At 33.2% G+C, this 72,089-nt stretch overlaps 1 protein-coding gene across 4 annotated transcripts; it reads right to left on the reverse strand.

Annotated features, from left to right (window-relative positions):
- Positions 1-16,720: 16,720 nt before the first annotated feature.
- LOC106626475 (thyrotropin-releasing hormone receptor) lies at positions 16,721-55,573 on the reverse strand. Of its 4 annotated transcripts, XM_070105612.1 has the most exons (10): positions 55,041-55,573; positions 54,403-54,706; positions 23,715-24,280; positions 22,918-23,083; positions 22,274-22,406; positions 21,903-22,101; positions 19,616-19,830; positions 19,139-19,246; positions 17,802-19,051; positions 16,721-17,337 (listed from the first exon to the last, which is right to left on the reverse strand). In XM_070105612.1, exons 3-9 carry the CDS (start codon positions 24,154-24,156, stop codon positions 18,149-18,151), a joined length of 2,166 nt encoding a protein of 721 aa, XP_069961713.1. In that variant the 5' UTR covers positions 24,157-24,280; positions 54,403-54,706; positions 55,041-55,573; the 3' UTR covers positions 16,721-17,337; positions 17,802-18,148. The 4 variants fall into 4 exon arrangements, with proteins under 4 accessions (XP_069961713.1, XP_069961711.1, XP_069961712.1 ...); XM_070105610.1 differs by having other exon boundaries at positions 17,802-19,246; positions 54,403-54,544; XM_070105611.1 differs by having other exon boundaries at positions 17,802-19,246; positions 54,450-54,706.
- Between the last annotated feature and the right edge of the window lie 16,516 nt (positions 55,574-72,089).

The following is a 72,089-nucleotide window of genomic DNA, read 5'->3' on the forward strand; positions in this document are numbered from 1 at the left end:
CAATACTAAATTTTGTACACACTAACTCAGTTTTATATAAGATTCCTACAAGAACAGTGACAGTCATCTGACCGATTATATGACCGTCATAGCTGAAAAAATTTTGTCAGCTCGCGGAACAAAGTTTCTATCATTTTCATAAGAGCCTTGTGCATAAACTGATGTAAACAAACGCATGTGTGTGAGTTTGCATCTCTCTTTAACACATGGGTATTCGGAATTAATTCACTATATAACTCTACTGCTCACTCTCATGTCTTTTTCCGAGTCATCGCTGACCATAAATCCATCATAGCTGCAATTTGTCCGTTATGATTGTAAATCTATTACAAGTGAAAAATTATTTTGCGCAGTAGATAGTATAATTTTTATTTCTTTAATAATATCAAAATTTTTTATTAAAATTAGTTATTATAATATACATATACATATATAAAAATGGAGATCAACAAAAATATAATTAAATAATAAATTATGAAAAGAAAATTTCAATTAATTCCATGCTTGCTCCTTTCAAAAGCTCTGCTGTACGTATTTCTCCAGCTCATAGATATTTCGGAATTTAAAAATGCATAAATAAAAATGAAAATTAACTAAAATTAAAATTTTATTTGAAACTTAATAATACATATATTATGTTTGAAAACTCTTTCTTTATTTATTTATTTTTAATAAAACAAAAACTGTTATTGCACAGAAATGTATGCTGTCTACTTTTGAATTTGCTTTTGGAAAAATCGTAAACATTGACAGTCATTTTACTGTTCATCTGACTGTCAGCACTGACATAATAAATGTGAGTGTATTGGTGAATCCATCAGCAGTTTCTTGTAGGGATGTTGCTGCCATAAAAAATGTGGAGTTGTATTAAAACCAATATGGAATTGCACAACTTTTTCTTGTGACCATTGTGTAGGCAACACTTTGCTTTCGCCTCCACTTTATTGCGTGTCTTACTGTCTTATGTTCTCTGATATAGGTATTTTATTGTCAATTATTTTTAGTGCACAATCTTTTCGGCTAAATGGCCTGGCGGGAAAATTTGCCATTAAAAAAATTTCTATCGAAAAGTAATTATTTAATCAAAATGTCACGTTCTATGGAATATGGAGCCAAATTTGAAGTTTATTTGTCACTGGCAGAAAATATGAATACATACATATATAATATGTAAGAAAAATTTAATTTTTAATTTTGTGAACAATTCTGCGCCGAATTTGCAATTTTTGAATACTTTTACAAGTGTAAATGTAATAAATTGTTATTAGTATTTACAAGTTGTATTAAATATTTTTATTCTCGCAACGCCTTATACAAAAAATTATTCAGACATTTTTCAGAAATAAGCATTGCTATTACTTTTGAAGATTTAACGATTCAGTTAGTGTTTCTGAATTAATTACTTACGCAGAAATAATTAATTTATTTCTTTCAATTTTCTAATCTTCATTTCTTTAAAATTCAATTACTATTCTAACAAACTTCAATATCTCCATATTTTTAAGAACCTGAAAAACACATTTAGCATGAATTTATTTCGTAGAATTTATACATAAATATTTTATGGGAGAAGTGATTTCGTTGCAGTATATATTCCACTAAATATACCAAATGGAATTTATGCCTATTTTAGTTAAACGCTTAACACAGTTTGACCTTTCTGCTTTTTCTTAATCACTTTTTTTTAATATTTTTCCAAATAAACACTAAAAAGGCGAAAACATCCCACAAATATTTAGCTTAAATAGCAAACACTGAATTGCTTTTAATTTTAAATTTCAAGCACTTTTATTCTAAATTCAAGCGCAACAATCGACGTGAAAATATTTTCTTCAGACAAATTTTGATTATTCCACAAAAACAGAATTCGGTTCGCCACTTTATCATTATATTTCTTTAAAACGAAAAATATACATGCCAAAAAGATGCGAAATTAAGAAAGAATCGAAATTTAACGCAAAATCCGTATGTAAGATCCAGGGCTTAATGCGATTAATTTGAAATTGTCGTACAACGCATCGTAAGAGTAACGTCCGACCGAGGAATTCTAGTAAAAGTCCTGTGCTTCTTCTTCGACTGACACATTTATGTTGGCCACATCGAAATGTTTGGCGACTAAAAATCCTACACATAACCGGCAACAGAATCAGACTAAAGGATAAAGTTTCCAAACGCCATTCATGCGTCGCTTGCTAATTCTGCCGTGAATGCTGTCACGATTGCGGCTACTGCAAGCGTCGCTCTCACTAATGTGCAAATTCGGTTTAGCTGCGGAAAGCGCATTGCGAGAGCCGCTAATAAGAAGCAGCAAAAACATAAACAAACCATTTGTTGCGGCAAATCGTTTTCCTTTTTTTTGTTATTGCCATTTTTGCTACTTGTGCTGCTACCAATTGAGTTCAACAACTGAGCACCTACAGCGTTGCCACACTGCTAATAATTGTGATTATGCGCTCTTTTGCCGTATTTCACCTCTACCAACAAAATTACAGAGACACTGTAAGAAATTCGAGAGCGCACAAAAGAGCGCAAATGACGAACTAAAATAACCTGTATTCTCTATTAGGAACAAGGCGCTCATTTGCGGCGAATTCGCTACTTGGTCGTTTGCGATAACAGATAAAAGTCGTAGAAGAAAATGTTGTTGAATATATTTAAACATTCTCGCAGCTACAGAAATTTCTTTTTTTTTATATTTTGCTTTTTATTTACATTGCGTTTGCACACTTGTTGAGTATAGTAATGCCTTGAGAAGTTATCGTGTTGTCAACGTTACACATAGTAACACACTCACATGGTAACACTGTTGCTTCAATCACCGTTACTTATCGTTTGCCTTGAAAGAAAGCCACTTTCTGCTATCAATGGCTATCAAATAGCTTGTTGGTGGTTTTTTCGTATATTTATTGTCACATTACTTTTTATTAGAAAATAACTTTGAGAAATTTATGCGTTCCACAACATCACAACCATAATTGTGTCACAATAGCTTTATGGCCAATCAGCCAAGCGCTGACCGAAGGGTTTTTATTTTACGTCAGAATTGTCGGTCAATGTTTGGCAGTGCTGTTGACACAATTTTAAGCGAAAGTAAGGAAGTCAAATGTTTAGGATATGCACAACGTGGGCATACTTATATTTCTTGTGTGAATACTTATATTTCTTGAACTAATTGCATAAAGATAATAACAGGTAATCGCAAGATTTCATCACAATCTAACCTTTAAAAGTTGCCAATCTTTAGAAGAAGGTTACACGGATAAATGTTTTGGAGGGGTTTGGAAATTCCAATTTAACAACTTGGTTCTCAACTTCATTTTCTCCTTATTCTGCGGGAACCGGACCTTATAAATGTGTTTTGTACTTTAACGTTAGTCTTTCTATTAATTGTACAAAGAGAAGCACTTAAATTTCAGTCTAAGAATATTGTATTAGTTAGGAAAGTATTAGCGAAAGAATTTTTAAACTAAATGATCATATTATAAGGCGTTCAAATACATAGTGAGCTTAGTTGTATTTTACTTTTTAGTATTTACTATCGAAAATTTTTTGTGTTTTCTACCCTGAACAGTGTATAATAAGTTAGCCAAGAAGTTTGTAACATCCCGAAGGAAAAGTCGGAGACTTTATAAAAACTATATATAAATATATAGAAAATGTAGTAATGTACGTGTGTTAATACGCAAACTGATCTCTCAGTTTTTGAGATAATGATCTGAAATTTCACGCCCATCCTTTTCTCATTTAGGGAAGGAATCAAGTGCTTGTATAGAAAACTTTTTTCTTTTACGAGACATCTTCATGTAATGCATGCATTATTGCGTAAGGCAGCAAACTCCGAACAAATTGTTTAAATCGGACCACTACAGTCGACAAATAATGAACAAAATTAATTTATTTATGCAATAGTATTTAAATATAACTGACTGTAAAATTTGGAATCTATTGCCAACATTGGTGATTTATACTTTTGTTATCATCTCGAGTAAAAAATCCGCTTGACCGGTGATGCCTGAGTGTCATTGTCCACTTTTTGACTCCCTTTTAACCAAACAGAAGAAGAAGCCCATAAAATACCGACCATCAAGTGGTTAGCGGTAGTCAGAATTTTTGCATTTTCGTTAAGCGTAATAACTTGAAAATATTCTCTGAAATTTGAAGTTGATCCGATAATTACTTTTTGAGTTATTCGACAAATAACAAAGCGGGCTCGGCCACTTCAAAGCGCTCGGGAGTACAAGTAGTTAGGTGAAACTTTAAATGGGTTTTTCTCAAAACTATATTTTGAACTGGTGACAACTGTAACTCGAAAACCGCTTAGTAGAGTTTTTTTTTCAAAACTTTCGAGTTTTTAAGACCAATTAACTGTTTATTTCCCCAAAAATCTGGAAAAAAGTTTCCTGAGGCCGTCATTTTGTTAATTTTTAAAAAAACAAAAAAATCTTCGATCAGGCCCGAGGTTATATATTTATAAAACAAATTTTTTCTATCCGATTGATTTTAGATGAATCTCTAAGGACTTATGATTGTCACCGCAAGGATTTTGTTTTGGAACTGGGTCAACACAGAAAGCTATAATATGAAAATTCTCAATTTTTCGTGCCTCTGACAACCCCTTTAATATAAAACAAATAAAAAATATCTAACAGCTAAGTACTATACGAAGCAGCGACCGCCACACAGTGGCTGAGTGTTGAAAGAATGATGACTTAAAAATGTTGAAAGAAAGGGTTACAACAAAATTATGGCTAACGCATGTTGTAAAAGAAGAAAAATCAAATTATAATAACATAAAACAAAGAAATAAAACTAACAAAAAAGGCCGTAAAATTGTTTAATCAATATTATTAAATTGTAGCAGAGTCGGTGTGACAAATTCAAACTAACTACATATGTAAACAATTATATACTATGCATTGTTGCTACACCCACTCGTAATGAAATAGCTTGAACAAAAGTGAATATATTTTTTAAGGGTATTTAATTTTGAAAAGTTTCTGCGACCTTATACATGGGAGAATTTGCCATATTCCTACCGAGGAACGATCACACCTAGAATTCTCTTAGTTGGATTTAAAATACAAGAGAGCGAGTAGCGATTTTCCATTAAAGTTTGCAGCTATTTTAGGAATGTTACGAAAATGAAAATTTAATAAATAATTATCAAATGTAAAAAAAAATTGCTTTATCTCTTGAATATCTTTAAAAAAAAAATGATATTCGCCAAAATTAGAATTTGTATTTTTGTTCATCATACGCCCTGTGTGGCTTTTTAGTGACTTCATTTTAATGCAACACAATTTAGTAAAATAAATTTGGATTTCACGTGTTCAAAAAAATTTAGTTAATATAAATATAACCAATATTAAAATTTTATTTTCGTGACCAACTACTGTAAACATAAATTAACTTATATACATATGTAAAAAAAAAAATAAAAATATTGATCAATTAATTGCTACTTTGCTACTCTTTTTTCTTCATTCAACACTAAATTTAAAGGATCATTAACTTCCAGCTGAAATGAAAAAGCTGAAACAGTAGAAATGATTATATGCATTATTATAGATATAAGGTTATTGCATACTCATAGTTAAGAAATTGATGAGCGTGGTAGTAGCAAATATAATATACAACTTGTATAAAGAGATTAAATTCCATTTATAAGGAATTGGATTGATGTACATTTCAGTGGTTTTTGTTGTTTGTAGATGTGAAATGTTGGATTATATAAGCGGCAATTTAATAAGTGACCGATTTGTTAATAAATTCTTTACTACACGAAAATTACCGATTTATCGGAGCAGGCTATGAAAACTTTTTATATAATGTTTACTAGCGAGTGGCTGTCTCGAAGTGTTCTAATTTAATTGAGGCCTGTCTCCGTCACTGCATCCCTCTCCAAGTTTTTATTGATGTATTTTAGAAATAAGCACATTATTATATATACACTTTTTTCAGTAAACATATTTATTTCCATGAGATTCAAGTAATAACTTCCTTTCTTCTCGTTTTATGCCAATTACTTTTGAATATTTGAGTAAATCTACATTATTTTCTAGTTTTAACTAGAATTGAACTTATTTACACTACAATCGTAATGGTGGGAGTATATCTGTAATCCTTTTTTGTGATTATATTTAAAAATTTATTTAATAATTACTTTAATAAAAATGTATTTGGTATAATGATGTGTAATAAATTTGTCTATGCTTCTCTTAACAGCATATTTGTTTCTGGTATGAGAACTATTGCCGAAAAGTTTGATAATACAGAGATAAGGAAATTGAACTCGCATCTCATACTCTTTTATGATCAACATACTGATTGTATTCCACTCCACACCTCCATACTTTTGAGGCTAGTTTTTTTAACTAAATTAATAGAACTGAGTTTCTACACCTATTATACTTTAGATGAATGCAAATCGAACTTATGTATGGTAACTAAAGCCCATATATTTATTGCCTTTATATTGATCTGCAAATATTTACTGATTTTCTCACATCTTCAGTTCTATAGCAGCCGCATATTATAGTGAAGTTAGCGTTTATCGCTTTGCAGCCTTTTCAAAAAAAAAAATATATAAAATATCAGAAATATCGAAACCAAAGTTCCTTGTGACTGAATTTCATTCGGTTACTAATTTCCGTTTCTAAATCAAAAAATATAGTCAGAAAATTTTTAATAAATTATTTACTATAATGTACAAGTCAACAATGACTGCAATAACAACAACACAAACCAGTAAAATATGTTTTGGCTTAAATACCTAATTACTTATCGAACATTCCACCATCGCGAAATCACTCAAGTGACTTTTACCTTTTAGAAAATTTACTACTTTCCACAAAATTAATCACAATCGTTAATACTTGTACAGCAGCACTGTGCCTTCGAAAATAAGTATGTGTTGGAATATGCTTCGGAATGTATATACATATACATATGTATCTATATAGATATAGATATATATGTATATAGTTTAACTGCTCACACAACAATATCTTCTGTTACATCATTTACTCAAGCAGTCTGTGTGAAGTGCAGAAAAATATGGCATAAGCTTCTTACTACTTCTTGTCCAGTCATAGATTTGTGGCGCTTCCCTATTCAACGCAACAGGTATAGCAACTAATTTAACGGATGAACCTATGATGAAACGAAGTCAATATGTGGTCGCTTGGAGGCAAAAACAATGTATTAAATACTTAGAAGGAAGAGTGCCACCTATACAAGAATGTGCGTAAGGTTATGGATAAGTGCTCAGCATCTGTCGCTATAATAAATCAAGTGCAAAAGTTTCAAAGAAGCACACATTCGTGATAAAATAGTCGACTTGCTACTGAAAATACCATCACGTTTAAGCCACATCCTGTCACAATGATTAATGCCACATCCTGTAATCAATGATCGTAATTTGTATATATGTATGTTTGTATATAAACAGTGGCAATCGATTAAAAATATTATTGAATTCCACAAAAATTTATTTTCATTGTTTGAGCCATCTGAAACAATCTTGAAATATGTTTACCTCGAGAGTATAATGAGAGCGTAATGAACTGGTTACGCCTTTTAGTATCAAGCGCTGCTCAATGTTGTAATTTATTTAACAAATCTGTCGAACATTAATCACCGAAACGTTTTCATATTTGTGTCACATAATGACATCACAAGAACAAGTGCGAGCCATCATCGAATGGTGTGCTTAAATGTTTTCGCCTGTTAGCGTGTTCTATTTTTCCTCGGTTTTAATAATACTTCTTGGGAAGTGACAAAACTCTACATATTTATATCTAAATACACAGCAAACAGATTGAGTAATGCAAAACTTAATTAACTAAAAACGCTCAACAAGCGAACGAGAGTAGCGCATTTGCCATTCAACAGCTTTGGCTTTAAAGCGCACTGAAGAAAAGTAATGAACGTTCACACAAATTATGTGTCTAATCAAACATTTTTGTCGCATCCACAACTGAAGGAGTGGGCAACATGTCATTGTCACAGCGCGTTGGTCATGGATTGGCTGATATAAACGCCTCTGGGTTAGCTGCTTTTTGTTTTGCCGCTTTTAGTTCCAATGCTTTAGACGATGAGTTATGGAATGTACGAAAACGCCATCATTGTGGTGAAAAGATCCATTATCGGCATTTCGTGGCCATCATTTATCATACAGCATCGGCCTGCTTTTGGCTGTCATTATTGCCTGCCTCTTGATGACGGTTGTTAAGACTGGTGCTTCTGTTCTGTGCATGTAATTGGTTTTGTATGGTTGCTGCCCAATTTTCAAATCTCTTCTACACACGATTATTACTCAGTCACACACAGTTAAATGATGGATCATATTTCTACGATGGATGCAAATCAACTCACTGCAGAGTGTTCGCATGCCACACAAGTGGAAGGAAATATTTTAGAGCTACAACGCCAATCTTTTAGATCACGTGTATTTGTTAATAGAGATGAGGCGCACTAAAAAGCCACTTAGATGGGCAAAGGTAATAATAAATTGGATTTATCCTTTATGAGAACATATGAAAATAAAGAGTTGTATGAAAGGTGGTTATGGGCGTATAAGTAACTTTGTTGCATAAAAAAGCAAGCTGAAACTCTATTAACACATAATTGACTAAGTTGAAGTATATAATATGTTCTACTATAAAAACTCTAATCTAAAGTAAAGAAAATAGCTTTTACTCACATATTTCAAATATATACACACAAGTGCATATGTGTAATCGTATATTTGATTTCGGTACATTCAAAAATACTTGTATTATTATTTCTCGCAAATTAATACAAACTTTTATTAAAATAATTTGAAAAGTTAAACATTATTAAAATTGTTTGAGAGTTTGGCAAATGTTGGGAATGCCTGGGCATATATTATATCTAAGAGCGTTTTTAATGCATTAACTTTTCATAGAAGTCAAAAGCAAAGCTCCCACTACTCATTGTATTTTAATAGTTGGATTGACGGTAGTGATTTTCATATCAAACTAACTTTAAAACAACTTAATTCTAGCGGTAAATTGAATGCTTTGTACAAAATTTTAATAGCTGATTGCTCATTTAGTAAAATAAAATAAACCTCAACAATATGGTAATTCCAAACGCACACTACCACACAATTGGTACCCTTCTTGTGCATTCTGTGAAACTATGCCTGTAACAATTTCCATTGAAGAAACTTTTGTTGCCTTACCGCTACTATAATTCACGGTGCATTTTATATGTGATGGTGTTTTAATTTTCTTAAATCTGGTATGCAACATGTTCATATGTAAATCTATGTGTGAATTTATGGAAGTAAAACAAACTTTAGCCATATGTACATATACATATGTACACACACAAACGACGTGTCAGTAGCTGGTCTTGTCAGTTGGGCTACTAGTCTTTGCTTCCTTTCAACACAATTACTTATACGCACGTAATTAGCTAAACATGCTAAAGCCAGAAAGCTAAATTGATTGTAGTAACTTGAGTCTACAGACAAGTCAGTTTCTTCAACGAGTTAACAGGTTTCGACATAAAACTGTGCTTATATTGACATATTCTTAATATTATATTATATTAGTTCTGTATAAGTAGTGTGGTCACGAAGTTCCGCCACGCTTGGATCTTCATTGACAATGAGTGATTAACTTTAAACTCGTAAGCTGATAAATTGGCCATCAGTCTATACTAGAATCAAATTTTAAGACCACTAAGCTTATATTTTGGAAAGGAAAGTTGGACTGAGAACACGAAAGGGCCGCTTAACAACGTAATTGCTGTTCAAATATACATCAGTCGAATCAACACCTCAGACGAGACTTCGATTTTGGAAAATTATATCAAAAATATTTGCCAAGAAATACTTTATAAAAAAGTTATAAAAATCGATAATAAATTAATTTAAATCAATAAATATGTAACTAGTATTATATTATTGCGTTTTGTTAATCTTAATTATGATTAAAACGTCGCCAAATGCTTTTGCAAAATCAAAATTGCACTCTCTTAGACAATCTACCACATATCTAAAAGTGAGTCACCGACTTCGTTTTCTATTGTTTTCTCGTATTTCCACAAAATTCTGTTATTTTACAAGATTTTAAATTGTTGATTTTGCAATTTCTTCTTCACCATTAACTGAACTAGAGTTTGTGAGCACTGAAGTAATGTGATTGGTACTGACGTTGGCATGCTTTCATTACCAAACTTCATATTAAATCGTTTCGCATCGTGATATGTTCGTTTTCACTGGAACCAACAAGCTGCAGTTTTTGCTCTATGCGCTGTACTGCTCTGTTTCTCATAAGAACTTCTGTCACCTCTGAACTGTGATTTCATTCCGTACAATAAGACGCTCAAGGTTAATTTTTATCGCAGAATTCAATTTGCTTATATTATTGGTGTGGTAAATAGAAATCCATTATTTTTGCATGAAATTGCATGAAGGCTTTAATTACCAAAAATTGTCTTGTTACTTGTTGCCATTTTAAAGCCTTCAGACGGTCTAATTGTGGACAGTACAGTTCCGAGTTAAGAGTTTTGCCGTATGGGAGCAGCTCATAATAGATAATTCCCTGCCAATCCCACCAAACACACAGCAAAACCTTCGTGGCCGTCAATCCTGGCTTGGTCACCGTTTCCGCCGGCTCGTCGCGTTTCGAACACGACCGTTTTCGCTTAACGTTGTCGTTAGTGATCCACTTTTCATCGCCAGTCACCAACCACTTCGGAAATGGGTCGATTTTGTTGCGATTCAGCAGCAATTCGCAGATGGAAATTCGGTAAATAAGGTTTTTTTGCGTTAACTTGTGTGGCACTCATACATCGAATTTCTTTTTGACCCAGCCTTATTCAAATGGTTCCAAACGGTTTTTTGTGCAATTTTTATTAGTTCCTGGGCAATCAAAACAGTGCTTACCTGACGTTCGGACTCGACAATGTCTATCATTTTATTGACAAATTGTCTAAGTCGAACCAAAACTATTCAAGCCAATAGGTACCGAATATGTGGACCCGTGGGGCCCCGTGGACCAGTGCCTATAGTAGATATATAATTGAAATACATATAATAAAATAAATAAATGAAACTCTCGATAATAGTATGTTTTTGTGTCAAAGATGGGTTGAATCGGAACAATACTTCCTTTAATGTAAAATTCTGCCACCTGAAGTAATTTCCCGGGCTTTAATCTTTGCAAGTTGCGAGAGTATAAAATGTTCGGTTTCACCCGAACTTAGAACTTCCTCACTTGTTATATTACTTATTTTCGTTTTAGCTGCCATACTAAAGGGTAATTTTCTCTAAATGTAGTTGATGTTTGTACTAGTAAATTGTTTTGATATTACAAGCAAACCTCACGTGTCAATTTTGTTAACCAGCGGTATTATTGAAAATATTTATAAATTAATGAAAAACAAATAATTCAAAAATAGTGTTGTTCAATCGCATCCTTCGTAAAGAGAATTCATGGCAAATTTTTAGCTTTGCGCAATGGTTATAACAAAGACGTGAAACAGTCATGGCACATGCTCAGAGTAGTGGAGGGGTGAGAAGGCAATCAAACTCTTATTTGCAAAGGTCATGACATATTTGACCTTCGTTACTTTCTAACTCGATGTAACTTTTTTATCTTTAGACAAACATTGCGTTTATAGTTTTACCCCCCAACTTTTTCATTATTGGTGCGCCATAAAGAAGTATGCCTGCTTATAGTTGTAAGTAATAAAATCTTATACATTTGTGTATATGTATATACTCATATCCTTTTAATGTTTATGAAATGATATATTGACATTAAATTTTGCTTGCTTAGTACATACTTGTATGTCAAGACAATGTGGGAAAAGTAATTTTCTGAGTTTTGTTTGGCAATTCATTATGAATAGACTTACGCCTGAACAACGCTTGCAATAGTTCTTTCGAAAATAATGGTTCTGTGCGGAATACGTATCGCGCACTACGTTTATTTTATCGTCGAGCTCACTTCTTGTTGAATGGCTACGTCAACAAAAAAAATTGCCGCATTTGGAGTGAACCTAATCCTCAAGTGTATGTCGAAACACCGTTACATCTAGAAAAACTGATTGTTTGGTGCGATTTATGGGCTGGTGGAATCATTGGTTCGTACTTCTTCAAAAACAATGATGGCTAGAACGTTACAGTCAATGGTGATCGGTATAGAGCCATGATTAACCATGATGTCCAGAAGCTGTGGTTCCAACAAGACGGCACATCCGAGCCAGCCGTGGCGGTCATATGCCAGAAATCATATTTAAAATATAATGCCGCAAGATTATCTTTCGGATAAATAAAATTCATGTCAATCGAATAATCTATTGTTGTTTTATTGCAATTTCAAGTTCTATACCCCCGGTGATTGACGTATGAGAGTTCTTGCAGAATATTGTAAAATATTTTATAGGCTATATTTAGCAGTGTGATTGGTCTATAAATTTTGCATTGAAATTTGCCCCCTTTTTTGAACAATGGGCATATTATTCCGATTTCAAATTGTTGTGGCATGTTTTCTAGTTGCCACGCCTGTTGAACCACCTTAAACATATGGCGGAGGGCAACATGGTCCAATTGCTTATACAGCTCTTCGGGTATCTCATCTGTTCCAGGAGCTTTATTTTTCATCAAGCGCGTTATGGCCTCTTCTAGTTCTCTGAACTCCAATGCTTCTAGTGTCGGTTCACTGACTACCTGTGGCACCTGCCTTTGTAGATTTTTAATTGAACTGCTTCCGCTAAGAAGTTGGTCGAAATGCTTTACCCATCTGTCAAGGATGGCTTGTGTTTTAGTTAGCATTTTACCTTGTGTGTCCTTGCAGTATATCTTTTTGGGGTTAAAGTCCGCTCGATCGCTGTTAATGATTTTGTTAAATTGACGAGAGTTGCTTAAAATATAATTTGCTTGTATAATTTCGATCAATATTTTGGTGTTTTCTCTCTTTTTATGTCTGTGGATGCGTTTCTCAAGTTCTCTAGCTCTCTGTATAGTTCAGTCGATGCTCTTGTTTTTCGATTTAGCATAGTCTTGTATGCATCATTCTTTTTCAAGCTTGCCATTTTGCGTTCTTCATCGAACCATGTTTTTTGTTTCTTCGCCTGCATCATGCCTAGTACCTCGAAGGATGTTTCCCGAATAATCTTCATTTGTCTATATATTTATCGTATTCTTCGCGGCATATTTACTTCTGATTGAAAGCGAAATCGGGGCACGTACTTTCATGTCCACGAGAAAGTGGTCAGAGTCCATATTGACTCCACGAAAGGTCCTCACGTTCATAAGTGCCAACTTATACCGTCAATCGATTAGCACATGGTCTATTTGATTTTTGGTATCACCGTCTGACGATATCCATGTCAATTTGTGAATATTTTTTCTAACATTGTGCTCCCTATTACAAGATCCTTCGAGGCGACAAAATTCTTACCTTAACAGAGATTCAGAATGAGAGATGAGAGGCTTTATATCTAATCTAGACGTAGATCTGCCATACGCTGCACATCATCCTGTGTTAAGACACCTTGATATACATATACTTGTACGTATGTTTATATATTCACACATGCTTAAAGAAATCTCAGTTCTTATTCGCTTTGAAAACAAATTTATTCTTATTTTTATGCAAAATAAATATTCCACTTCAAAGAAAAGGGGGAATGCTGAAAATTGTCGAAATTCACTCGCAAGATTGGTTTGATGGTTTAGTGACTACCATCATTCCATACTAAATATGTACGGAAGCGTACCAAATAACTTTTTTTAAGCCGTGTCGGAAATTTGAAAGAATTGAGAGTTGCGAAAGTACTTTTCGGCTGCTTATTCACCTTTAAACTTACTAAAAGTATATTTTTTAGACAAATTATGTGATTTATTTATTAAATTTTGACCCTAATTCTAAAGGACAAAGACCTTGCTCTATAATTACTGAATAGATGCTTAGCATTGCCGTCATTGACTCCATCAGCCATATGGAATACACTCACATATTTTGACATTCTGAGCCCAGCTTACTCGCAGGTAATTTTATTTTCAAACCATGTATTGCATTCGTGAATCCGCACTTGTGCTCTGGCGGAAATTTATTTAGTTTTCTTTGTTTTTGCTCAAAGATAATACAAGCAAAGGCTTTACTGGTAGTACACTTAGCACGCAATATTGTTAGCTTGTTCAAATGTATTTAAATAGGTGCGTATTTGTGTGTCTGTGTGAAAGCGTGTAGGAATACATGTTGTTTTTCAAATGTTTTTCATCCATAAATTGTAAATTGTTTGCTTTACAAAACCTAACAGCTGCTAACAGTATAAAAACAAGAACATTTTGAACATGTGTTTGCTCGAGTGATGACTTTTTGGTGTCACACACCTGAAATCATGCAAATAAATATTTAAAGACTTATGACTTATGTGCATATATATTATATATTTATGTAACATATTTATGTCCCACTTTTATGCTCTAATGCTCTTTTGCGATGGTGTAACCAACATGGGAAGGTGAGGTTGCCAATTTGAGAAATTATTCAAGTAAGAAAGTCCACAAAATTTGCATGAAAAATTTCAATTAAAAACAAACAGGAAATGAAAAAGTGTTCTCATATTATTGATAAAAGGGTTTCAATTTCTAGTAACCAATTAAAATACGCTAAAATTAATATTTTCAAATACAATACTTGCATAAAGTCCTGCATACTTACATGAAAGTTGATTATGCCATTTCAAAAAAAAAAAGTAAAGGTGTAACGCTGTAAAACATGTTTTTAAGCAGGGAATATAGTTGTTTGGTTTCAGTGGTGCTTAAAAGATCCCGTTTTGGTAGCAATCATATTGACACAGTGACCTTATACATTACACGAAGAAGATCATTTCACTAAACGTTCAGAGTGAATGATATTCATTCACATAGCTTAATAAGACTGACGGCTTGTTCAGTATTTACCACTGATGTAATAAGTACAAAATGATTTAGCAATAGCAAACACATGTCTTGCATAAAAAAGCAATGCACAACATGGGAAAACAGCAATGGGCGACTTAATATGTACACCAAAATTTGAAAACACGCGAGCGATAAAAAAAAGTAGCACAAGCCTACAACGGCGGCAATAATAAATACTAACTTGGACGTGGTGATATCCTGCATCTGCTTACGAAAATTCATACAATCTTTTTATTGAAGGGACACAACGCTGACTGTTTTGGTCAACGAAAGCAGGCGGAGTATAAAACCATCAGAAAGGAAGGAAGAAAGCGACACAATGTAACGCAGCGACTAAACGCAATAACGGCGATGTTAATGGATATCGAGTTTCCTCTTTAGCATCAAGCAATTTTCTGTTTATTTATTTAATTATGATTATTTTGATTCTGCTGTTGTAGATTTGTTTGGCTTTTTATTAATATTCTGGCTTTCTTATTTCTTAGACGTAGCAACCTAAATTATCTGCTACGAATTAAGACCGCGAGGCAATGCATTGAGTTACAAACGCTCATAAAGCTAAAGGCGCTTAAGCATATCAATATTTACGATTGCTCCGAAATTCATTCACCGAAAACTATTTTTCTCTGTTAAATGTTTGATAGTATTTTTATTAGCATTATACATTTATCATAAATGTTAAGGAATTGAACATTGTTATATAACTGACGAAAAAGGTGTTTTTTAATAAATTTAAAGGTATATATGTGTACAAAAAAAAAACACTAGACATAAAAACGCCAACTTTATCTAACTCTAAGACCAAACTTTTCGCAATTATTTCGCTATGGATCACAGCCAACAACAAGTTGATTAACTTAATGGGGTATTCTGGTTTGAAATTTTAAAAATATCGATATTTTTTTTTGCATATTATTTTCGTATAACCCTTTAAAATTATGTCCTTTTTGTGAAATTTCAATTATTTTCAGAGTTACAGCTCATTTTTTACGCGCCGACCAAATCGACTGGCAGGTCGGCGCAAGCTATAAAGTCGTTTTTCTTTGAACTACTTTTATAAACACAGTGTGCATGATATCTCAAGTTCTACTCAATCGATTTATTTGAAATTCTACAGAGCTACTTTATACATTATATTTTTTTATTTTTGTGTTTTTAAAAAATTACAAATGTTTAAGGATCACACAACATTTTCGATTTCGGGTTACTGGGAGTCCTGATATCTTGCACACCAGAACAAGCCATTTTTTCATCAGCCCATACTTTGCCGGCCTGGCATTTTTTGATATTTTTTGTATTTTAATATTACAATTTATTTATTTTTATTTAAATATCAATTCAATTTAAATATCAATAAAAATAATATAAAGAAAAGTATGGTAAAAATATTTTTTTTGTATCGGTTTTTATAATTTTGTAATTTCATACAATTCTATCGACATAGCTTTATAAAATAGAAAGTGCTTGCAGTCTAAAAAACCAAAAGTTTCAAACTTCTTTTAAAGTATATTATTTCCTGAGTATCAGTCTTGATGATTTACGGTGTTAATAAAATCAACAGCAGTAAAATTGTTTTTCAGATAGATCGTACGAATAAGCAAATTATCGAAATCTTTTAACATATAGGTACAATGCTTCCTTTACTAATCTGCAGAAGATCACAATAAAAGAATATAATTTCCAACTCGTACTTCATAGTTTTAGCTATGATAATCCAATAATAGAGCAGCAAAAATCAAATGCAATAGTTAGTATTTAAACAATTTGGCATTTATTTTTATCACAAGATTTATTTAAGAACAATAAAAATAAAACTTATAAGCTGAATAGATTTATTAAACGGTTATATAATTAGTTCCAGTATAGAAATGTTGTCTAGACCCTATAGGTACTGCAAAATATGAAGTATATAAACGTTGTCCGAATGCATTAAATATACAATAGAAATCAACCATTTTATTAAGATGGCACCTGAATACAACGCTAAAAACCAGAAAGCTAATACAATCTAATACAAAAATTATGCTTCATTATTAATTTTAACAAGTTATATTTTGTTCTTTGTATAATAAAATCTATAACCAAATCGCATTTTCAAAAATATTTCTTTATTAAAAATTCAATATTTTATTTATCTACAGTATTTCTTTCAGAAGACATTTTTGTTTTTCAAACTTTCAGACCCTATTCTACAAGATTTACTAACATTCACAGTTGGCTCTGTTTATCATTGAAGGTACACATTATCAATAAAATCCCGAAATTATGTATCAATATTGGTGTGCTCTTACGTTTACGTCGTTTTATATGCGCAAGTGAATCCATACTCACGCCGGTCAAAACCGACGTCGAAGCGACTTAGCGGCACTAGATTATGCTCATTCAAACTGCAAGCGAATAAATGGGGAAGAAAAAAGAGAATTGTTATATTGATTAATAAAGTATATAATCACTGCGCGAAATTAAATTTTTTCCACAGTAAAAAAAACCTCTGACACGTCAACTTCAAATATGTTGTAAACAAAGAATTAATTGACAGAATGACTTGTAGCTTTATAGAACCAACTTGAAAAAAAAAATTTGGAGCAAGTAGTGCTATTTCTTTGTGAAAATATACACTTTTCAACCAACCTGTAACCCAATTGTAACATTCACAAATCCAACCAAAGTTTTCTAATTTGTTCAGTTCTTCTGAGTTCAGTGGCCTAACACACTGATAAGACAGATTGGTTAGATGATTTAAAGCACACACATTTTTCACTTCCACGACTGGGCGGACGGCGAGGAGTGGAGTCTGAGGCTGATTATATTTAAATACGTAATTATGATACAGATTCTGGGGAAAACTTACTTCTTTGTTTTTCTCAATTTGACGTGGATTTCTTTGCTTCTTTGGGTCTGATCTACGGCATAGTAAACGGAGCATAGAACACACCTAATATCCGAAGCCGGCTAAATATCATTTCCACATTTTACTGAGCTTTCCAACAATCACAAATACTGCCCAATCGTTTCATCATGTACGCAGCAAATTTTGAATTTGAGTATGACCGACGTCGGAGATGATATACTTCGCATAAGTGGCATCTGCGTTGTCGGTGTATCGGTTGAACATGTATGAGTTGCAGCGTAACGGTGCTGACCCGACCTATTACTACTAGCATCCGCATTCGCCACACTACAAGCACTAACATTTCCTCAATTCAGCTCTCTTTTACGAGCACGCCAATGAAAAATGCCGCTGAGTGTGCCAAAGGTTCTATGTACGTAGGTACGACCGCCGTTCATATTTCGTGTTTGCTTTTTCTTATCGTTTACGTAGGTCGTAAACGGTGAGCCAGGCACGTTAGGCAAATTAGCGGCGCTGGGAATTAGTTCAGTGCGCGGCACCGACTTGGCCAACAATGTGTCCTGGTCATGTCGACTAATTACTCGTGAAAGTTTGAGACGTGTACGTGCCGGTCTATGCACGTCGAATTCCGTTATGAAGGTTACCGGTTGTGTGGTCGCCGGTAGTTGAGCGCCAGGCAATCTTGCCATTGTCAGATTATTCGGTGTATCGCGTTTAGGCAGTTCGGGATCAAGTTCCGCCATAGAAAAGGAATCGCCCAGTTTGTATTGATCAGCGCCGCTATTCCACTCTTGTGAGTTAATCGACATGCGATCATCGCATAGAGGGCGCGCATTATGCGCTACATGCGCCATACTATTGCTAATGACGGAGCGTCGCAAGTTATCACTCCGTTTGCAATTTATGGCTGAAGACTGCGGATTACCGAGACAAAAGTTTTGCGCAGTGTCCAACTCCATGTCGAGTAGAATATTGCTATCTGTCCCATTAGACCGTTGTGATAATTGAGATTGCAGCATGTGTTGGTGTTGCTTCTGCTGTTGTTGTTGTTTGGCTCCGCTTGCTGCAGTCATACCATTTACTTGATTTGCGACGATTTCATCCCGCTGCGACAGTGTTGTTGTCAGCGGGAATTGCGAGCCGATGGAGGTGTAATGGTAACGATGTGAAGAAGTGCGACTAACGCTGTTGCCACCCATTCCACCGCTGCTCTCGATTATTGTCGTCGTGGTTGTTGTTCGGATACTGTCCTGCAGAGAGAGATGATGTCTTTGGTCACGACAATGTAATTGCATAACTTGGTAAGAGTGGTTGTGATCGAGAGCATTGTTATTCACCGTTCTATGTAGACGCATGGAACCGTTCTGTCGCAGCTGTACGGCGCTGTAGTTGTAGCTTTGACTCTGAGAGCGGCCGGGGAATCCAAATTGACGTGCTAAAGTTACCTTCGAAGAATAAAGGAAATTTAATAATTCAAAAAGTTACAAAATGAGAACCTTCGATCAATTTTTGAATAAAATGTTTCTTAATTGGAGAGCACTTGGGTTGCGATGCTGAGGTATGAGTTATCGGGATTTAGTGTGCTGGTGAAATGAATGGGATGAGGATATGAATAGGCGTGGATTGATATTTGATGTGATGAGATGAGATGAGATTATTTGAAATGTGGAAAGAATGGAAATCAAGTCAGTAATACGATCAATACGAAAAAAGATGAAATTTCTAAAGTAATATATAGTAGTATCACCTATGCCTAAAGTGAGATGGCATTTAATATTCACATATTCGTGCATACTCCGTTCAACTTAGCTCACCTTAAAAGCATCACGAAATTTGTGACTCATGATGTTGTACAGCAACGGATTAATGCAGGTCGATAGGTAATACAGCACACCGGATGTGAGGTCGACAGCTTCGAAGACATCCCTGAACAGTTGCGATTCAATGTTTGCGCTGCTGCCATACACAGCCATCAAGCGTTGTGCGTGGAAGGGCGCCCAGCAGAGGAAGAAAGCCACTGCGACGGCAACTGTTGTACGCGGTAATGATGAAAACATTTGTAATGAACGAGGTAGAGAAGACGAGAAATTACAAAAAAAAAACACAAAACACAATATGGAAGAAGACAAATAAAAAGAAAAGCATTAGAACGAGCAAGCATACAATTTTTTAAATGGTGATGTAAAAGTTACAATTGGGAAATCAAAGCATGAAATGAAAAGGTTTATTTGAAATGGTGCTTGCGGTGTAATATATCAAAAATTTTTTAATTCTAACTCAAACCCAAGTATTTCTAGATGTAAAGCGGAGTAGACTGCGAAAAAGAGATAAGAACAGCAAAGAGTCCCTAACAGTGAAAAAACAGTTGTCGTTAAGAGATTGCGGTAATTTCGGTATTGGTAGGTTTCATTGCTTCCATTTGTCAGCTAAATCGCACAACCGGTAAATCGTCCTTATTTTGACCTTCTAACATATTGTACAATCTTTATTTAAAGATTAAACGTAAACTGTATATTGTGCACTATAAGTTATTATATTCCACATTTTATGATTAGGCCGTATATCACATCCCGCCCCCAGTTCAGTTGTTAATTGGTGGATAGCACAGGTGTCTGCAATGGAGAACGTTTTGAAGCATACACTGCTGCTTTTAGGCTTTTCAAATAGGCTAAACAGGCTTGTCTGTTGATTTTGGCTTCGCGTACATAACGGCAAACACACATGACTACACGACACGTACAAAGAAAAGTGAAAACGCTTTCGAGTCGCTGTGGCTAGCAGTTGCGGCAGAGAACGCCTGCTGCTCAATATGACATTAATTGACTTGAGCAGGCGTGTTGTTTTTGACGCCTACACAAAATTCTATAAATATTTATTTAGAAATATTAACCCAGCACCAAGTGGAGGGTTAGTAAAGCGATGGCCTGGGCTAGAGGGATTTGTGATTATTATTTCCTTTTGCTATTATGGCCCAACTTTTGACAATGCTTTTGTTTACCTGGTTTACACCTTATTTGGTGGCGTAACAGGCGCTTATCAAAATCATACGAAAGAAGCAATTTGTAAATATTTGGAATATCTGTTGAATATTCAGCTTAAGTGCTAATAGGTGGAAATCCCTAAATTTATTTACTGCTATGATGTTTTCTATTAAAAGTCGTAGACATAATGGTATGATGAATAAATTAAACAAATTTTAGGCTCTACGCTTAGCGTGGTGAAGGTAAATCTACATTATGGAGACCATAAAAAATATTGATCTGCACTCACTTCCTGGGCTAAATTTAAATTATACAGTTATTGATTTCCCCACATTTTATTTATCAAACAAAGCTCTGACTTTTTGAATCCCTTAGAACTTCCATGTTTTCGAACATAGACGTCAAGAAGCGATGATATGAGTGGTTTTATCACACCAACAGTAGTGAGCTTCGTTGCGTTACTCTTTATAACACCATACTATTCTTAGTTTAGTTACTTAAGGTGGTAGTAGTCTGGTAACTTGGTTACAAAAAATCGACTTGTTTTCAAAAGCACTATATATTAAGAATACACTGTAAAAAGTTTAGGAGGAAAATCGAAATATTGACGAAGTTATTGCACCTATACGTGAACGTCTCGTAGCAGTACGCGCTGTTATTATTAAATTATTGTTAAAATTTTCTATCCAACCCATTTGGTTGGTAATTTGAATATGCTAGTGTACACATCAATAGCTCTCGCAAAGGAAGTAGGATCTCTTTCTTATCGCTCACTTTCCTTTTACAGCCCGATTACTACTTAAATTTTTTTTTTTTGCCGAAGTCAACCATTTTCACATTTTCCAACGAAATTGTATAATCCTTACTCCAACCAGAATTACAAGCTCACAGAATAATATTTTTGATTTTTCAAAAAAAAAAAAGACAAAAATAATTTTTTTGTACGCTATAAGATACTATTATTAATATATTACAAAATGAAACTGATTAAAATATTCCCAGGAAAGTATGTAAATGAATGCAATTTACCAGACTACTGCCTTATATAAATTTTTAAAATAATAAACATGAAATTATATGTCACCTACTACTTCATTCAGCGACAATATCAAATACTCACTCAACATTCTGATGACACGACTTTGAGCGCTGATACCACGATGTACATCAGGAGTACGTCTCGGCACTGCCTGTAGCAAGCGACTCCGTTTCAACTTTATACCAATCAGGACGTAAAGAACACAAATCGCCGTCATGGGACCGCCAAAGAAGATAAAACCCGACACGGCAAAAACATGCTCGACAAAGTGATTGCCAATCTGTAAACGAGTGGAGAAAGCACAAACAGATATGAATTTTTGAACTTACAATGGACGGCATAAAGAAATGCGAAAGGTAACGATAGTCGGCGCACTCGTAACAAAAAACTAAGTGACCTTTCAGTTAAAACTTATATAAATATTACAATCTACTACAACTCGTGGAACCTACCGTGCAGGAGGTGCCGCCCTGCTCGGAGACAACGGAGAATTGCATCGCCTGCGGCAGGGCGAGCAGCAGCGCCGTCACCCAAATGGCGAAAATGAACTTGATAGCGCGCGAAAGCTTCGACATGGTGTGCTGTCTGCAATTAGGCAATAAAGAAAGAGTGGCAGGGAAAACAGAGAGAGAGAGAGAGATAACAATTCACTAAGAGTGCAGAAGCAACTACTGCAACAAAATATAGTTCTACATAAACAATATAAAAATGTTTAAAACCCAAAGTATCTGTGTGTGTGCGCGTGTAAATGAAATTTGAAAATCGTTAAGGTGTAACATTGTGTGGTGAATCCTTAAAATTAACAAGCGTATCGTTGCAATTAATCGCAATTAAGTTGTCATTTGAAACTGTTGAATCCAAAAATAATCCTTGTCTTAAAAGTCAAGTACGCGATAAATAATAGCAGCAACACCTCTTATGCATTTTCATTTTCTGCTGCTTCTCTATTGTTGTCACTTTAACATAAAAATTAACTAAAAGACGCACCTTAGTTAATTTTACTAATTATAGATATATATTAAGGTAAATTATAAGTGTCAGCTGAAATTAAAATCGAAATAAAACCGTTAATCAATATTCTACCACTTGCACTCACCGAAATGGATGACAAATTGCTATGTAACGTTCAACGGTAAATGCTGTTATTGTCAACACAGTTGCATTGGTGGCTGTCTCCGCTAAAACACTGTCAAGTATGCAAATCGCATCGCCAAATGGGAAAGCATTCGGGTACCAGTAACTGTACACGTCTTGAGGTGCACCTGAAATAAGAAAAAGTTAATTAATAAGTTAATTTAAAGATATTGAAATCAATGAAATTAGAATTACTTTTATCATATTAATTTTGGTTTTAGAGTTCTTTTATCTCGGATATAAATTAGACCCTGATCCACACACTGGGTGGTAGACAATATTTAATATTTACTCGAACTGTAATTGAAAATATAGGCCTTTATAAAGTATCATTAACAAAACCATTCAATCATAAAATTTTCATTCATCTCTGAACCGTGCCGCAACAACAACAATCAAAACTCTTTAAGTTAGACGAGTCATAAACAGCAGCGACCCTAATTCTGCTATGTGTGCACGAAAGGCTTTACGAAGTAAGTATGCATACGCGTGTGTGTGTGTTTATTATATCTGTAGACATTTTTTCACATTTGCAGACTGTTGTGAAAGTTTAATTAGTCGATACTCTAGGCTCTAGAACTTTGCAAAACGGTCGGGTCAATAAACTTGTATAGCTTTAAAATTGATAATCGACAGGCTTATAGCAAGTCAGGTTTAACTGTGTATCTATTGCTTTGGTTCCGAATTACTGTTACTTAATTTGCATATAGCATTTGAAACCTGCCTAAAAGTTATGTAGGTGTAGCAAATGCAACTCACCTGACAACAGTAACATCAAATCCGACACAGCCAGGTTGAAAAGATAGAAATTTGTCGCGGTGTGCATAAATTTATTGCGCGAGATAACGATGCATGTGATGAGATTACCCAACACACCAGCCACGAAGATGATGACATAGAACACAGTGAGCGCAATCAACGCAGACATTGGTAGCTGCTGCTGCGGCAACTCCCAGGTTTGATTGAGCTGCGCAGTGTTAAGTAGATCTGTCAGGTTCTCCGTCGAGATATTCAGAGTCAGTGACATGTTTTGCTTGAATGCCTCACTTTGCAGCAGCTGTTGGAGTTCCACCACCGAAGACGAGTCAAAGGCAAAATGCGGCGAATTTGAGTAGTACGATTGACTTACGATAATATCATCATCGAGAAATAATACTTCGTCATATGTTGAGGCAGTTGCCAAAGTGCTGGCGGCAAACATAACCGATGTCAGTTGAGGCCGCAAAAGTGCGTGGCCATTTTTGTTTTTGTTTATTTTCAGGTGGTACAATCTCCTTAGCTAGTGATGGTGTGAAATTGAATTTTTAGTAGAGGTTTGACATTGGCTGTAAGATAAAAAAGCATGTTATATTTTTTAGGTTATATAGCATATATAATATATACATATGTGCTTGTATCGATAGTATGCTAAAATCGAATTTTTAACCTTTGTGATGTTGATTGGAACTCAAAGCCTCTGAGGCATATATTTGTTCAACAAACACACCCACTGGCTTATACTGTATGATGTGTGTATGTGTATTTATCACTGTACAAATGCTTTAAATATAGTCAGCTGGAAAAACCAATGTGTTAGCCTCGCGTCTAATCCTGAATCTTTTTTTATACTCTTGCAACATGTTGCTACAGAGTGTAATAGTTTTGTGCACTTAACGGTTGTTTGTATCACCTAAACCGAAACGAGTAAGATATGGAGTTATATATACTTGTATATATATAATAAACGGGATAACGAGACGAGTTGAATTCCGAGTGAGTGTCTGTCCGTCCGTCCGTCCGTGCAAGCTGTAACTTGAGTAAAAATTGAGATATCTTTATGAAACTTGGTAGACATGTTTCTTGGTACCGTAAGACGGTTGGTATTGCAGATGGGCGTAATCGGACCACTGCCACGCCCACAAAACGCCATTAATCAAAAACAAATAAATTGCCATACCTAAGCTCATCAACAAGATACAATACTCTTATTTGGTATACAGGATCACATTAGGGAAGGGCATCTGTAGTTAATTTTTTTTTTTTTAAGTGGGCGGCTCCGAAACTGCTAAAGCTATAATAACAAAATTCACTGGAAGCAAATGTTTTTAGCACCTCTACCTACAGTGTGAAAATAGGTGAAATCGGGTTACACCATGGCTTGCCTTAGCCCCTATATAACTGATATTCACGATTTTGAAACGTCCGGCTAACTTTACTTTACTGACATATATAAAGAATAGCTTGAAAATAAGTTCTCAAGTTTACCTGAGAAATGTTAAAAATAAATGCATTTTAGTATGATTTTTGCTAACGGGAAAATAAAGCATTGTAATAGAACTAAAGGAGGCTATGACCTACAAAATAAGTTAATATGTTATGATACCAAATTTGATTGTAATCCATTTACGATTTCGTCGAACAATGAAGTTAAACCTCTTCGCTACATTTTTTAATATGAAATTTAGCCAAGACCTGAAGCTTTTTAGCCAGCTTTGATCCTTGCAAGTAACAAGAGTATGAAATGCTCGGTTACGCTCGAACTTAACGCTTCTTTACTTGTTATTTTTATACATTTCACAACATTCCAAATGCGTGCGTGTCGTAAATTTAGCAGTATGATGGCAAAAGCAAAAGTTAAGTTTACAGAAGGAGTAAATTGCTTGAGAGAAACTCACACACTCACCACCGAATAAAGAGTAAATGCGAGCAAGTTAAATTGCTGTACGAAATCCGTTATATTGAGTTGAAAACTTTGCACTTTAAAAATACATACTCTTCTAAAAGCAGATGAAAAAGACAAAGTAAACTTTAAATTACAGGCTATGTTGAATGTTCTACAGAGAGCGAGCTAAGGTGTTACATCTATACTATATGAAATTTCAAGCTCTATACATACATATTGTATCAATAAGTGTAAGGGAGTACTGATTGCGAAATAAAATAATAAAAAATTTTAACATATAATATTATTTGAGACATGTTATCAATTTGAGAATCGTTTGCTTGAACTTTTCCCTTTAAGTCATTTTGGTAAAGAAAATTTAAATAGGTATTGTATTATTTCAATATGTGTAGATGCTTCAAAAAGTATGACACACACTCACCAAATTTATTATGCAATTTTTTTTGAAATATTCTATTAACGATCGCATATCAATATTAAATATTTTAAATAGAAATCGAAGCCGCTTCTCGTTGCTCTTCAGTCTAGCCCTTACTCTAACTCCTATTCTAATTCTAACTTTAATAAGAGTTGTTATTTTAACTTTAATTAATCTAATTGAAAGGAAATCTACACAGCAGGGAAATGTTGTTCCGATCAAGTGATATCTACTAGATCTCCTGATAGTAGATATGACCATAGAGCTTATGTTTTCTGGTTGCAAGTAGTTGTGATACTCGCCTTAGAAAAATCTCATAGTACCTTTATTCATGACTCTTCTTATACTTAAATTTTGATTAAATGTATAATATATATATTCTAAGCATTTCTACATTATTTCATGCTAATCTTAACTCTACCTATTGTTCGGAACTGTATGTTCTCGAGATGATTATGTCTTTATGTAAAATTGTTGAGCTCCAACATTTTGGTAACGGACACTGGTAAACTCGCCTCTTAAATTCATTCAAACTACATTGTATATCATGACATTTCTTCTATTGGTTATATACTGAATCGTATAGAAATTACTTCAACGTCGATAACAGGGTATATTATGTCCGATATATATATAAATATATATATGTATATATAATAGATGATTAGCTTGATGAGCTAAGTCGATTTGGCCAAGTCCATCTGTCTGTCCGATCTGAAATTGTGTACCCATCTTTTTCTTATTAGCTTTATTATTTGACGAGATATCTTCAAGAAATTTGGCATGCATTATTACCTAAGGCAACGGTGCAATCTCCGAAGAAATTGTTCAAATCGAATCACTATATCATATAGCTGCCACACAAACTGAACGATCGGAATCAAGCGCTTGTATGGAAAAACAAAAACTTTTGTATTTCTGAAGGGTAATGTTTCGCGGAATTTTCCACTTTCATGTTTATGTAGAAAATTTTACGAAGACGTAAAACGAAAAGGAAGTTGTAAAATGAATTTAATTGAAACCATACTTTGAGAAGGGAATCAGAGCGTCGCTACGTGCTTGTATTTCAAAATTTATTTGTGCTCATGAGCACATGTGAAAGGTATGTGTGGAGCTGATATGGAATACAAATACATACTTACTAACGCGAAAATTAATTAAGCTTTTCACATTTGGAATTAACAAAAATTTTCCATTGCCTTGTCACGGCTGATACCGCAAACATAACGGTATGTATAAAGTACATACATACATATATACTCGAATATACTCAAATTATAACTTACAACTTTTTTGACACGTTGTTTCCTCTGACAATTTACGATGTACTCTTTCTCTGTCTCATTTTCTCTTTCTTTATGAGAGTAGGAGTTTAATTCCATGGAAAGTTCCTGAATGATTTTCATTGGTGTCAGCAAGATGACGAAACTGTAAAATGTTCTTATTTTTAAAGCACTTATACGAGTACGTGTGTGTAGGTGCTCAGGTGTTTTGATTGTCTTATGAGCGAGCAAGCCAACGATTGGCTGTCATTCTCCTCATCCCGCTTGTTCGCCAACTCTTTTAGCTAAGCTCGTGTTTCTGCGTGACATGCCAAGTCTCAACAGTTAAGACTAATTGCAAACCTTTGCCACGGTGCGCTGCTTTGGCCTGACCTGGACTAGACAATTTCGTTTTATTGCTTAGCATTTTCAGGCTAACGGTATTTGAGTGTTTTGCTGGCACGACACATGAAATGCGCAAGGATTATCCGAGGCGCCAAATAATTTCATGGTAATAAAGGTAAAAACGTCTTTTGGCGCAGCATTCATCTATTTGCGTCGCCTTTATTTGTCCCCAGTTGAACTATTTAACTGATTTTCTTAATTCTATTAGATGACATAGCAGATTTATAAGTTTTGTTTGCTCTCGCTTTCCCGCTCTCTCTTTTAATATCATCATTAAAATAAATGAGTAGTCAGTGGGAATTTTGTTGAGTTTGACAAATTTTAGTTCCAAAACTTTCACAAACATTACAGATGAACGATAACAATTTATCTACTATTTTGCATAAACAAAAGTGTTACACTTAGCGGTGTATTTCACATCTAACGAACACCTTAAACAACTAATGCTGAAGTTTGTGAATTCTTTGCAAAGCTCTAAATTAAAACTATTTTAAGTTGAATCAAAATAAAGTGCCATAAATGAAAACTTTGCTTGATAGTATAAAGTAAATGGAATTATGTGACGTATACGTTTGTACGTGTTTGGTCTTTTACTCAAACTATCGCTTCTTTTCAGAAATATGTACTAATTTACATAATAGTATCAATAATACACGAAGGTAGAACATTTTCTCTCTTATATCCAGTGTACTCAATATAACAATATGTCTATACTTGTATGTTATATATAAAATATTTGCTACTTATTTTTAATTTATGTGCCAAAGCAAAGGTTTAAAGTAATCAATGGAACATTTCCTCTCATCCATATTTCACCCGTGTGAAATACATCTAAGTGCGAGTATGCTTGTTATCCCGTGCAATAATGTCCCATTTATGAGTACTTAAAATTATTTTTATGTTGTTATACATATTTACAATACTATTTGAATTAACTTTCATATGCGTATCCGTTTTTATACCCTGAACAAGGTATATTAAGTTTGCCATGAAAGAAACGTCAGAGACCTTATAAAATACCATATATACATTAGTGTGGAGTGAAAAATTTTTTTTTTGCTTAGCCTGAGGCTAAAACTTGTAGATTATAAAAAAAAAAATTTGTTGGAAAAAAAAAAATTTTTAACCTCTAGATGCATCAGTTTTAAAGTAAATGTCGAGTTAAAATTTTTATTTCGTAAAGCCTTTTTGATAAGTGTTTTAGAAGTTGTGGAGAGTCCTCTTTCTAGCCAATGAAAAGTTATCAACTTAAAACAAAATTTTGTGGTCATTATTGGAGTTTTAAAAAAAACATGCTCTCCTTAAGCGTCAAAATAAATTTTGAGTCAAAAACCGTCAAATTCGGTAATTTTTATATAAATGTGAAAAGATTAAACCAAAACAAATTTTTTTTCCAAAAATTTTTATTTTTTATAATCTACAATTTTTACCCTCAGGCTAAGCTGATGTAGCCGTGTCCGTCTGTATACACACGAACTAGTCTCTCAGTTTTTGATATATATATCTGAAATGATGCACCCGTGCTTTTCCCACCAAAAATCTGCACATTTGTCGAAACGACCGATATCGTACCACTACAGCATATATTGTAGCTTTCAATTTTACGAGATATCTTCATCAAACTTGGTATGGGTTAACATTATAACATATAGCTGCCATACAAACTGACCGATCAAGGCTCTTATAAGGAATCTTTTGTATTTGTGAAGAGTATTATAGCTTTAGTGCAATCGATGTTGACGTTTTTTCTTATTGTGTATTTTATCTTAAATGTCCGTAGATTTTTAAGCAATTTTTATATATTTTCTGCCGTTGGAAGAATATATCTTCCTTTATATGTAAACAGAAATAATTTATTTGGCAACCAATTTCATGAATATGCAAATTTCAAAATCAATGTACGTCTCTCTTTATTTTCAACATAGTTGAATATACATATGTATTTATGTCATTTTGCCACTCAGCAGGTGTATGCATTTTGTGAGTCCTACTGTGATCAGAAATGGTCAAGCGAAGGCAATAAATTGAAAACAGTGGCACGTGTTGCAAGCATAAATCACTTAACGGTTATTTAAAAGCATGATATCAACGATTTACCAGTAAGACCAACCTTTCATATATAAAAATGCGTACATATCACTAAACATATTGCATATATACTTTAGTGCAAAAAATAATATTTTAATCAAATAGATTGAGTTTGCATTTCTGCTTATTTATAATCTTATATGAGGCAACCCGCTTCCTTGAATACTAAGCTTACAGAAATGAGAACCACTGCAACAAGACGCGGTCTCTGGTCATTGCCATTTCATATCGGTGAGTCCAAGTCCATTTCCAATCAAAGCTAGAATTTTGCTAGATTTACCATTAGCGCGCACCTCTATCAGCACACCACTTGAAATGAACATTTGTGAAAATGCTGAACGCAATATCAAAACCCAAACGCCAAAAGCGGCAAATGCAATAAATTATAAATCGCCAATACAAAATAGAGAATTACACAAATTACATAGAATATTGTGGGGAAAAATTACCAATGTTAGCCTATCCGTATTCAATACAGAACTTTGACCTTCAGCATGTGAAATGAAAATCAAACTAACACGTGTATAATAGCGTAAAAAGGTCGTAAAGGAAATGGCTTCCAATTTGCAGGATTCACCGAAATAAATGAATTTGCACAAAATATGAGATAACAAATTGTATTCGTGCATGTGAGAGAGATAATGTGGTTTATGTAAGAAGGACCACATGTACAGCAATTCAAATTTTATATTTAGTGGTATAATACCAGGTGTACCGGTTCAAATTGAGTTTTTTTGCGAAAATGAAATACTAATTTTGAATGCGAAATTACAAAAAAAGATTATTCAAAATATTAACCATTGCTTTCTATACATTTCGACCACATTTTTGACATTTTGTAGATACCATGTCAATAGAAATGTTTGTATTTTGCAGCAAACCAATCAGACACCAATTTTCGACTTCTGCGTAAAATCGAAGTGCTGCTCACCCATTGCTTGTCCCATCGATGAAATCAAATGATAATCGGAAAAGGCCATTTCTGGTGAATACGACGGGTGGGCTAGCAGCTGCCAGCCAAGTACTTTGATTGTATCCTGAACCGCTTTTGCTTTGTGTACAGGTGCATTGTCGTGTAACAAAATTACTTTGCCATGTCTTCTGGCTCATTCTCCTCGTTTTCGATCAATGCATAATTCAAATTGATCATTTGTTGTCTGTAGCGATTAGTATAAGGAGTTTCATCAGATTTTAAAAGCACATGATATAACACAACCTTCTGATACCACCAAACATAGAGCATTGCTTTCTTACCGAATAGATCTGTTTTTGCAGTCGATGCTGAGGATTCTTAAAATAAATCCATTTTCAGCGCCAGTGACAATTCAATGTAAAACTTATTTGAAGCTAAGTTTCACAAGTGTTTTTTTGGTTTTCCATTTGTCTTTCATTCAGTTCATGTGGCACCCATTTTTTACAGTTTTGGATATTTTCCATAGCTTTGAAACGGTTTGAAATTGTTTGTTGTGCTACATTTAGCATGACTGCCAAATGTATCAAAGTATCATCTTCATCCAATATTGCTTGCAGTTCAGCGTCTTCAAACGTTTTTGCTTGTTTTCCAAGTTCTTCATTTCTTACATCAAAATCGTTATCTCTGAATTGTTGAAACCATCTTTTGCATGTTGCTTCTAATACAGCATGATCACCATATGCTTCGACAAGCATTCGATGCGACTCTGCAGCACTTTTTTTTCAAATGGAAACAAAAAGTTGAAGCTTTCCGCAAATCATCACTTTCCGGCACAAAATTTGACATTTTCATTACAATGAAAAAAGATGATGTGGTTTGTTCAAGGACTGTGAGATTATTCAACTCCAAATTTATTATCAATATTTCTTAAGAAATTGTTAATTTATTCATGAATAATTATTTTACCCCCTTGAAAGTAATCATTCGAAGATATGTTGAACTTTGCCAGCGTTTTTTCCAACTTCAAAACACTTACAAAATTAGTTTTTTGTGATCTTATTTAGCTCCTTCTTTGATGCAGTTTTTCTTGGCGTCGTGCTTTCATGGGCCTCATCAGTTTTGAGAACAAACAAAGTCACAAGGGCCAAGTCTGGCGAAGTCTGGTGGCTGCGGCACCATTAATGTGTTGTTTTTGGCCAGATAATCGCGCACAAGCAACAATGCGTGAGTAGGAGCGTTATTATGGTACAAAAGCCAGTTTTTGTTCTCCCACAAATCCGAACGTTTCTGGCGGTTTGCTTCGCGCAAATTGGCATAATTTGCAGGTAATATTCTTTATTGACCATACAATCTTTTGGCAAGAATTCATATAGCACAACGCCCCTGCAATCGAAAAACTGTGAACAAAATCCTCATATTCGACCGGACTTTTCGCGCTTTTTCGGTCTTGGCTCATGCGGCAGCTTTGGAAATTTAGCAATTTTGGCATAAACATCGTGACGACCCGACCTATCCTCAAATTATTGGTTAAAATCGAATCGCACAAGCCAATCGATATGTTTAGTTCCTCAGAAATTTCTCTAATGGTGATTCGACGATTGACCAATACTATTTTCTTTAGTTAATATTAAAATAGATTATAAAAAAAAAAAATTTTTGGATAAAAAAAAACCATTTTTTTAACATCTAGAGGCGGCGCACTCAGTTTTAAAGTAAATTTCGCGTTAAAAAATTTTTTTGTGACAAGAAAAAATTATTTTTAGTTTAAACTCTTTACATTTATATAATACGGTGACGGTTTTTGACTCAACATTTATTTTAACGCTTAAGGAAAGCGATATTGTCGTTTAAGACTTTTTTTTTATAACTCCACTAATGACCATTTTTAAGTTGATAACTTTTAATTTGCCAGAAAGAGGACTCTCCACAGCTTCTAGAACACTTATCAAACATTTTTTACGAAATAAAATTCTAAATCGAAATTTACTTTAAAAGTGATGCATCTAGATGTTAAAATTTTTTTTGTCCAAAAATTTTCTTTTTTTATAATCTACAGACAAAAACAACTTTTTTTCGCTCCACCCTAATATACATGTACGTATTGTTTTATAGATTCAGAATCGTGCGTTAGAGTAATCATATGTCAATGAGACTCAATATTGTGTTACAGTTTACCGTCACTAACACATATCCTTACAAATTCAAATAGAATATATGCTTTACGTTGATTTGGCTGCAGATGAGAAAGTCTCATGCTTATCGTTAATATCTATGATTTATTATTTTATTTCATCGCAGTTGCGTTTCAATTTCAATATTATTGAATTTTGTCTACTTTTTGCCAATTTTCTCAAAAAACAAAACTTAAAAATTAAACTATTTTTAAAAACAACTAATGGACCATCCACCTATGTAATAGACGTTTACTTGTCTTATATACTACAGAGTGATGTAATATTTTGAGTATATATCAGTAATATACATACAATCATTACCCCTAGAACTACGGTGTCAGTGCCCTAAAAGATATTTCTGCTACGGCTTTCACTGTTATTCAAGCTATTCTAAGCTTAAGCACTTACTCTATACGAGCAATGGAAAATCGTGAGAAATTTCTTACAGGTTGGTCCTACTTAGGAGTAGGGTTAAATTTTTGGGCGCTTGACGTGACTTGTTGTTAAATGTTTATGCAAAAGGTAAACCAAAACAAATAAGGGAGGGCTAAGTTCAGATGTAACCGAACATTTTTTACACTTGCAACTTGCCAGAAGTCAGGTGGAAAGATGAAAATCATTATATAGGGTATATTGGGGTAGGAAAATGAAAGGGCTGATTGCATTAAGGGTTACTTGAGAACTTACAAGTATTTTCAAGCAATTTTATAAATGTAAACATACATATAGAGTAAAGTCAGCCTAAAGTTTCAGAATCTCGAATATCAGTTATAGGGTGGCTAAGTCAAATTTTATTAAATGATTCAACCCATTTTTGACATAAGGTTATATTATTATTAAAGAAAATGTTCCCCGAATTCCAAATATATTTCATAGATTGTCCGATATTTTGAACTAAAAGTGAGCCCTACGCACTGGGGTCCACATATTCGGTATGTGAGGGCTTGAACAGTTATGGTCCAATTTTGACTATGTTTAGACCCGAGATAACATACCTCAAAGACACTATTTTGACAAGTTTTATTCGAATATATTCATTAGTCATTTTATAGGCTTGCGGTTAATGGCGTTTTGTAGACATGGCAGTGCTCCGATTACACCCATCTATTAACTCGTCCCTACCTTTTTGGCCAAGGAACACGTGTAAAAAGCTTAACAACAACTTATAGCCCGCACTCAAAACATTTTACAAACGCGCAAATTAATTTGGCCAAAAGCTGACACGCTTTTCGTTGGTTGTTGGTTGTATGACCTCGAATTTCAGACGAAAGTTTAAAGTGTTCTCGGTGGAGAATTAAATAATTTGAGCTTGTCTGTTGAGTGCGAAAAGGATATACTGGAGAACACTTGTGTATACAAGAAGCCAGCAGGTTGTCAGTCGCCAGACGAATACTTCGGTAAGTTATGAGCAAAATATCAACTCTGGTTGATTTTCAAGAGGTCTGGTATTACACGTATTTGTATCACTTTTATATTTTCAAGTTCATAGGTATTCTAATTGTTTGTTGCTAGTTTTCCATAAATCAGCCATAGAAAAACTAACTTCCATAAAAAGTCAATTACACCCTCTCACACATCCATGTATATATGTATATACGAATAAGGCGAAAACTTCGTTAATTACAAATCATTAGCAGATGCACGTACTCACTAACATATCGCCAACTTCGCTGATTTATCGTTTTAATCGAAAAGTTAACGGATGCAAGCGCATATATTTGCAGCTCATTATCACGATTAACAACAAATATCATACAAGTTTACAACTACAAAAACTAAAATAAAACTTCATTTTGCGAAGTGACCGTAAGCTTTGGGTCTATCCAATTGAAAAACATGAATAAAGTACATTGTTCAAATATGTACTGCATTTGTTTACAATGAATTGTGTATAAATGTTTACGTGCTTCGTGGAAACAGTGTAATCAAATTCTATAAGTAATTAGTTAGAATCGTATAGATCCGTATATTTTTAAAACTAAAGCGTATATTTTTAGGTTACAATTAAGTGTCTGAAATATTTTCCAATAAATGCGCTATTTTATATATATTTATATATATATCCACGTTCCCACTTACTTCTGTATATTGTTTATGCTTTTGGAGATTTAGTAAAAATTGGTTAATAATTTTATATTGAAGGGAAATAATTGTAATGATAAAGAAAAAATATTCATTTCTGACGTCATATACGTGTATTTTGCTTTAAAAATAATTTGGACCGTACCAAAGGAGCGAGTGATTGCAATTTTTGTTTGACTCAAATAAAAGACATTACAAACAAGTCCAAACACATTACTCTGTATCCAAACTTGTCTTCGGCCAACATACCCATCCTACATAGTACCGAATAGCCTGTGCCAAAGCCTCCAAATTGATCAAAATATCAGGATTCTACTCCAGAACACGTTATAAGTCAGCATGATAAAGTATCTGAAAATAATAACCCCAAGTACGAACCGTTAACTTCAATAGAAACGCATTTATTGACACAAAGTTATTTAAACGATTTAGTACGTGATTTGAATCTGACTAAAAAACAGGCTGAGGGTTTGGGGTCTAGATTAAACGACTGGAATTTAGTTTCTCCTAATAAGAAAATTTCTTCTAGAGATGGCAGTGGACTTTTATATCTGAAAAAGAAACTCCCCAAACTCAGCGAAGCAAAAATTAAAGAGGGAATATTTGTAGGTCCACAAATACGGCAGCTAATGAAGCAGAAGAGCTTTGAAGAAAAACTGAATGATCAAAAAAAACTCGCCTGGAAATGTTTTGAGAACGTTGTCCAAAATTTTCTGGGAAACCATAAATTGAAAAATTACAAAGACTTAATAAATGTACTTATAATGTCATATTAAGCTTTGGGGTGTCATATGTCCTTAAAAATTATAAGTATTTTTTTTTTTTTATCAAGCAATAAATTCTCTAAATAAAATATATTTATTTCGAACTTTGAAATGTTAATTAAATTGTAACATGCAACAGCTCGTAGTAAGTTATCTTCTACGCTAACAAAAAAGTTTGTATTCTGGTTTTGACTGTGTTGCCATTGACATATATGGATAAAAATCATACCGTTGGAAAGGAGTACACGTACAAAAGTTCACAACGTTATTTTTTCGCATTTATGTCAACGGAAACCCTGATAATAATACGTTGGCGCAAATTTAGCGACTAAAACAACTATAAGTGCGTTAAAGCATTTTCAATGATCAATGTTATTTCTTCTTTGCGCGTTGCACTTAGCACAGTCGTATACAAAATACATTTCGTCGCTGTTCTGTACAAGTAAACATATGGGTTAATTGGGTAGCGTATATGCGATTTTTTCCACCTTTAAATGTGTTTGGTGTTGCAACAAGCAAAACTGAATTTTGTTAGAATAACATTTTTAAAGCACATTAAATTTCAATTATTGTTTGTAAAAAAAACACATTGTGTGGAAAGAACCTTTGATATCATTTGTTTTATTCCGGTTAGTTAGTAATTTTTAGATTTATTTCAAGTGCATTGTGTGATAGTTAAGGTCAATTTTATGTTGTTGGTTGAATCGACAATATCAAAAACAATAAAGAAATAGGATGTGATTGAATTTTTTCCCGTTGCTTTCGGTTGGTTCGTTGTAATTTTTAACGAAAACTGAATAGACAACGTGCATCTTATTTTGGTGTGTTAGAAATGTTTACGTAAATTTCAAGTGCATCGTTTGATATTATATATTTTTTTTTACCATTTTGTTCCAACGTTGATTAGTAGGTTGATTCGATACCAACAGCACTTCAATTTGAGAGTTAAGTTCTTCGTGTATTTTGACGATATTCCATTACTTTCTTTATTATTGGTAAATTTATTTTTTTCTTTACTTTCTTATGGTATTGCTAATCAGTCATTCATTCAATTATTTAAACTTTTTTTGGAAGTGTAGTGTCAACTATGCAATGGAGTAGAACACAAAATGTAATTTATACTACAAATTTAAATTTAATTGAAGTTGTTGATAATGTTAAAAATATTTCAGTTCCTTTGCGAGTTCGTTTAAATTTGCATTGGTTGAAATACCGCCTAATTTTGATCCCTTTCATATTGGTTCTATGAAATTTGTTTTGTAGGCGTTGCTTAGCTAAGCATTTTGCTTCAAAGGCTACAATGCGTGAAACAAAGTGCTTCACTATATGAATTATAAATTTATTTTTGTAAATTGTTTTCTACAACTTTCTTTAGATTTTGCTCACATTTTGCTCAAATTCTTTAATAAAATTTATATACTGCGAATATTGTTAATAAATTGTATTTTCTATTGGTCGAATTTCAACCACTGGCGACCTTAGTGTGTTTAAATTCTTCTACAATATATTCGTAATTAAAATTTCATAGCGAGAATATATTACGTATACGCCCTGGTGCATAAAGCAATTTTCGACAACAATATTATTAAACTAAGCTTGCAAACAAATTTTGACGCTCATTTCTACACATACTTGTACATTCATACATACATGTGATGTGGTGTGTATACATGTGCTCTAATTCTCGCACATGTAAATAAAATATACAATTACAATTTAGAAAGGCACATAGTGGAATATTGTAAATAGAATTGCGGTTAGTAAACACCAATTGTTCCGGCACTTTATTCATCTATAAGTCCAGGGTGTTAATTATATCATTTCTATGAGCTTAGATTTTCAATCACACATATAACTTTGATGCAATAGTGAAATTATAATTAATTTTAATAAAAAAACTGTAATGCTTAGCTCTCTGCTTTCGTAAAGGAATGTTAAAACTATACCTATTTTTAGAATCTTAGTGAACTATGGATAAGATGTAAAACTTGGAAAAATAATACAAAATTGTTATTATTTCTATTTACCTTATTATTTTATATACTTATATTTCATTTAATATTCTGAAACCATTTATTTATTACACCAGGCTTAACCATGTTTAACAGAATATAATTGCATTTAAATTGGTAACTATTCTAGACGCCGCACAACAATGGGATCTACATTTGCTAACACGCGACAGCATAGCGCCCGAATTAATAACACACAGCAGCAACACCAACAACAAGAACAACAGCTGCAGGAGTAGGAGCCACAGTAACAATTGGTTCACAGTTTAATAAACGTGGTGATATGGTACTTTCCAACACACACACATTCAACAGTTCCACACACAAGGATTTTTTGAAAAATGTAGCACATGTGACTGCTGCACAAAGCGCAAAAATTTTATTACATTTATACATACTTACTTACGTCGATATAGCTAAGTAAAATTGTACTTGTATATATATTGTATTTGCAATATAGCCATCCTTGCCGAGACTTCTGTATTCCTCTACAAATCGTAAATGTCCAACTTCGACAAATTTGCATATATATCAGAGACAAGAATGAGCTTACAGTATAAAAAATAAGTACAAGTATATAGTTTATACATAGTTGATATAATAAAAATCGCAGCATACTAAATAGCAAAATAATGCCGCACGGTTGGGCATTAGGAAGATCCTGAACACATTGAGTGACCGACAATGAGCTGTGAGGTTTTATAAATCGATAATAATATCGCCCAAAAAATCACTAGGTTTACTAAAACGTTTTATTTTTCAGTGAGTTTGATTATGAGATTCAGATAACGTTAAATATTTTCAAATTAAAAAAACCCCTATAAACTGCTATAACTAAGCAATAAATTAAGAAGGCCAGTGAAAATTGTGGACTAACATTTTTTTTTTTAATATTCGCCCAATAACTGGTTTAATATACATAGTGCTCATACCTTAAACTCAATCAATCAAATTTACTAAGAAGGAGTACTTTTATCACCAAAATGGGTAAAATCTAATAATAACCACGCCCACTCTCCATATGACGGTTATGTTGAAAACCACTAAAAGTGCGATAACTCACTGAATAAATGTGCTATAAGCATGGCAACCAGGATGGTAGAGAAGCGCGCTTAATAGGAGCAGCTTTTTTGTAGAGGATTCAATAGAGCATTTCCTACAAAGTCTCTAAAATAAGGGAGATATGAATTTTTCTATTTGATAATAAGAAAAAATGGAAAACTATCAGGCGTAGGACCTTCCCGTTACAATTAAGAGCTCATATTTGGAGAGACTTTCTAATTTTCAATCAGCATTAAGAATGTATGTATGAATGAATATGTATATATACAAGTATATATATGTAATTCCATAAACAAATTTTCATAAAATTCATATTCATTGAACATACATTTGAGCAATCTGTGCTTCTTTGTTATGATTTCTATAAGTTCTGGTGATTAAGCGGCAAATAAAAAGACAAGTTTACAACTACAGCAATACTTGTAATATTTCAATCAACAATGTATATTTTATAAGTTATTCAAATTTTATAAACAGAGCCATCATATAGAAAGGTTTAAAATTGAGGAGAATTTCGGTAATAATGTTAAATTTGATCAACCAGATAATGATCTTTCAGGTTTATAAGTTATTGTGGTATAAGCTTTTGTAAACGTCTAGGCGACATATAAGTAATATAACTGTCATTTCGTCTATTCCCTTTAAAGTTTAAACATTTCTACGGTTTAATTGCTGGAAGATTCCCCTTAATTCTGGGGATGGGCAGAAATGCCTTGCAAATAATAATTCTACCATTGTAAAAACACTTGAATAAATACTCTATGTGTATACAAGTATATCTGGCTGCCTTTGGATAAGAGAAATTACCCATCTTACTATTGCTATTCATAAAACTTTTTATTTAGAAAGTTTCGTTAGTACTCCCACTTTTATGCAAATATGCAAAGAACGCTATGGAGCTGGTAAAAATTTGCGTTTTGCGTAGGCAGCATATACAAATGCAAATACATATATATATACATATTTTTACTACTATACCACATTGTTCGTGTTTTCACTAGGCATGCGCGGCATATATCAATATCAACGAATAATTATAACCATATTTAAATAAATTTATTTTCTTGTTCCCAGCACAAGGGAGTTCAAAATACAAAAGTAAGAGTATATGTATAAATGCTTAAGAGTTAGTAGCATTTCAAGAGAAATAAATTCTGAAATTCTGCTACTCAAAAGGACATAATCTAACTTAATGGTAAAAACAAAATAAATGGGCATAATAAACTGGGTTATTCAATTATTTTAGTAAATTTTATTAAAAAAGTAACTTAATTCCCTGACAAATGACACACATTCAAAAATAATTAAAACGAAGCATATTGAAAGCCTTATCTCAAACGCAAAACCTTAAAAACATTTACAAATCAATCACTGGTCCGCAAACAGCTAAAATTTATACCAGCAATTTATTATCACAAAATCTGTTGTTGTTTTGTTCAAAATCTAACGGTTGAAACTTTACACATGTGGGCAGTTAGCACCCAATGGATTATTCACAAAGTTTGAGTGAACTGAAATAAAATGTGAGTACAAGCGTTTGTGTGGTCTTGTGGTCAGTAAAAAGAGGAAGCTAACATACAAATAAATTGATTTTGTGATGTCCGAATTGGCCGTAAAAACCTGAATATGCGGAACTTAAATTATGTATTATATTTTTGTTGTAGTTAGCGTATTTGTTTAAACGGGTTTCCAACATTTTAAGGTCTCAATCTTCCATAAACACGAGTTAAATTTTTCAGAAATCTGCAGTAAAATTATCCTGTGCTTATTTTCCCTAATTCTAATTGGGTTTGTTAGAAACCAATATCATTTATTGTATATACTCAGGCGTATAGAGATTATATATTTCACAAAATCGCTACAACATTTTGCTCAGTCAATTGATATCAAAAATGGATCTTAATTTTAATAAAAGCAAATTTCTCGGAACAAACAACAACAATATCAAAGGAAACAAATATATAAGCTTGAGGAATGCTGTTATTTGATTTAAATAATTGTCTAATTGTCAGCAAAGAACACTGAAACTCTTCTGTAAGGATTTTTTTTTTTGTTTTAAAAAATTTATCTAATTGCAAAGTTAAGTGGACTTGCGCAAAACAATATTACAAGAACTTGTTTTGCATCTATTGTTTTGTATGGAAGCTATACACTATAGTGTTCCGATCTGGAAAATTTGTTCAGATATTGTAGCAATGCTATATGCTATATGATATAGTGTTCCGATATAGGCGATTCCAAAAAATCAGGTAATGACTTTCAGTTTTGATTCTCTCTCTCTCTCTCTTTCTTTCAGGTCAAAGAATTTTAGTTAAACTGCAAAATATGTCATATATTTTTAACTTAAATAAGAGTAAATTTCTCGCAACAAATAACAAAAATATTAAATCAAACAAAATATAACAACTTGAGGTAGGCTCTTCTGTGAATTGAATAATTGTCTTCGTTTGGAAACAACATAAACATTTTGATCTGTAAAGACTGATTTTTCGTGATTCCAAGAATTTATCAAGTTGCAAAACTTGTTCTTGAGGAAATTATTACTTAAAAGTTAGAAATGATAACGATATGGGTAGAAATTATGAATTGGGTGTGTATGTATTACACAACAACAATAACAACATTCAGCGCTTAAGTTTCAGCGAATGTGGGTGTAAATTTTTGTCAATGAAAACCGTTAGCTGACTTAACATGGGTTTCGTCGAGTAAAAAACGAACTATTTTCAAAAAAAATTTTTTTTTTTTGTAAAAAATTAAATATTTTGTTTAAACTTTTTAGTATTCCGAAGATACATATTTGATAAAGATTTTGTGAAATTTTCAAAGAAAAAATTCAAAACTCGAACAAAAAGAAACCCCTCCTGCAAGACTTTGTAAATTATATCTCAAAGGCCTGTGTGTAATTACATTAAGATCGGTTGAGTAGTTCGTGAAAAATCTTGACAACCGACTTTGAAAACATAGTTTCGAGAAAAACGCGTTTAAATTTTTAAATAACTATATACCTAACCTCGAGCACGCAACTTTTCAAACATGTACCTTCAAAACTATTACTGGGATCAACTTAAGAATTTAGGACAATATTCTAGAACTGATATAGAATTAAATAAGACAATAAAAAAAAATTTTGGTTTTTTGAAACCGTGAAACGCCATTTAACTCTTAAATACTCGTATACAATTTTATACCCTGAACAGGGTTTATTAAATTTGCTATATAGTATATAAATAAATGATCAGCGTGGCGAGCTGACTCGATTTAGCCAAGTCCGTTTGTCCGTCCATCTGTACGTCTGAATATATGCGATATCGATCTGAAATTTTACACCTGTCCCTATCTCCAAGAAGCTGTTCATTTATCAATATCGGACCCCTATAGCATATAGCGGCCATACAAACTGACTCTGAAGAAATTGTTGTTGCCATACAAACTGACCGATCAAAGTTCTTGTAAGGAATCTTTTATATTTGTGCAGGTTATTAAAGCATCGGTGCAACCAAAGTTAATGTTTTTTTTTTGTGTGTTCTTAATTAATTTGGCTCAATATATTTGCAAATTATTGCCCACACATGCCCAGCTTCATACAATTAATTTAAGAACAATTACTAATTATAATTGTTTATTTACTCTTTATTTGTTTTTGTTGTGGGTGCAATGCCCCAATTAAATGCCTAACTAATTACGCCCTGCCTATAATTCACAAACAATACAGAAGAAAGTATTAAGCATACAAGGTCAGGCAATGATCAGTAAGTGGAAACAATTAAAATTAACAAAATTATTTGGCAAGTTATACAATTCGAAAAAATATGATTGAAAAAAGTATTGAAAACATTTCTGTACATACACAAGTTCAGATACCCGAATCTCCCGGCTTGTTTATTTCACTTTTCATGATAAAATAAATTTCTATATAAAACAAGAAAATGAAAAAACGTTAACGCCGAAGCTATAGTCACCCTTCACAAATACAAAAGGTTTCTTACAAGAACTTGATTCCGATTGTTCAGTTTGTATGGCAGCTATATGCTATAGTGGTCGGGTATCGGCGATTCCGACAAATGAGCAGCTTCTTAGTGAGAAACGGACAGGTGATTGTTGTTAATGAAGTAAAGTTAGTTGAGTTTAAACGGTAATTAAGCATTAATCCAGCATCCCTAAACACTCACTTAAATTACGGATGCTCAAATGACAATCATGACAACAGTAAGAACTAACACTCGAAAGAAGTGAACCGAATAAATGAGCGAAAAAGTGTTTTTCAATATAATGAGGTGAATGAATGGCGAAGAAAAAGAAGTGAAATATTTTACCGTGACGCGAAAGCGATAGAGGAAAGGAGAGAGAACGATAAATTAAATAAAAGTTAGAAACACTTGCGATTAATAATCGCTTAAGGCAGCTAAACGAAATCGGATGCATTTTTGCTTAACCATGCATGTTTTCACTCACTGTTGACTGGGCATTCGAATGTTAATATTTTGAGAAAATTTTACTTAAACAATGAAAATTGGTCCATTGCTGCTGTGAGTTGTTGAAAATAATGACACACTTCTACGACGTAATTGGTATTCGTTAAGGAAGGCCAGAAGAATACATAGAAAAAAGGTATTTAAATTCAAGTATATATTAATAGAATTCCTTATATGATATTCAAAACCATACAACACTCTTTTTATGGTAGAACGCTTTTATTAGCTTCACTTATATGTTTGTAACATTATACAGTGGCACTGAAACGGAATGGTAGTGACAGTTTGATAAGCACTGCAAAAAAAAAATACGGGCCTAAAATTATGCAGCTAAAAGCTTTAATTATCCATCCTGCAAAAAAATTTCCATAAAACTATGCAGCTAAAAGCATCGAAATATATGCGTGGGATGGCTTGTGTCATTTTCGTACATTGAGCATACCGCACTTTTCTCGCAATAATACAATTATTTTTCGGTCAATATTACTGTCAGTTTATATTAAAAAATCTGTCTAACTGTAGTTTGAAGTGCTTTAGAAGCGTGTTTTTTTTAACTATATTTATTTTAAAACATATTTTGAAAATTTTTCACAGTTGTCACGTTCAATTATTATTATTAATTTGCATATGTAATGCATTTAAATATAAGTAGTAAATAGTTCATACCATAAATATTTACGGCCTTCTTCAAAAGAACGCAATAAAATTATGTTGCTTAGCAACCAATAGATCCGCATATTTGTACAACTAATGAGTATATTTTTTGAACGCAATTAATTGTCTGCAATATTTGCTAATAAATGTGTTATTTTACATACATCAACTTTACTATATACTTGCACTTGTATGCATGTGCGCCTACCTACTTTTGTATATTGCTTGCGCTTTGGTGATAATACATATATGTGGCTTTTGACAGCTGTATGTACATATGTAAAGGTGTGTATATATATATATTAATCAGCTCTCGCTTAGATTGTTCTGAAAGAAATCTGCGACAACACGAAAAGAATTCCAACAAGTTATTGAAATGAATAGTAATTAGCCATAACTAAAAGCTAAAAGAGTAAAAGACAAAATTAAAAAAAAAGACTTAATTCAATACTAAAGTAGAAGAAATTATTTCATTAAACTAAGAAAAATGCAAGCACCTTGTTAAATTTAGCTTAAATGTTCGTTTAAAATTTTACTCAACTCTGGTTGCCCAGAGCTCACTTATTTATATATTTTCCTAGTTCATATACATACATCTATATCACATATATAGCCGTTTTATACATATACATATCTTAATACTAATCTACTGCACATAACGGCATTACATACATACGACATAACACAATTCTTATATTTTTATTACTTTAGTATCATTTTACATAGCCAGTGCAATATTTGTGCAATACAATAAATAAATACAGTCTCTACTCAATATACTCAAAATGAATATTAATTTCAAGTGTTGATAGAAATGGGTAACTGATCAATACATATATACATATTTATGCTTAAGAATATATTCGTATATGCTGGCAATAATGCACATAGATGTTTGTAATATGATATCTGTATAAGTGCAGATTTACCAAAATATTTAATTTACTAATGTAGCCTGATTCTTCAGGCAGATTTCTGAACTCACCTAAATTCCTTCTAGGTAAGTTTAAACTATTGATAGGGACATTTCCCTTAGAACAAGTACATATAATTTGTAGCGCATGCTCAATTTTTAAACATATTAGTTCAAAATATTGTTCAAATAGCACAAATTTGATTTTATGTACATATAAAAACATTGTTAGATTTCTTTGCAAAGGGTGATGAAAAATCATATAAAAACATTGTTAGATTTCTTTGCAAAGGGTGATGAAAAAATCGTAGTCTTTTTTATAATATGCATCAAGTAATTATGGCTACAGGTAATAATTTTGATATAATACCACCAGAAATAAATCATCAAATAATACAACAAGTACACTAACAATACAATGTTAAATAAAAGGCACTTTTAAAGAATATACGTCATTAATAACCATAAGAAATGCGCCGCTGGATTTTTGCGAATATGCGTAGATAATTAACTGGTAGCCAGTACTAATATCTAGACGGCGCTAGAGTCACAGATGTACTTACACAGCTGGTATATTATATCTGGTGCCGAATTTCATACAAATTTATGGAAAATAAATATGTGATAAAATGAGTAGTTAAACCTTTTTACGTAAACACTACGTACTTGTATATACTACTACACACAAATCAATGCACATATAGGTAGGTGTATGTATTGTAAGCGTTAACAATTAATCTTCTTGAGCTTCAGTAGTTAAGAGTCGTGGTGGAATTGGAGTGCATTAATCATGAATGTGGAATATAAATTAGACATATTCGCTGATTCTTTGTGTGAGAAAACTAATTATGAATATATAGCAAAAACAGAAGCTGGTAAATATTATGAAAATTCCATAATACAACTGCTTAGTAAGTTTCACTTACAATTAAATAATTTTTGTCGAACGAAAATTATGTAATTTTAAATCGGCATTTCTAATTTTATATCAATTACAATAGCTCATAGTTAGTAATATGTTAAGCATTTACTATTTCCGTAATTAAAATTTCATACCTAAAACAACGCTGTAACGCGCTTAATGGATTTCTGAACAAATCAAGCCAATGCGTTGGTAACGTATACGTCCAGGAGTACGGCATTAGTTTGCATATTTATAAGTTCTTATATATGTGTGTGGATGTAATAGTATTCCTATTTTTGAAATAATAATATTAAATGAAGCATGCAAACAAATTTAAGTGTTTCGTTGCACACGCACACACGCACAAACATTTCAGCGAGAGTATGTGTGAACGCAAATATAATAAAATAGGCAAATAAAATATGGAGGAAAGAGGTTGCAGATGGAATTGCGGTTAGTAAGGGTTACACATCTACACTGAAATCAATTTAGTTTAGTGGTTCTAAAATTACATTTAAATTTGTTACTATTATTTTTCGCGCACAACACGGTACTTACGCAGGCAGCACCTAGTCGCAAAGCATTTGTAGATATGTCTGCAGTTTTACACTGCTTACACGCGACAGCATTAGTATTCAACCGCACGAACATCTAACAACCCGAATTAATAACCCACAGCAGGAATACCAACCACAACGCCAGCAGATACATGAGCAACGATGCCAGTTGATTCACAATTTAGAGAAGGTAATAGTGATTTGGTACTTTCACACATACGTGAATTTACAATAGTATTGTGGATATATGTATATATGTGTTCATAATGATGCGCATGTGTTCTCATGGCCCATTTCTGTACAAACAACAAACATTTAACTTATATGTATGTATATGTACGTATATGTGTGTATTTTGTATGTCCAATATACAAGTATATGGCATATATCACCGTTGATTGTTTCTGCCTTGTTTTCGGTATATTTGTATTTGCAATGTTGGCATTCATGCCAGGTTTTATGCATTCCTTCACACAATTTTGCATACACATAACAGCCATGAACGCGCTTTCAATACAAAGTATTAGTATATATAGGAATCCCGCATATCATAGCAAACTATTAGCAGCTAAGTAAAAATTAGAGTGATCTAAAAAATCATCTAAAAGTTATGATTAATTAGATTCATTAAATCATGTTTCAACTCACTAACTTGGATTGATTTTTTGTATAAATACTTTCGTTAAATATTTCGTTAAAATAAATATATAGCTGTGAATTCATATTTTTTTTGTTTAACAAGGTTACACCGAAGCTATAATACACTTCACAAATACAAAATATTCCTTACAAGAACTCATTTGTCAAGATATCTCGTCAAATAAAAAAGCTCTTCATACATACACTTTATTGCGATCATTCAGTTTATGTGCCGGCTATATCATATAGTGGTCCGGTATCGGTCGTTTCGACAAATAACCAGCTTCTTGGAGTGATAAGAACGGGTGCAAAATTTCAGATCGATATCTCAAAAACTGAGGGACTAGTTGTCATATATACAGACGGACGGACAAACAGACGGACATGACTAAATCGACACAGCTCGCCACACTGATCATTTATATATAATAGATACCTTATTTTATAGGGTCTCTCACGTTTCCTTTTGGCCGTTACAGACAGGGTTGCCAACCTAATATACTTTGTTCAGAGTATACAAATATGTACATGCATACTGATTTTGTGATTACTAATTCACTTTAACTTCATTCATTCAAGGAACAATATGCGAGATAACATCATGCAGCAACGCAGTGCATCTGAACTCAGGCTGAAGCCACATAAATATGGATATATCATAAAAACTCAATTGACAACTACTATTTTGTATAAGATGCATTGGACTACAAGTTTATGGAATTGTTAAATAAAATGTGCTTTAAATTGCTTGAGCATATACTGCACTTACAATAGAAACGCATACCGTTTCACATTCATAAACACTATTTTGTAGTCTGGCTTTCCCCTTCGATTTCACTTAGTTCTTCACTTAGTGCACGCTTATTGTTAAATATCCTTTATCTCAGACCGTTACAAATCCCTTTGAAAGTTGACTTTATCCTCAACATAAATATACATGAAATTGCCGTTTTCCACTTTCCTTTTGTCTGCCGAAGTTCTTTACATATAGACGTTATTGTTGCCTGCAGCATTAAAGAGCAAAATCATATGCTCAAATACTTGTGTTCTTGCATTGTTAGAATTGCTAAAATCTTCTATTTTGTTTTGCTGGGTAAAGCAGTAAGTCTAATAATTAAATACTGAAGATTAAATTAGTTTATATGGAGCTTCTGAACAAAATGTTTGAATGAAATTAAATTTTCAGCGATTCCATCAAATATTATTCACTAAAATAACCTGTTAAATATAAGCTGTGCTTTTATTAATAAAATCTATGTTATGAAATGATATATGAGTGTTTCTCCGCAACCCATTTAATAGCCAGTCTATGGCCATATAAAGTAGCAGTATGCAACCTCACTACAATTTCAATTTTATTGCTTTATTGATAACCTCTTCGAAGCAATTATTTAGAAATTCACATAATCATTCTGATTTACTCAAATGTGTGGACGAAATGAATCAACAGTAACTGGCAAAAAACTTGTTATAAAAATACAAATAAAAACAAAAACAATAATAATATATGCGTAATTGTTTGCGTGTGATAAAATACGCCGATTTGATGTTTTCGACAATAATTGGATTTATATTGTCATCACTTATATGTAGCTGATTGCCTTACCACTAGAAATATAAAGCAGTGAACATACTTAAACACAAAGGTACAAACATATTGTATATTCGTCTAAACATATATAATTTCATATATATAAGAATGACAACTTATAAATACGTTTGAAGATAAAAAGCGAAAAAGATGATGTTTTGTATTTAATAAAATTCTGCAAACGGATTCAATTGGTTTTCATCTTTTTTTCTTTTTGTTACTTTCATTGTTGTTTTTGCTTTTTATACTCAAGTCATTCGCAGTCAAAGCGAAAAGTATGCAACATGTTTCCATTTGTAACAGCTGCGGGGCCGCTTCGTGAGGCTTCCACAAATACTTACATACATACTTGTATATATTAAGAAGAAGTGGGGACATAGAGTACATGCATAAACGTATGTATTTATAAGTAAGTGTAAAATTTTTCTCAGCATTTGTATATCTGAAGCGCTATAAAAAATGCTGACGAAGGTTCGATAGTATAAATACACGATAGATCTTACTTACTAACATATAATCTGAGATTGCTTATTAACATGAAGGCCAATATATTTCAAATATTTGCATAATTTCGCGAATGAATGAGGCAACTGTTACGTATGATTTCCCAAATAATTTCTCTGATATCTACAATAAATCAGGTAATGACTTTCAGTTTTGACTCTCTCTCTCTCTCTCTTTCTTTCAGGTCAAAGTATTTTAGTTAAAACTGCAAAATATGTCATATATTTTTAACTTAAATAAGAGTAAATTTCTCGCAACAAATAACAAAAATATTAAATCAAACAAAATATAACAACTTGAGATAGGCTCTTCTATGAATTGAATAATTGTCTTCGTTTGCAAACAAAATAAACATTTGGATATGTAAAGACATTCTGTTTTTTCGTGATTCCAAGAATTTATCAAATGCAAAACTTGTACTTGAGGAAATTATTGCTTAAAAGTTAGAAATGATAAGGATATAGGTAGAAATTGTGAATTGGGTAATACATACATACAACAACAATAACAACATTCAGCGCTTAAGTTTTAGCGAATGTTTGTGTAAATTTTTGTCAATGAAAACCGTTAGCTGACTTTAAACGTTAATAACACATTAATTTGAATTCCTTAACGGATGCTCAAAACAATCATAACAGCAATAAGAACAAACACTGGAAAGGAGTGAACTGAATAAATGAGCAGAAAAGAGAGTGTTACCATTAACTAGGTATTGGACGGAGAAAAAACAAATAAAGGGAAAATAATCATTAAACAAATTAAATAAGACAATAAAAAAACTTTTTGTTTTTTTAAAGCCGTGAAACGGATGCAACTCTTAAATACTTGTATACAATTTTATACCCTTAACCGGGTTTATTAAATTTGCTATATAGTATATAAATAAATGATCAGCGTGGCGAGCTGACTCGATTTAGCCAAGTCCGTTAGTCCGTCCATCTGTACGTCTGAATATATGCGAACTTATCCCTCAGTTTTTAAGATATCCATCTGAAATTTTGCGCCTGGCCCTATCTCCAAGAAGCTGTTTATTTATCAATATCGGACCCCTATAGCATATAGCGGCCATACAAACTGAGCGGTTGGAATAAAGTACTTTCTTGGAAAGCCTTTTCATTTGATGATATATCTTCTTCAATTTGACATGGGTTATTATTCAAATCTCTGAAAAAATTGTTCAAATCGAGTCACTATATCATATAGTTGTCATACAAACTGACCGATCAAAGTTCTTGTAAGGAATCTTTTATATTTGTGAGGGTTATTACAGCTTCGGTGCAACCGAAGTTAATGTTTTTTTTTGTGTGTTCTTAATCAATTTGGCTCAATATATTTGCAAATTATTGCTCACACATGCCCAGCTTCATACAATTAATTTAAGAACAATTACTAATTATAATTGTTTATTTACTCTTTATTTGTTTTTGTTGTGGGGCATTGCACCCAATTAAATGCCTAACTAATTACGCCCTGTCTATAATTCACAAACAGTACAGAAGAAAGTATTAAGCATACAAGGTCAGGCAATGATCAGTAAGTGGAAACAATTAAAATTAACAAAAGTATATGGCCAATTATACAATTCGAAAAAATATGATTGAAAAAAGTATTGAAAACATTTCTGTACATACACAAGTTCAGATACCCTCATCTCCCGGCTTGTTTATTTCACTTCAGCAACGCAGAGCAATTTACCCAATTAAGTGCGTAAAATAATAAGCAATTTAGTATTTTTGTATTACTTCTCAAATTGTTTAAAAAATTAGTATAAAAAACAATCTAAGTTTTCTTTTCATGATAAAAACATTTTTTTTTTTTTCAGACGGACATGGCTAAATCAACTTAGCTCATCATGCAGAACATTTATGTCTCCGACGTTTCCTTCTGGGTGCTAAAAACTTCATGGCAAACTTTATACACCCCGTTCAGGGTATAAAAAATTATCTTAATACAAATTTTGATATTAAGTGAATTCTCTTTCTATAAAGCTTTTTTTCCGCTTTAGCAAATATTTATTATAAAATTTACGGTACTTCAATAAGTGGATTTGGCATCCCCTTCCACCAGTGTAAGCTATCTAGTTCTCGTATATATGAATATTTTCCCGAATGCACCCACGGACTCCTACCACTTCTGGTTGTTAGAGATCAACATCATATGGTTTCTTGCCAAAGGCCACCGATATTTGATACACAGCTCAATTTGGCCAAAAGGATAAGGGCGACCGCAAAGGGGTTATTCAGAATTTTTTTTTTTGTTTTTGTTTTTTTATGGATACGCCTAAGGTGGGTGTAAATCTTCGAAAGATATTGATGACAGTGCACATATGTATGTTTGTGTGTGTGTAATTTCGTGATACACATAGCCATATGTATGTGTAGTGCCGGTTCATAAATAACAAGTTTCGCGTTTGGTAGTTATTTTTGGTCTTGCTGTCGTACTGGTTATTGTTGCTGTTGTACTGGTTATTGTTGGCTACCTGTTGTACATGCCTTTGACTAAAATTACCAAAAGCTTTGGTTATTTACACACTTTTCCGTTATCGTTTGTAGGTGTAGTATATGCATGTGTCTGTGGTTTTTCTAGAAAATCACGCTAAATCTCATTCGGGAACTTTAAAGCTTGAAAAGTTTGTTAAATTAATTCCACCTGCAACATTTTGTATTTGATTATCTCGGCGTGTGAGTAACTTTACGGACTAAAGCATATAAGCAGTGGTTCAACTGTACTGCTGTAACTATAACTGTGACTGTTTCAAAGCAAGTGGGAGTATTAATTTCAGCCATTTATCAGTAAGAATATGCCGCATATTTTCTTAATATTGACAGTTTAGATGATCACATTTGCTATCTAAAAACCGCATTTTTTCAAGTTAATGAACTTTAATTTTATCTTCCAATTAGCAATATCAAATGTTCAAACAAAATGCATATTTGTAAATTATCTCCCACCGTACTTGAGAAGGTATATAGTATCTGGTAGTCAACTACCTAAATGGCTACGACAAGAGATAAATATCTTTTTAGTCAAGTTGTTATTATCGTCCATTGACTCTGATTGAATTGGATTATCAACTGCCCACAATGCGCAAAGCTGGTATGCTATAAGCACACATACTGATACATTCAAACTCTTGCATTCGAAGCCGAAATTCTTCTGTTGTCGCAACGTCAATATTAACATACTGTGGCGTTAAATCTGTCAAATGTCAAACAAGGCAAGCAAATGGCATGGCTGTGAGTAGCGTGCACCTACACACCAGCAAACAAGTAATTAAACAAGCAGGCAACACGATTTAGAGAAAGTGTTGGAAAATTTAATTAAATGACAACTTACACAAAGACATCAAGGCACTTGAGTGGCAGCAGCAGAAGCGATAATCTTTCGTTTGACAATTTGCATGTGTATTTAAAAACACTTGGATGTAGTAAATACTATTGTACATTCTTATATTACTTAATTACTCAACAATATGCTTACATACTGACTTTAGTTTGAAAATTTATTTGCGTTGTCGGTATGTAATGTGAATTCCGTACGCTTGCGTATGTAAATTCAGTAAAGACAATGATTGACTATTGTTCTACAACAATTATGCAAATTTATTTTCGACGATGTCTCGTAATTTTGTCAGTTATAGGCTTGCAACCACAGCCATTTTCAGCTGACTCCTGTCACATTTTCCATACCTGTTGGGCAGCGGAATAATGGTTTGGAAATTTCTTAGGAATTCGGATATTTTAGTACCCGGCTTTGCATAAATGACATGCTCAAAAAAGATATGTATAAAATTCTTCACAGCTATGGGCACTACCGAAGCAACTGGTAAAATGTATAGGGCGAAAGGACTCTGCATTTACTTATATATGCTCTTCCGTTGCGTTGTAGTAAATGGCAAAGCAAATAATGGTGTGAAATTCAATATCAGGTCGATATGTAAGTTATAAAAAGTTCGATGGGCAACACCATACTCTTTTTGTGTGGAGTTTTCTTAGTTACGGGTAAGACTGCAGACACATAGGCGGCATTAAAAATAATTTTTTTACATCTTTTGCATATATAATAAAAAATAAATATATACTATTTTTTGGAAACAGTCAGCCGGTTGTATGAATTTATATATTAAAGTATAAAAGCCTATATAAATATGAAGTTTCAGGCATAAAAATAATAGAATTTAATATATGTGCACGAATATGAAAATGCGTTGCATAATTTTTTTTTTGTTTGTGAATTCAATTCAACTTTGAAAAATGTTAAACAGAACTACGTCATTCAATTACACTTCATATTCAAAAACAAATAATAAAATTATTGCTTATAACGTTTAAACCGTTATTTTAATTTACTGCCGTGTAGCTTTTATATCCCGAATAAATAGAAATAAAGTGCTTGTGTAGAAATATTTTTCATTTGACGAGATATCTTCAAGATATTTGAAATGAATTATTTCCTAAGGCAACGGTGCAATCTCCGAAGAAATTGTTCAAATCGAATGATTATAGCATATAGCTGCCACAACAACTTATTCATTTGACGAGACATGTTCAAGCAGTTTGGCAAGAGTTATTGTCTAAAGAAATTTTTAGCTTCCTCATCTTAATATTTATGGAACATCCTCAACTGCAAAAGCTTAACTTTTAGCCACTCCTTAGTATTTATGGTAATTTGTAAAAACGCCTAAAAGGGACGCGGCCGCGAGCAGTATCTAATCCTAAAATATGTACATAATTATGTATGTATGTATGTAGGTATGAATATTTACTCTTATATAGAGTGTTAGCGTTGCCTACAAATTTGTTATATATAAATTTGATTTTATTTTAGTTACTTACATAAGTTGCTGAACTTGACTTTTATTTGGCTTACTACTGTTTGGCTGATATTTCGGCAACCCTAATACAGATACATAAAGATTATGTGTATATAACCTTAGAATAAGAAACTTATTGAAATGAAGTCCACTTTGCTTCCGCTGACAATTTTTCTTCTTCTATTATGACTACCATTACAGACAACACTTTGCTTGCCCCTGCATCATTATCCTAGTTTCATATTGTCTTTTGTTAGCTGTTTTTATATTTTATTGTCATTAATTTTTGGTTGACAATCTGGCAATGGATTTAATGTCCAATGGCGACAACTGCTGTCGTATTATATCGTATTCTGATATTGAACTTGCATGCAAATAAGCCACTTAAGCAAATTGCTACCGAAAATTAATGTAATATTGTATGTTTTATTATTTTGAGACTTACGCTTGAAAATTTATTTAACATTTTTGTTATAATTTTTTTTTGACAGTTTAAAATTGAAAAAATATATATTAAGCTCCACTAAATAATAACTCAATGTGAAATTATTTACTTACATTAACGGCTGTGTACGTAGAGTATTACTAAAATTATAAAAAATTACTTATTCATGTTTTGTACACTTCTGCGTTGAATTTTAAATGTAACAAATTCTTGTTAGTTTTTATATTTTGATATTAAGCAAATCATCACCACACGCTGTTTATACAAAATCGATTTAAATTTTTGTATTAAAATATATTACGGTATTTTATTTATTGATTACTTCTCACGAATTAACAATTTAAATAAATGATTCTGAGTTAGTTTCACGCAAGTAATCAAGTAATCACATATAAATATTAATTACTTGCATTAAGACTGAAAACATTAAAAAATACGCAATTATTTTATTTGCAATAAATTTTTTAATTTAAATATATTATGATATTAATTTAAGCTTTAAATATTTTTTTTCGATTTTTATTTAATTTTATTATAAAAATTTAATTAATTTAAATTAGAAAAAAAATTATCTTTGGAATGCTCTCTAAACTAATTTTATTTCATATTTTTATTATTTTCAAATTTTAATTTTTTTTCAATTGAACTGGTATTTTAATATTTTTAAATTTGTCCGATATTTTTAAGTATTTTAAATAGCCATATTGCTTAAAAACTTATTTAATAAAATTTGTATTTTTATATTTCATACCAATTTATATTTCTTAGCACAAATTTCACTAAATGTACTTGAATTAGTTTAAATTTTGATTAAACGCTTCACATATTTTCCCGTCACTGCCTCTACTCCAGTCTCTTATATTCAATATTTCGCCACTTGACCACCAAAAATGGCGCATACACCAGAAAATTAGTTCGGCACTTCATTTAGTTCCACAAGTAGTCACTAACCTGTTTTCAATTTAAATTTTTTAGAACTTTTATTTTGAACTCAAGTACATGAATCTAGGCGAAACTATGTCATTTCGGTAAATTTTTACAATTTCGCTATCAGAATTCGCTTTATCAATGTGAAAATCATACACACAAAAAAGATCAGCAATTAAAATTGAATTAAAATTTATCGCGCAATCCGGCACTAAGGACCATCGTGTAACGCGGACAATTTAAAATTGCCGTACAACACGTCGGCTGAGTAACGTCCGACCCACGAATTTACGCTTATTCTTCTTCGAGTACATTCGTACTTGCCGCGTGCGAAGTTGTTTCCGATCAAATGTTCTACACACAACCGGCAACAGAATCAAACTGAATACAAATAAGCCAAACAACGTCTGGCGAATGCCGTGATACTCGTACAAGCGTCTTCAGCCGACGACAGTTTCGGCCGCTGCCTCTGCTACTAACTCTGCCGCTGTAGGTCGCACAGAGCAGCGATGTCGAGATAGACGGCGACGCCGACAATTTCAAAATAGCGGCGAAGAGCGCAATGCGAAAAAGCAAAAACAAACAAATTTTTGCAGCATATTGCTTGTTGTTATTGTCGTTGTTGCTACCAATTAAGTTCAACTGAGCAAAAGCGTCGCCTTATTGTTAATAGTTGAGATTGACCGCTCTTTTGTCGCAATTGGCCTTTACTAAACAAACCACAGTGGGAAAAACTAAAAAAAAAAATACTTGAGTTAACAAAAAAGCGCAAATATCAGCTGTTTGATGAAGGTCGTCGCTGTTAGAACTTCGATTTCTTTTCCCTTTTGTATTTTGTTTAATTTGCGTTTGCATTGCTTCTTTGCACGTTTTATGTTAGGTATTTATTTTGTTGTGTATTTATAGTTATCCCTTATGAGGTTGTCGCACTGTCAACTTCATGCATACAAACACACCAATATACATCAGGTGACACTGTTGCTTCATTCACTGTTACTCTTAGCTTACCTTGAATGAATTTCACACGCTGCTTTCAATGGCTGCCAAATGCATTGTTCTTTGTTTTTCTTAATATTTGTCTTCAACAGCCACAAATTATCCAAAAACATGATACAAATACGTGGTGAGTTTTGCTGTGTTTCCTTTTGATATTTTTTATGGAAAATTTTACGCATTATCTCAAATTGATTTTTAATCGACATTTGATGTTTCTTTGTCAGTTTTTCTACTATCTCCAAAAATTACGTTTTGCTATGCAGGAAAAAATATGGAAAAACGTTTTCATTTAAGTTAACCCCGCACTAATTATATGCATGTCAATGTAATGCCGTAGACTAACTTAACAGAAGTTTCGAAATTTTTTTTTCGGAACGGCAGCTCTGGTAATAACGGCACTGAATGGCGTAGGAATATATTTTTGACAGCTTTAGTGATTGCTATCAGGGCGTTAGAATTTTTTTAATAGAAATGTAAATAAATAAGACTGTATATTGAACGAGATAGACTTTGATTGATTTTTTTAAAGCTACAACAATAAAAACAACAAATACAACAAGATAATTTTGCAATGCAAGGAGGATCGCTTCTTAAATCAAAAAACTCTTTACTAAATCGTACCATGGTTGAGACGTCGTCTTTAATGAAAAGCAAAATTAAGTAAATGGACAGACGGTAATTTTTTAAATACCTCTACTATACTTATAAACAGAGTTATATTTTCACTTAAAGCCACAGCCTTTTCTAAATTAAGTATTTGTTCCGATATAGGTATTTTATTTGCCCATATTTTTTCCATCACTATCAACGTATTTCACTTACATTCTAAACTCATATTTCACTTTTGCATTCAAGTTCAATGACACGAAAACAAATGACGAAAAATTACTTATGCTAGTCCAATCGGTCGAGTTTTTTCCAAGAACAATTGATACTATCCACTTCTAGTGTCTCCATTGAACCAGCTCTTCTCTAAAAGTGAAATATCTCTCGCTGACTAATAAGAGAATAAATACTGACGTGTACCTATACTAGGTATGATATGAGCGTTTTGAAGTGAAAATGATATACTAATTTTGAATGAGAAAGTAAAAAACAAAGTATTCAAACTATATACCATTGCTTTTTACATATTTTGACCACCTTTCTAGCAATTTGTGGATACCAAGTTCGTTTCTTAAAGCTAATCAGACACCCAATTTTTGACTTTTGCGTAGGAATCGAGGTGCTGCTCACCCATTGCGTGTCCCATCGATAAAAACAAATGATAATCGGAAAAGGCCATTTCTGGTGAATACGACGTGTAGGCTAGCAGCTCCCAGCCAAGTACTTTGATTATATCCTGAACTGATTTTGCTTTGTGTACAGGTGCATTGTCGTGGAACAAAATTTCTTTGCCGTGTCTTTTGGCTCATTCTGGTCGTTTTCGACTAATACATGGTTCAAATTGATCATTTGTTGTCTGTATCGATTAGTATAAGCAGTTTCATCAGATTTTAGAAGCTCATTATATAACACAACCTTCTGATACCACCAAACATAGAGCATTGCTTTCTTACCGAATTGATCTGGTTTTGCAGTCGATGTTAATGGTTGTCCCAGATTAACCCATGATTTTCTCCGTTTAGGTTTCTTAAAAGAAATCCATTTTCATCGCTAATGCCAATTCGATGTAAAACTGATTTTCTTACGTGTCTTTGAAGCGAAATTCCACAAGTGTTTTTACGTTTTTCCATTTGTTTTTCATTCAGTTCATGTGGCACCCATTTTTCACACTTTTGGATCTGTCCCATAACTTTCAAACGGTCTGAAATTGTTTGTTGTGCAACATTTAGCATAGCTGCCATTTGCTTTTGACTCAAGGTAACATCTTCATCCAATATTGTCTGCAGTTCAGCGTCTTCAAACTTTTTTGGTGGCCTTCAAGTTCTTCATTTCTCACATCAAAATCGTTAGCTCTGAACCGTTGATCTTTTGCATGTTTCTTCTCATAGAGCATGATCACCATATGCTTCGACAAGCATTTGATGCGACTCTGCAGCACTTTTCTTCAAATGGAAACAAAAAATTAAAGCTTTCCGCAAACCATCACTTTCCCATACAGTGAAAAATATGATGTTATTTGCTCAATGACTATAAGGTTGTTGAATATGTTTGACAGATGTCTTGCCAACCAAACAGAAAAAAATTAAAGCTTGTTCATAACAAATGTTCCCTACCAAAACACATTAGTATCCTAACGCTCACTTTATACCGGTACACCTGGTATAAGGTATATAGTATAACTTGTTGTCTAAATATATCCTTGAGTAGATAATCATCGATCATTAGCCATCTAATTTCCAATAACACAATAAACCATTTAAGGGATTTTCAGACCATTTCTTTTGTTGAGACGCTTGAATTTTTGTAAAAGAAATATTTTTCAGAAATTTTTTTAAAAGAAATTTAAATGTTTACTCCCTTCTACTTATAATACTATATTTTTTCTAACTGATCAATCTTCAAAAAGGTGCTCAGTCTAGTAAACGCATTGTATGGAGGAACAATTTGTGACCTAATTAAAATTTGCATAGCTTAAGTGCTGACATTTTCAAGATATTCCGATTTATTACTAATATATGAAAGCGCATAGTTAAGGTCAGTGTTTCAAATAACAAAAGTAGTAAATGCATAGAATACCATATTTTATTTTATTATATTTGCAAAAAACATATATTTACAATAAAGAAAGGCTAGTTTGTCTATTGCCCGAAAGGCGTCGCTTCTCTCCCAGAAGTCGCCTTAACTTACCGTCAATATCATATATAAATCAGAAGTCCTTTGGTAGGTATCTCCAAATTTACTATAAGCTTTAAAGTATTAAGTTCAGTGGAATGCAAACTGATTCCTTCACTCGAAGGTTGTATGTAGGTATAAAAATCTACCCGCCACTGTTATTGAAAATAATCAATAGATTGTATTCTAAAGAATGGATATATGGAAAACTTTCTTAAAAATCGATATATGTAATTTGTCTTAACTAGTTAATAAATGTCCCTAAAATCACTAATAATTTATAAAATAAGCTTAAGAATTTAAAAAGTAGCGTCCATACATACATTTACTCCATTTATAGCTTTAGTTTACCTTCTTCTTTGGGACCGTAAATAACTGAATATCTACTGGGTCTGCACCTATGAGATGATATTTGAGATATGGAAATTTCATCAGATGAAGCATTGTACTTGCCTTAAAATAGAAAGCAATTACAATAGTTTCCAAGGAGGTGGGATGCGACAAAAAATAACTGCGCTGAAGTCTAAGCATGACTCAGGTATAGCAAACTTCAGTTTTATATTTTACTGTTATTTTTTACTTTGCAACTAGCCGTGCGCTTGTTATACTCTCGCAACTTGTTGCTACAGAGTAACGGTTGTTTGTATCACTTAAAACTACTCGAGTTAGATATAGGGTTATATATATATAAATTATCAGGATGAAGAGACGAGTTGAAATCCGGGTGACTGTCTGTCCGTCCGTGCAAGCTCTAATTTGAGTAAAAATTGAGATATCTTCATGAAACTTGGTGCACATATTTCTTGGTACCGTAAGACGGTTGGTATTGCAGATGGGCGTAATCAGACCACTGCCACGCCCAAAAAACGCCATTATTCAAAAACAAATAAATTGCCATAACTAAGCTACACAATAAGATACAATACTGTTATTTGGTACACAGGATCACATTAGGGAGGGGCATCTGCAGTTAAAACTTTTTGAAAAAGCGGGCTCAAGCTATAATAAAAAAATTCACTGGAAGAAAATGTTTTTAGAACCACTACCTGCAGTGTGAAAATAGTTGAAATCGGGTGGCAACCCCGCCTACTCCCCATATACCGATACTGTTAAAATCTACTAAAAGCGCGATAAATCAAGCACGAAACACGCCAGAGACATTAAACTTCATCTCTGGGATGGTATGAGATGACTTTATAGGAACCGCGTACAAAATTAGACAGTGGGCGTGGCATAGCCCACTTTTAGGTGAAAACCCATATCTTGAGATCTGCTAAACCGATTTCAACCAAATTCGGTACGTAAACTTCTCATCATATTTCTATGTTATGTTGTGTGTGAAAATAGGCGAAATCAGACTACAACCACGCCTATTTCCCATATAACACCATTTTCAATTTCATCTGATTCTGTCACTTTCCACTATGCATATCAAGCAACAATGATTATATCGGGGTAAAACTTTGCGTGAATAATACGTTTAAAGTATGCCACCTTGTGACCAAAAATTGTCTAAATCGAACCAAAACTGTTCAAGCCCCTAAATACTAAATATATGGACCCCAGTGCCTATAGTTGACCTCCTACCGAAAATATCAGTCAATCCACAAAGAAATCGCAAACGAGTATACCATTTGACTTTGCGAGAGTATAATATGTTCATCCGAACTTAGCCCTTCCTTACTTGATTTATTTAATTTTGCAGCAGCAGTTTGTATTTGCTGTTACACTTGCTCTTTAGAACCGCAACGACTTCTCAGTATCAGTACAACTATGGACATTTTGGTCGGACATTATGGTGAGACATCGAAATGTGAAAATATGTGTGTGTGCGACCTAATTAGTGGGTCTAACGAAAATGCTGGGTTTCTACTGCATTTATTTTTATCACTTTGGTTTAATGCCGCGTGATAATGTAACCTTGCCTTTACCTTCACTACTTTCTCTGTCCAATATTAATGTCGAAATATTATTATTGTTGTTACGGCTATTACGGGTGTTATGAGATTTTGTCGATATGTAGCAAAAAAAAAAATACAAAAATTTAGCACAAGTAAATTGAGAAACAAATAAATATTAAATGTTAATGAATGAGTTGCAATTTTGTTGTTGTTATCATTAGTACTGACCGCTGATGGGCGCATGTAATTGATCATAACGGTAAAAGGAGAAAACGGCATAGAAAATTTACTGTTGACTAAAACGTATTTTCCTACATTTTATTGTTTTGTTTGTGCTTTTATTCATCCAAACAGAAGAAGAAACCCATAAAATACAAAAATAAAATATTAAATAAATACTAAATATCTAACTGTTTAATACCAATACCAGCCATACAAGCAGCGACCACTGAACAGTAATAATGGAGGTTTTGCTTCATATTTGTTCAAGCAGCACCGTGTTGAATTGATAAGTGGATCAGAGATTTGAATGAAGACTGGAAAAAAAATCAAATAAAGGAAGGAGCGGCAAAAACAATAGGCTGTCTAATAATACGAAATGTTTCTCTTTAATTTTTATTTGAAGTCATTAACCATTAGCCCACGAAAGGTGAGTAAAACTTCACAAATTAGTATTATGCTAAAACTAATAAAACCAGACTTGTATGTTATATTTTTAAATTTTATCATTATAAACGTTAACAATTAGTTTTAATTGTAGCATTAGCGTAAACATGTGTGGAAATCTTAAAATTAATAAACATTTTTATTCATCATATGCATTGTGTAATCAGTTGATGACTACTTTTTAATTTAAAATAAATAATAATCAGTAATGAATTTTGGGGTCATTAACTTCCAGCCAGACGGATACAATGAGAGAATAAAATACGAGTCAATATGGGGATATGTGTACTAATTATGGTATAAGAATATTGCCAATATTCGTCTTTAAAGAAAATGTTAGTAGCGGCAGTATAAAATATATGAGGAAACGTGAAATTTTAAGGAATTTTAATGCACAAATATGGACATGAGATTGTCAGAAGTTTCTTGTGATTAAGTAGACTTTTTACCAATAAATGCTTAAGTGACAGCAAAAGGTAGAGAAAAATTATAGTTTAACTTACGATTGTCATTGTCAATGGGTTGGAATTGAATTGAATTTATTGAGTTTCGTAAGATTTCATTTTCATAATTTATGCCATCTGCTTTTTGTACAAGTACTCTTTTAATAAAATGTGTTTATCTCAAGAATCTGACGAGTTGCTACTCCTCTTAGTATGCTCATGTATATGCTGTTATCATAGTAAACGTAAACAGATAGCACTAATTCTGGAATTTTAAAAATAATTGCTAGCTAGAAGCATAAAACCAAAAAATTTAATATGTATTTTAGTTCGTCATACGCCCCGTGCTACTTTTATTTAATTCACTTTAATACAATAAAGTTAAGTGAAGCATCTATGGTTTTTTGAAACTAGTTAAATAATAACATACAATTTTATTATAAATCAAATGCTTCCAATTTTGTGACCAGCTACTGTAAGCCTTTATATATCTAGTACATGTAAATTACAAAAGAATATTGTTCAATTAACTGAAATCAATTTATGCCACGCTGAACCGCTAATTCGTGATAAATGATAACTGTTTTCTTAGCATTCTCCTTTCAATGATGTCTTTCTTCTTCCTTTTTATGTGAACTAAATTAGTTATGAGTTATTCTCAATTAAAGAGATTGATTAGAGTGTGAACAGCAAGAACATAGCAGCCTATCCGCCAATTATAAGGTAGATGAATGGACAGATATGTTTCCAGTCACGAAATCTACCCAATTGAAGTATTTCGTTATCCTTGAAGTAAATGCAGCCCGTTTAAAATACATATCAATATCACATTAAGTCACAACAGCAACACATTCGGTAGCAACTCTAATGAATTTAATAAAACATTTAAAAAATCCTACAACTTAACTACATAGTTATTTTTGGTGCAAGAAGAAAAATAATTATTATAAAGATAATATAAAACTATAAACCAAAAATAGAAAACAACAACAAATCAAAAAATAGCTAAATGCTTAAATACCTAATTAACCGATCGAACGTTCCATCGTCGTTAAATAATTTAAGTTGCTTTCGAAATTTAGTATTTTTGGAAATTTTGTACTTTCCACACAATGAACCACATTAGTCAATACGGACTGCCATTGTACTATATGTTTTTAAATAAGTATCCTTAAGAGTGCGCTTAGGTCTTTCTATATATAATTAGATTTATATATAAGCTCTTGTATAGCCAGCAATAGATAGGAGCAAAATGTCATATATTTTATACCGACAGTATTGTTGTTTTAATTTATACTTATTTATGTCATTATGTCATGTATGTAGCTATTTATTGTACATATGTATAATTTACTCTTTTTTCTGGAAATTATATTTATCATGACACTCGCGTCCTAGTTGGGCGACAACCAGACCAGTTCTCCTCCTGAATTATTTAGTCAGGCAATCGGTGTACTGTGTACCGAGCAAAAAATCAACAAATATTCATTGTGAATTTATTAATATCAAAATATCTTCAAATCAGATATACAAGTAATGCAATTCTATGCAAATAGGTTTATTGATATGTGGGCAGCAATATGCTCTTGCTTTCACATATTTTTGCATAAAAATATGTTTGCACTTATACAATTTTGTCAAAATAAAACGAGATTTGCGACATTCTGAAAATCAATGCAATATTTTTCGGCTGATGTGTTGACTTTTTTAAACAAGTGGCAACTTTATTCAAGCGTTATTTTACATGAAAAGCTTTTCTAAGTGGGAGCATATTGGATATTATATCTATTTGGTAGTATTGTAGTATTACTGGTGCAAAATTAAGGTCAATCAGCTACTAGTTGATAGATACAGTGCTGCATTTCAAGTTAGTCACTATACAATCAAACTGTCCTCGTAACTTTACATATTGGCTAAGGAACATACTTCTCTTAAAATATCGCAAATATTCCTATGGGATAACCTTGCCCATTATATTTTTCTTTTGTAGGCATACATACATACAAGTAATCCAAAAAAAATTACATACTTACATATTTTGATATTGGAGCCTAAACTTATTTATTGGCTTTAAATTAAAGATTTAAGTTCATTTAAAGCAAGTAATAATAAAACACTTCCGATATAGACTTAAAGCATTATGGGAGGTCTAATAATGATGTAAATTTTATTTACTTTAGATTATTTATATATACTGATTGACAATTTGCAATTTCTCTAGAATTTTTTAACAATGATTTTTCGAACAACGTCATATTGACATTGTAAGACCGTCCAAATCCAGATCCACATTTCAAATGAGCTGATCTAATTAATTTGAATTAAATCTACTCATGCGGATGAAGTTTATTGTCCAGCCCAGCAAAATATAGTCTTTATGGCAAAAACATTAATAAACTAATCTCATAATTTTAGTCAGTTGAGTTGTGAGGACGACCGTTATAGACAATGCTGTAATTTGCACAGCCTAAGCTTTCTGCTTGTTGCCAATTAGTCGAATTGTGTGTCAACAAAATGAATGAAGGTCAACAAGTGCCCAATACACGGAGAAGTGGCTCTCACGTATGTGTGTATATATAATATAAAATAATATGTACAGTTAAGTGAGCAAACTACTTCAATAATAAATCAAGTGCAAAAGTATCAAAAAAGCACATACATTTAGACACGCGATGAAATTGTCGTTGCTCATCTGAAATGTCAACAAGTTTATGTAACGCCCCGCAGCGTTAAAATATTTTCATTTCATTATGTATACTTGTAAGCTTGTACATTTGTAGTGACAAACGTTTGGAAAGTTCATAGAAGAACGCCCATATTTAAGTTAAACGTTTGACTCAACTTTTTCTTGTAGATCTTAAGAGTTTGAAGGAAGCGCAGTTAACTGTTGAAGCCTCGTAGCGTAATTGCGTTCAAGTATTGTTGTTTATTTAACAAATCTGTCACACATTAATCACAAAAATGCTCTGACTTTTGTGTCACATAATGACAGCACAACAAAACATATTTACAGTGAACATGCGCTTGTAAGTCAGATACATGTAGGAATAGCCCAAATATATATATACCGAAATAAACAATTCACTAAGAATAACAGTTTATTCAGTCGTGCTAGCTTCAGTGAACACCGTAAAATACAATGAACGCTCTCTTAATTTATGTGACTTATCGAAAGTGTTTAACGCCGACACAAATGAGGAACGCTACAACATGTCATCACCACTGCAAATTGATTATAGGGAGGCTGTGAGAACTACAGTTAGTTGAAGTTGCTTTTCTTTTTTTACTATGGCTTCACACTTTCTATTCGAGCTATTGTTGCTATCTTAGCATGGATCTCAGCTACATTCGTATTTGCCACTTTTCCCGCTTTTGATATCAATACGCTTAGAGTTATGGAATGCAAAAGCCAGACAGCCTATCTATGAACGCAATTCGTCTTTATTTTTTATCATACAAAATCGATGACAGACTACAGATTTTGGTTGGAATTTTTGCATGTCACTTTTACAGTTGCCTCAGTTCAATGTGTGTGAGTACTTGGGTTTCTTTGCAGCTCAACTGTCAAATACCCATACACAACTAAACAGCCACACAGTTATCCTGAGTCAGCTGATGATAGTATTACCATATTACTGTCACTATCTATGAATAAAATAAAAAAAAAATTGTCCACATGCCAGGAAAGTGGAGAAAAATATGCAAATATTTGGGCATCAGTATCTTTAAAACTTGAGTAATTTTTCGAATAAACAAATAACTCTAATTATCGAAAGCCATGTTGGTTAACCACGACATATAGTGTAGATAGGTTGCACTAGTTTTAAAATATAACTAAGTTTAAACGATCGTTCAGTTTGTTTGGCAGCTAGTTGCTATAGATATGCGATCTGAACCATTTCTTTGGAGATTGCATCATGGTCTTTAGTAATACTCTGCCAAATTTCTTGCAGATTTCTCGTGGCTACGAGGCTTGTGAAACAGGTTTCCATACAAGCACTTAATTTCGCTCGTTCAATTTGTATGGCAACATTTTACTTAAATGATCTGATCTAAAACATTTTCTCGGAAAATTCACCATTGATTAAAGCAATAATCCATGCCAAATTTCTTGAAGATATCTCGTCAATAAAAAAACCCTCCATACAAACACTTTCTTCTGATCACATTCTCTTAAAAGAAATTTCTCCACGAAATGACTAAAAACACTTGCTACTTTGCTTTGAATTTCCATTAAAGCAACGAAACGTCCGAAAGCACACTAAACTTTCTTGACGTAAATAGAATCTGCACCCACTCCATTCACCGCATTTGTATTTACCAACTATGGGGACAAGCGAATAACACTTACAATTAAATTATCATAAATCACCTGTTGCCTATAAGTTGACACCGATTTAAAAAGCTACACGGCGTAAAAAGAAAGCACGCATAACATTGGCAACAGCAACGAACGGCTGTATAAAAACACCCACAAACACGACAAATAACACAAAAGCGAATTGTAGCACAAAATGGAAGCCAAAAAGCAACATTTTTAATAGCAACAACCCAAGTGAACATGGTGATGGCCTGCAGCTGATAGCATAAATTCATGGAATCTATTTATTGAGTTGGTTTGATTTTATTGCAATTGTCCTGCGTAGCCACCTGTCAACTGGATTTTGCTTTTAACGCAGGATGTTTTGGCTATTGTTCCGGCGGCGGATAGGCGGTAGGTAGATAGATAACTTGGCAGGGAAGCAAACTGGCTTGCAGGCAGGACAGAAGGAATCGACAGAATGTAATGCAGCAACTAAACGGAAAATCGGTATGATCTATGACAAACCATATGTACAAATATGTTTGTTTATTACTTCTTGTTTGGCTTTTTATCCCTATTCTGCATTTCTTATTTCGTAGGCGTCGGTCGGTTATTGGCAATTGTTGCTGAAGCTTATCTGCTACGAATTATGACCGCAAGGACAGGCACCGATTCACAAATAGCCAGCGTTATAGTAAAACAATATTAAAGGATGCATACGAAATTCTTTCAACGCACTACAAATAACGGTCTCTGCAAATTTAAAATATAGATATAAATACTTATAAACAAAAAGATTAAGATGCCAATGTTCTTAAACTAAAAGTAGATATAATTTTCTGAAACATACTCGCAGGTAGTATTGCGTAAATCACCTTCATATTCCAACTTTAAATGAATAAATTATGATTCTTCGTCATTCAAGTTCACATTTTTTTCGAACTTTGTTTGCCCAGTATTTAATTATCACGAATGTTGCATTATATTACAACAACTTTAATACCCCTAAACATATATAAAAACCGATATCGGCGGTTCCGACAAATGAAAAAAAGACATACGAAAAATTTCAGATCGTTATCTCAAAAACTGAGAGACTAGTGGCGTATACATATATCATATATCATATCGTTTATTTTATGAGGTCTCCGACACTTCCTTCTGGATATTGCACACCGAATATACCCTGAACAGGGTATAAAAACTCGATTTTGAATTCAAGAAAAAATTTTAGGCAACATTTTCCCACCTCTACCTTAAATCATTAATATTTTTATACATTTTCTGTCTGTCTCAACTTCTTAATACACTGAAATATGGTGCGATTCAAGTACAATGCTCCATTTACAAATCTCCACAAGTCTACAATAACGAAATATTAACTTCAACTCGTACGTCTTTCATCTTCAAATTTATCATATTTTATTAATTGTGTAATAAAATATATAGACAATCAGTGTAATCAAAAATATATATTCAAACCAAAATTCTACAAGTACTATATATTAACTATCTACAGTACTTTGTTTAGAACTTGTTTTGAGTTTTTCAAACGTTCAGACCCACTTCTCCAGGAGTAGCAGTTTTTATATTCAGAAGTTTATCACCCGCAGCTTTATTTTCTTTGGTTGTGCTTATTATCAGTGAAGACAAGCAATTATCTAATAATATTAGGATACCTTTACCGTGACGATGTGTCATCTAAGCCTTGTGCAGCAGCGGTCATTCAAACTGTATGCAAAGAAACTTAGAAAAATAAGACGGAGGAGAAGTTAAAAAGAGAAGTTGAGAAAAGTGCATGTAGTATATTATAAAAGTTAATAAGTTATAATAGGTAGTAAATTAAGTTATTTTCATGCAAATTCGTCAAATTGAAAATGTATTTTAACCGGTCTCTGCACATCGGCAAGTCAATCTGACCATTATTCTTCTAGTTTGAATAAACGTATATTCAGTGTTTACATTTGTGCAGTTGCAACATTCATCAACGCCAAGCACAGTTTTCTAATTTTTTCTGTTGTTGGGGACAATGTAGGTATTCTCTGGTACACAAGCCTGCTAAACGACTGCAGGCGCTCAAAGAGAAATTTGTGTACGTAAGTTAATTTCAGCTGTATAATGAGTCCTTGGCTCATGGGAATTTTGATGCTTTAAATTACAGTGACCTGTAGTTAATATTTAAAAGCACAAGCACACACACAGGAGTATTGACATGATGTGGCTTATTCGAATTCGGTAAGTTTTAAACTGGCACTCAACATCTACTTAATTTTAACTCACCAGCAAAGATGCTTAATAGAAGATTTTTTGCAAGGCTATCTTTTAGAAAATAATAGTCTAATATAAACTTGAAAAGTTGGAAAGATGCTCCTCTGTGTATGAAAACAATTGTATTTCTTTATTTCTCTATATAAGCAAATGTGGCTAATGAAAAAAAAAAGATATGAAATATGTGCCTGTTTCGTGATTAGCAAAGCGGACAAATGTGGCAACAAGTTGCCGAGATAAGTAACCAAACACTTACATATTTTGATGCGACATATTGTTTAGATAATTTAGACAAGATGTACTTTTGACGTTCGTGACTAGCGTGTTCACTGGTACAATCAGGGCGCCATCTAGCTCTTTTAACCTGATAAATTATATGTCCACTTTCACTGAACTTTCCCAAATTCCATAGGGCGCTCAATTTCTATTACCCCTTAGTATATGCTCACTGGATATGCCCTTCACAAATGCTCTCCAACCTCTTCTATACGCAGAGTGGATTTGAAATCATCGTCGTCGGAGATGATGCGCTACGCATGAGTGCCATCCGCAGTGTGGGCGTACCGATTGAGTTTGTGTGTATGTGAGTTGTAGCGATGCTGTTCTGGCGGAAACTTATGCTACAACTCGCACCCGCCACGCCAACATCAATATCTTGTCCTTTCAGCTACTTTTTACGAGCAGAGCAATAAAAAATGCTGTTGATTGCTTCAAATGTTTTACGTCGTTTTACGGCCGCTGTTTATGTCACGCACCTGTTCTTTCTTATCACTTTCGCTGGTATATTCATATGGTGTATATGGTGTTACCAGTTACATTAAACATATTAGCGGCGCTGCACAGCGACTCGGCGATAACAATATATCCTGTTCATGTCGATTGATTATTTGTGAAAGTTTTAGACGCGTATGTGTCGGTCCATGCAAGTCAAATTCCACTAGCAGTTGTATGGTCGGCGCTAGTTCGAGCAATTGTCAAACTTTTCGGTGTGACCGGTTTACACAGTTTGGAATCAAGTTCATTCATATAAAGGGTGTTACCCATTTTATAATGACTAGCGCTGCTGTCCCAATCTTGCGAGTTAATCAAAACGTGATCATCGTCGTGGGGTCACGAATTACGCGCTGCATGTACTATCATACATTTCATTATCGATACATTCATTACAATACAATGGTAACTTCGGTTGCAATTTGTGTTTGAAGACTCTGAAGGAGTCCCAACTCCATGTCGAGTTGCTATCGTTGCCATTAGACTTCTGCGTAGATTGAGATTGCAACATGCGACGGTGAAGGTAACGATGTGAAGAAGACTAACGCCGTTACGGACCATTCCAACACCGTTACCGAAGGAGAATGCAATAAATTTCTTAATTCAGAAAATTATAAAATGAGAACTATGCATCTTAATTCTTAAAGAAATTGTTTCTAATTTGGGGAGCAGTTGAGTTGCGATGCTGAGGTTTGAGTTCTGGGGATTTATTGGGTTAGTGAAATGAATGGGATAAGATGTGATGGATGGAGAAGAACAGAAAAGAAGAAGGCGGAAAAGAATAGAAATAGGCGAGATGAGATAACGTGAGGTGATATTTCGGTGTTATGAATAACATGAAACGAGATCAGATTTCTAAAATAATACCATATACAGTACCGTATATGTTTCGCTTATGTTTAAAATGAGATGACATTTCATTTTTCATATGCAACAGTTCATTTGTTTCCACTCGTGCCTCTCACATATCCATGCATACTACGTTCAACTTAGCTCACCTTGAAAGCATCACGAAATTTGTGACTCATTATGTTGTACAGCAAGAGATTGATGCAGGTCGATAGGTATTACAGCACACCGGATGTGAGGTCGACAGCTTCGAAGACAGCCTTGTACAGTTGCGATTGAATGTTCGCGCTGCTGCCATATACAGCCATTAGGCATTGCTCGTGGAAAGGCACCCAGCAGAGAAAGAAAGCCACTGCGGCGGCAACTGTTGAACGTGGAAATGAGGAAAACATTTGTAAACGCCTCAAAATGTGAGAAGAGCAGAAGATAAAGGAAAATTCATAAAATGAATGAAACTAAAAGAAAAGTAAAAGGTGTGCGTGCAATCTGCTAAAATAAGTAACAAATTTACAGAATTAGGACAGCATGACTTCATGTATACGGAATATCCCAGTACCACAACCTTAGTTCTTACTATATACTATGGGGAACAAAGCATATAGCAAAATAGTCCAGTAAAAGTGAGTTGAAATCAAGTTTCTGACATTCTTATATTTACATCATTTAACAATTTCAAGACCAGGCGAACACTTACAAAAGTAACCAATCACATCCTGTCCTAGCTACCAACTAACTGTCTGCCAAAGTTGAAATTTCATTTGTTAATGCTTTCGCTTTTTGACTCTTCAAATAGGTTATACGCCTACTTGTTGAGTTTGGCCTCGCGTATACTTACATAACAACATACTTAGATAACTCGTACAAATGAAAGCGAAGGCCGTGATACAACGCCTTCGAGTCGTTGTGGAAAGCAGTTGTGGCAGGAATCGCCTGTTGCTTTATGTGACATCAGTTGACTTTGAAATGCGTTTAATTTTCGACACCAGCACAAAATTATGTAAATATTCGTTTAGGTATATTGAACCAGACCAAGTGGAAGATGGAAATGGCTTGCAGCTGAGCAAGAAGGATGGAACAGAAGTCGCTCCCTGGATGGGTGGTCCATTTGAAATGCCTAACGCCTAATTTCATATTTTTAAGTGCTATCAACGCAACTCATTTTATTTTAGAAGTTGAGAAATTCTAAATATATTTACAGTTTTGATAATTTCTATTATCACACACGAGTAGGATGAACCAATTAAACAAAAACCGAGTACATACACTGAGTATTATGAAAAACCCAAAAAAAAATATCGAACCACTGGCACTTTTTGGACTAAATTTTAATTGCACAGTGATTGATTTCTACATCTCTGCATCTATGCCAAATAACAAAGCTTTGAACCTGTTGAACCCTCTGTATATTCGGAGATGGACGACATAGAGCAATACTTCGAGTGATTTAGTCCTATCATTTGTGCTGCTTCTCTTACACTTAGCTTCAGATACTTAAACAAAAATTTCAAATAATAAAAATCTAATCAACTATTTAGCAACAATATCAACCACTTACCCAACATTCTGATCACACGACTTTGAACTCTGATTCACATCTAGACTACTCCTCGGCACTGAAGCAATGCTTCAACAAATATTGACTTGGACAAACCGAAAAGTTTATCCTATATTCTATATAGAATAAAGTTTGCTCGTCAGAATGAACCTGAACTGAAAAACATCAAATCTAACCCCCAACACAAAAGTTACTTATTTGCTAAGGATGGCACAGGGTGTAAAATATTTAGATGCGGCATGTCAGAAAATAGATTTGTTATTTTGTTACTGTGTTTGCGATTCGATAATCCAGACGATCGCGCTGAGAGACAAAACGATGACAAGTTGGCAGCTATGTCTTT

This window comes from Bactrocera oleae, chromosome 2 (assembly GCF_042242935.1).
Source record: "Bactrocera oleae isolate idBacOlea1 chromosome 2, idBacOlea1, whole genome shotgun sequence".
Classification (NCBI taxonomy): domain Eukaryota; kingdom Metazoa; phylum Arthropoda; class Insecta; order Diptera; family Tephritidae; genus Bactrocera; species Bactrocera oleae.

Coding starts and splice junctions, on each gene's coding strand:
- LOC106626475 (XM_070105610.1), bottom strand. CDS start 24,156: ATGTTTGCCGCCAGCACTTTGGCAACTGCCTCAACATATGACGAAGTA. Junction 19,831..21,902: donor TCGTGTCATCAGAATGTTGA/GTGAGTATTTGA, acceptor CGCGTACAACAG/TTGCCGTCGCAGTGGCTTTC. Junction 19,247..19,615: donor AATTTCGTGATGCTTTTAAG/GTGAGCTAAGTT, acceptor TATTCTTCGAAG/GTAACTTTAGCACGTCAATT.